This window comes from Colletotrichum navitas (genome assembly GCF_030913465.1).
Source record: "Colletotrichum navitas strain CBS 125086 chromosome Unknown LY79scaffold_14, whole genome shotgun sequence".
Lineage (NCBI taxonomy): Eukaryota > Fungi > Ascomycota > Sordariomycetes > Glomerellales > Glomerellaceae > Colletotrichum > Colletotrichum navitas.
The window spans coordinates 361,639-418,375 of record NW_026850560.1 but is presented as its reverse complement, the minus strand read 5'-3'; the positions used below and the strand labels follow the sequence as shown (position 1 = coordinate 418,375).

Genomic DNA, 56,737 nt, shown 5'->3' with positions numbered 1-56,737 from the left:
CTGCAGTCTGATCCTTGGATTGAGGAGCAGAAGATGATAGGAAGTGGGATTTTGGCAAGGTTGCATGGGAGGGACCTAATTGTATCCTCTCTGACTCGCAGCATTCGCATAAGCAGCAAATGTTAATTGTCAAAGGCAAACACCCTGCAAGCTTCATATGTGTGTAGATGGGGTTTTACCAACACTCCAAAGCACGTTCTGGTCTGGTCGAGATACAGGAAGAAGCATACAGGATCGTTAGGTTAGGGATGCTGCTTGTCCCTCTATTTCAAGCGCCGGACTCGCAGGTTCAAGACCGTCCCCAAAAGGCAATCGATAACATTTGATTATTGGCATTGCAGGACCTAACAATGGCGAGCAAGCAGCGTAGCAGCTCACCATTTAGTACCTACCTACCTAGCCCAAGGTTGACAATTGATTGAATTCTTTCTCGTTCAGCGTGCCAAAGCCCCACGGGCGCTGTGTTACGTAGGTAGGTATTTGAGGCTCAAGACCACCAACCCCTTTCGCCCACTTGATGTAGCCTTGTCTTGACTTGGCCCGTCTGTCCAAACTTGGATCTGGCCATGCTCAGTTCAAGGGTTTGACATGCAGGCAAGGGCGTCTTACCAGTTCCTGGCACTTCACAATCGACGCCACGCAGCACAGCCCCGATACGCATGTCCGGAAGTGGCTGCTGTAATATTGCAAAGATCACTACATCCCATTGGATTTCTTACGTGAGCCCAGGATTTAGATCGACCGCCCTCGATGCTTCTTCTCGTATCCGGAGAAAGAAGATCCCCGTACACACTTCCCGAAGATGCAGGCCCTGACTTGAGTACGAGTCTGCCTCCGGGCCATGTGCTGAGGTGGCTGGCTGCTAAGTCCCTGAAAACGACTTAAAGTGAGGGGTGTGCAGCCAAAAGCAAGCCATCATCCCCTGAAGGCGTCTTGTGGCCCTGGAATGAGGGGCTCCATACCGCCTGAAAACGATCCGGGCTCCATTTGTCCAATCGTTCATTGATCTGACCTGACAACTGGCGGGGGGCTGGACAGCCCACTCACTAAGCAGCTCCCACTTCGGCACTATATTTGGACTGTTGAGGGGTTCTTGGCGGGGACTACAAATAAGGTAGCTCTCCAGCTGGCGACGTCGATTGTTTAATTCCACTCTGCCTTTTGGTTCTCCTATTTCTCTTCCTTTAGCTTCAGACTCCTGCTGATCTGCGAATCATCATTACTTCCGACTGTGCTTTGACCATACACAGCTCCAACTGAACCGATCGAAGGTCACAAGCTACCGAGATACCCAATACACATCCATCATGGAGGCCATCAAGTCTGCTCTGAACGTTGGCTCCAGCAAGGCCGCCGCGACTGAACCCTCGGCCGAGCAACTCGCCCAGCTGAGGGAAAAGTACGCCAATGCAGGACAGGACCACGTCTTTACCTTCTACGACGACCTCCCTACCTCCGAAAAAGCCACCCTCTTCCAGCAGCTGTCTGGCTTCGACCCCGAACACATCAACAAGATCACTCACCGCGCCCTGAACCCTCCCAAGACCGACGACGCCTCCGCCGAGTCTGGCCTCGAGCCATTGCCCGAGTCTGCTACTGCCAGCATTCTTGACTCGAAGCCTGAAGACATTGAGAAGTGGTACCAGTCTGGTCTCGATCTGATCGGTCAGAACAAGGTGGCCGTTGTGCTGATGGCAGGCGGTCAAGGAACCAGACTGGGCAGCTCCGCTCCGAAAGGCTGTTACGACATCGGCCTTCCCAGCCACAAGTCTCTCTTCCAGATCCAGGCCGAGCGAATTCGCAAGGTACAGGAGCTCGCGGCCAAGAAGGCCGGCAACAGCAGTGCTATCGTCCCTTGGTACGTCATGACATCTGGTCCCACTCGTGGTCCCACGGAGAAGTACTTCCAGGAGAACAATTACTTCGGTCTTGACAAGACCAATGTCTTTATCTTCGAACAGGGCGTTCTGCCCTGTATCTCCAACGACGGCAAGATTCTGCTCGAGTCCAAGGCCAAGGTCGCCGTTGCCCCGGACGGAAACGGAGGTATCTACCAGGCGCTTGTCGTCTCGGACGTGATGGGCGACATGCGCAAAAGGGGCATCGAGCACATCCACGCCTATTGCGTTGACAACTGCCTAGTCAAGGTCGCTGACCCCGTCTTCATCGGCTTCTCTGCCTCCAAGGACGTCGACATCGCTACCAAGGTGGTGCGCAAGCGTAATGCTACCGAGTCGGTTGGTCTGATTCTGCTCAAGAACGGCAAGCCCGACGTTGTCGAGTACTCCGAGATTGACCAGGAAACTGCCGAAGCCCAAGACCCCAAGCAGCCTGGCATCCTCAAGTTTCGCGCCGCCAACATTGTCAACCATTACTACTCTTTCCGTTTTCTCGAGAGCATCCCCCAATGGGCGCACAAGCTGCCCCATCACATTGCGCGCAAGAAGATTCCCTATGCCGATCTCAAGTCTGGCGAGATGGTCAAGCCTGAAAAGCCCAACGGCATCAAGCTGGAGCAGTTCGTCTTTGACGTCTTCCCCATGTTGGAGCTCAGCAAGTTTGCTTCCATGGAGGTGAAGCGTGAAGATGAATTCTCGCCGCTCAAGAACGCACGCGGCACGGGTGAGGATGACCCCGACACCAGCAAGCGCGACATCATGCTCCAGGGCAAGCGCTGGCTCGAGGCTGCCGGCGCCACCGTCACCGGCGAGACCACCGAGGTCGGCGTCGAGGTTTCTCCCCTCTTCAGCTACGTAAGTTGTTTGTCCTTGTCAGGTCTGCATGTCTGGTGCTAACAGATGCCATAGGGCGGTGAGGGATTGGAAAAGTTTAGCGGCAAGGAAGTCAAGGCCCCTGCTGTTTTGGAGATTGAGTAGATGTATAAAGCTTAATGACATGGACGATGAGCGTTTGATAGAGAGCAATGAGTTCGAGATTACCATCCAGGAGATGGATTCGGTGATGGAAAGCAAGCCTTGAAACGGTTCAGACCCATAAACAAAAGTAATGGTTACATGATATTCCGAACTTGTTGAAGGAGTTTGATGCTCAGTGGGGTCATGTCGATCTCTTCTTGTTGTTCTTTTCTAACTGAGTGATTAGTTTCTAGACTTTATCACTGACATGAATCGCTTTCTTGATATCTAACGCTCGCGACTGCTTCCCGTGGAGGAGGGGAAATAGTGGCTGTCGCTGGACCTCCCAATACAGCGACTGGCGATGCGTTTACGGGAATCAATCGCGAGCGTTGGATGTCAAGAAAGCGATTCATGTCAGTGATAAAGTCTAGAAACTAATCACTCAGTTGGAAAAGAAGAACAACAAGAAGAAATCGACATGACCCCACTGAGCATCAAACTCCTTCAACAAGTTTGAGATATACAAAGCAAATACAAAGAATCTACTATACCTACCCTAAACGATGTAAAGGCACAGCTTAAAGACGACAAAGAAATTATTGTAATAATTGAGGGGGACAGTTCGACCTTTAACGACAATTCGGAATCATCATCAACACTTATCGTTGTTAGCCTTAATACTCTATAGTGAAATACACTGCCAGTCATTACTGTACTTTTATTCATTTGGTGAAATTCACTCTTTTTGCGATTGCTCCATCAATCTGCACTCTTATTTCAAAATCCTTGCAGATTAGGTCTGAGAATCGCAAGGCCTATCCATTGATATATGTATATTGTTATGATCAGACGTTGTTGTAGGTGTGGGTGGCTTTCCCATATATTGTTATCCTTCTTTTCCTTTGTTAGGTGGCCCAGATGCGACCAGTTCCATCACATACGAAATAAGAAGAAAATGGCGCAACGTCCAATAGCGATACCTATCTGGATCAGGTGTACTGATAGGTGTGATTATTACCTACCATGTTACGACTTATAACAAAGCAGAGCTTTCCTTTGGGAAGACGGAGTTGCGCCACATAGCCTCGCGTTCGCCCAAACAACGACTCCCCTCTCCCGGAGGCACCCGCAGCTAAACTAAGTAGAGGGCGCGACACCTGCAGAGCGGGATATTATATTTTTGCCAGAGCGAGCCGCTACCAAGCAACGCGAACTGATGCCCAGGGGTATCCGGGTTTTGGCTCGTCTCTAAGGCTGGGTTGGCCCTGTACAGAGGTGAACTTGTGATGGTACACTGTGTAGTTGTGCCTGGACAGGCCGGCCCGGCGGAACTGTCCAACTTGGGACTGGATGAACATGGCAGCGATGGCTTGCTGTTATAGTTCCCAATTCCACTAGTTCTTTGTGTGCTCTCTCCCAATCCACTCCTCCTGATTTATATGGGGCCTCCACAAGGATAGGATGCACAGAACAGAAGCATACGCAGTACTCCGTACGGCCGAAGAAAAAAGCGTCGGGCCCGTTATTCAGCATGGGTTGTGATTTGTGCTCCTATTTGTTTGCACTCGGCCCCTCGGCAGTTGCAGGCAGGTAGTGTAATATGTAGTACAGTCTTCATCAGTGAAGAACTGAAACAAACGCCTCGGCACGGAGATGGATTCCAGAGTTGGCAAACAGAATGGCGCCTAGCTGATCGAGATTCCATAATAGAAAGGGTGGGGGCAGTGTACAGGCTGTTGCGAGATCTGATGCAAAGGACTTGATATCCAATTAGCGACAAGAGACGGAGGGGTAAGGTTCGGCAATGACATCAGCACCCAAAAGGCGATCGACTACCGGTATAAGTGTTCTTTTTTCTTTCTCGGGGAAGGGAAGCAGCAGTGACGACAAACGGCAGCAGGGCTGCGCTCAGGGTTGTAAAAAATACTACTAGTATTTAGTATACTAATACTAGACTTAAGTATACTTAGTATTAGTATAAGAAAACTATACTAACCTTAGTATTAGTAAGTATTAGTATAGCCTTTGTTAGTATTAGTATTACTTAGGTATACTTAAGTATACTAATTAGTATATAAAAATAAATAAAAATAAATAAAAATATAGATAATATATTTTTAGTTATTAATATACTATATATAAAAGTATATATATACTAGTATAAATATATATATACTATTAATACTTTTTATAGTATTTTTTTACTTTTTTTACTTTATAATTATAATTAATTTATAATTTATACTAGTTTTTAAGTATTAAGTTAATTATTACTAAGATACTAGATTAGTAAGCAAGAAGTTTTACTTACTAAAGTAGTTAAAAATAGTAATTATTTACTTAAAATATTAATTTATTATTTTTATTTATTTTTATTTATTTTTACTTATTTTTACTTACTAATTAGTATACTTAAGTATACTAATACTAAACTAGCCTAGTATTAGTATACCCCTATACTAGACTAGCCTAGTATTAGTATAGGCTCAAAAATACTATTAGTATTAGTATAGGCCAATACTAGACTTAAGTATACTAATTTACAACCCTGGCTGCGCTGCAACAGGAGTCATGCGGTGTCACGAGTACCTTCAATGACACAAAACGAGTCAGCCGACTGAACATTTTAGGAGGGTTTCGAGCTGTGGGGTGTCGTATTTACCAAGTGCAGAATACACCCCTTGATCGCAATGCGCATCACGTATTAGGAGGCACACTCACTATAGAGGGCGCAACAGTGACAGGCAGCAGCGCAACAAAAGAGGCTGGGGAGACCGAGTTCGGTTGAGTTGCGTGAAAGCCGATAGGTGGGGGTTCTAGAAATGGGACGAAATACGACAACATGACAACAGACTACTTAGTTACTCCGTACTTGGCTTTGGTTGACGTCCGTCTGGGCTCCCAAGGCTGAACCCAATTGATGGATTGAAATTCCATAGGAATCAAATGGAACGGACAGTGGCTTAAGCCACAGAATAAGACAAAATGTTAAATTAGGAAAAAAGTGTCTATGAAACTCTCCCATTTCTTCTGCATTCCAAAGCCCATCGCAAGCACCGGACCAAAGCCTCGGCCGATGGTCTAACGCATGCAAAGCTTGCCAGGGGGCCTTTTCCCTTGCCACAGATGCCAGGCCAGCTCAGAACCTTTGGGCCGTGGCCCCCTAATGTCGGCATTGGCCCTCCTAGCGTATTTTTCTCCTCTTACGGCTATGGGCCGGACAAGTATGGGTGGGCATGGCGTCTCTGATGCGGCCCAGGGGGGCCTTCCCCCTTCTTTTTATTTCCATTGGGGGGACCTGGGGCTGCTCTTTTTTCTCTTGGGCGGGCTGGTTTTCGCTGGGGCGGAAACGGATGTCCACCTTCACATGATCCGGTGTAGTGTTTACATTGCGGTAGGTACCGGGTCATGGACGACCTTGGCCTGCCGTAAGTACCTACCTAGCTTGTTGGGCTGGCGGTTGACCAACAAGCAAGGGTAGGTACCTACCTATGCTCGACCCCCTGTCCTGTATGCGCTAGGCCCTTCAGGCGTGCTACTTCCCTCCCGTACGTACTTCGCTCCCATCATGGCTCATCGCCGCCGCCGCCGCGGTTCCTCTCAGCTGCTTGTCTTCCCCCCAAAAAGGATTCAGCTTCGTCATATTTGTACCATCCACCTTCCACCGTCGCGCACATATCTACTGAGGAGAAGGTTGCTCGAACGAACCTTTTGGCTGTTACTTTTTCCTCCTCTTCAGCCACGGGCCCCCGACCCCGCGATACCCAAATTTTGATCGTGATTCGGTGTATCTATCTATTCTTTCCCAACTTTGCACCCTTTACACCATCCTTTCCGTCCGTGATATTCTCTCTCTCTCTGTCTCTGTCTCTCTCTCTTTCTCAGAGCATATCCCATCAAGTACATGCGTTGTTGCGCTGATCGTCCCGCTCCCTTGCTCTGCGCGCGCGCCTCTCGAACTCACCAGTCGGCTTCTCTCGACTCACTTGCTCACCCTCGCAAATTCCCACCACCCCTCCCGCTCCCACCCTCGTACCCTGCGTCCCAATAATAATTCCACACGACCTTCCCCAACAATTAGCTTACACTCCGCTCCGCACTTGTCGTCGCCGCACAGTTTAACTTGAGCTTCCGACTACCGGCCTTCCTCGGGTTCGAGAAGTCGCCGCATCGTCTCGTCCTGGGAAGCCCTTTGCTGTCGATTCTCTCCCCAACTCCAGACTATCCCCTCGGAAGACTCTCGCGCTCCAGCCCGTCGCAAACGACCGAGACCCTCGCTCACCATGCAATACGTTCGAAACATCAGCGCATCCGTCTCCTCGACATGGAACTCGATCAACCCGGCCACCCTTAGTGGCGCCATCGATGTCATCGTCGTCGAACAAGAGGACGGAACCCTCGCATGCTCGCCCTTCCACGTACGCTTTGGCAAATTCTCACTCCTTCGGCCCTACGAGAAGAAGGTCGAGTTCAAGGTCAATGGTGTCAAGCAGGACTACTCCATGAAGCTTGGCGAGGAGGGCGAGGCCTTTTTCGTTTTCGAGACCAGTGATACCATTCCGAGAGACCTACAAACCTCCCCGCTGGTCTCTCCGGCATCCAGCCCTCCTTTAAATCCGGAGAATCCTTCTTCGCCCAGTCTTGGTGAACCAGAATTGCTTGACCTGGACTCCGAGTCCGCAAAACCCCGTCGTCCGCCTCCCTCGGTCATCCATAGCGCAACTTTTGGAACCCATGGTATGTTCCTAACACACCCTTTGGATGCCCTGTCTGGATCAACGGCGCTAACCATCGCAGGATTCAACACTCCTCTTTCAACTTCGCCGGACATCTCCCACTCACGAATGAGATCAGAAGAGTGGGGGGCGGCTACTCAGCGCCCTTACAGTGACGATATGCTTCGTAAGTCGGCCCGTGCGAGCGAGCGTGGTTATGGTGAAGACATGGCCGATTTTGCCACGTCTGAGAGATCTCAGAGTCCACCTCCCCTTGCGCCAAAGGAAGCGCTTGAACGGGCGATCATGCTTTCCAAGGAGCTCTCGGCCAACAACATTCCTAGCCATGTCACAGAAAGCGGCGACTTGATGTTGGACATGACTGGATTCAAAAGCAACGAGGAAGATGTGTTCCGCGCCGAGATCCTCGCCCGAAAAATCCTGTCCGAGGAGCTCGAGGGTCCTTACGACATCGGTTCGCTTTTTGGCATGGATGAGCATGGAAACATCTGGATTTACAGCAGTGAAGAGGCCAAGGAGGCAGCCAAGAAGAAGACGATGGAGGTGGGCTACCGCCCCAATACTGTCATCGCGGCGGATGCTGCATCGGATCCTGGGTACCAGAGCGACGGCAGTGATATTACGACCACTGCGCCCTCGCCAATTCACAGGCGGACCGAGTCGGATGCTGGAGCTCCTGGCCTGCAGACTCCTCCCAGCACTCCTCCCCAGTCGACGGCCGGAGACCCGAACCTGAACTACGCCAAGACGCTGCGGCTTACTAGTGATCAGCTGAAAGCATTGTGCCTGAAGCCTGGAGAGAACACCATGAGTTTCACCGTAAATAGGGCGACGTGTCAGGCCAACATGTACTTGTGGAAACACGAAACTCCCGTGGTTATTTCTGACATTGACGGCACCATCACCAAGTCGGATGCCCTTGGCCACGTTCTCAACATGATTGGCCGTGATTGGACGCACGCAGGTGTAGCCAAACTTTACAGCGACATCGTCGCAAACGGTTACAACATCATGTACCTGACCAGTCGATCAGTGGGGCAGTCCGACACCACACGGGCATACTTGGCTGGCATTCAGCAAGGGCAATATCGGCTGCCGCGAGGACCTACAATTTTGTCCCCGGACAGAACCATGGCTGCCCTCCGTCGCGAGGTTTACCTTAGAAAACCTCACGTATTCAAGATGGCCACCCTCCGCGACATCCGGCATTTGTACGGGCTGAATCGGACACCGTTCTATGCCGGATTCGGAAACCGCCTGACGGACCAGATTTCATACAGGACGGTAGATGTTCCAAGGAACCGCATCTTTACCATCAACTCCAACGCAGAGGTCTCTCTTGACCTGCTCAGCTTAAATAAGCTCAAGTTGAGTTACATCAACATCAACGAGGTTGTCGACCACTTCTTCCCGCCGGTGAGCACTTTGGTCAAGGGTGGCGGAGAGGAGTATACGGACTTCACGTACTGGAGAGACACTCCGTTGGATTTGGACGAATTTTCTGCAAGCGACACAGATGACGATGGTGAACAGGCCGACCTTGAGGAAGACATCGACGACGATGAAGAGATCGGAGACGAGATGGGCCAGAGCTATATTTCGCGAGACTCGATTGATGACTACGGTGACGAACGCGAAAGCATTCTCAGTGGCAGCATCGATGGCGAGGACCCACTTGCAGCTTCCATCGTGGAGGATGATGACGCCGACGACGAGGACGCCGAAGAGGAAGACGATGAAGACGACGAGTACAACGGTGCCGACCTCGACGTGCGAACCCAACGCGAGCGGACTCCTCAGCCCAGCGACAAGGAAATGCAGTCTTCCGCACCTGCGCAGAGTGTGCTCATGGAAGACGTCGGGGCTGAGCTCATCACTGGGGTAAATCATCTCACCCTTGCAAAAGGTGTGCAGAAGTAGTGTGCTAAAAGGAGGAACAGGCTGCGGTTTACAATCCTAATGCTCAAGCAGGTTCGAACTAATATTCCGTGTTGATGCGCTTCTCTTGTTGTACCGGGGGCTATAGAGTTGGTTGGGGGCATACGAGCATCAATGGCGGCTGCTTGTATTTCAAAGGGGGGAGCCACAGGAAATGTTATGTTACATAGCGACAGGCGTTTGGAATTGGTGCTTCATATTGTAGTGGCCTTGTAATAGAGACATTACATGACTCAACTCTAGATTATGTGAGGCCCCTGTACTTGCGAAACATCTCAATGGTATTTCCGATTGTACTTCATTGCGAAGTTTGTAGAGGTTTGGCCAAATCGATGGCTTGGTGGGCCTCACGGCTCATCAGCCAAACTAGAGAAGACCAAAGAGTTCGTTCCCGTGAACCTCCCTGAATAAAAAACTCCGGAACGTCCTTCCTTTCCCTTTCCCCACTTGTTCTTGGATGGCCGCAGATGATACATTTTCTAGCTCAAGCACAGCTAGACGGCCTCTACCCACCTTACTACCACCACTTCCGCTGGACCATGGGCCCCGAACGGTATATGGACGTAGCACTGCCCTTCTAAGACGTGCCCTCCATCTCTGCGTCCTCGTCAACGTCCTTGCCGAACACGTCCTCCATCGTGCCGCCTTCAACGCCGTCACCGCCAATGTCCTCATCGGCCGTCGCGTTCGTCGCCTCCACGCCCTCCATGGCACTGTCACCACCAGCCGCGGCGGCGCCGTCCTCGCTGTCCTCGTCCTCGTCCTCATCGATGCCCGCCTCCTCCCATACATCTTTAAGCCCCCAGCTAACACCGCTCAGCACGAAGCGCTCGCTGGGCAGCCGGAGACCCCACTCGTTCTGGGCAACCTTGGGCAGCGCCGTCTTGTTGCGCTCGCGCGCGAGCTCTTGCAGCCAGTCCTTGGACACGCCGCCCGCGCCGCCGCCCCCGCGGAACTGGTAGCCTAAGCGCGCGGCGATGGCGAGCTTCACGGCGTTTGCGCTGACGGCCGCATCGCCCCCAGCGCCAGGGATCGCGCCGGCGCCAGAGCCCGAGGCGGACGCCTTGGAGCCGGCCTGCGAGGTGTAGGGGTCCGCCGATAGGTATATGGCATCGGAGAGAATGCTCGAGGTGTGGCGGTAGGCGAAGTCGAGGAGGAGCAGGGGTACGCGCGACTCGTAGGATGTGACGCCCTGGGAAGTGAGGAGAAGTTCGATCATGCGGGCATCGCGGGGCCGCGGGGCCGAGGCGTTGGGGTTGAGGGGTGTTGACTGCTGCTGTGAGCTGTTTTGCTGTTGCGAATTCTGCAGCTGTGCTTGTTGTGACGCTTGTTGGGTAGATGAGGATTGGGTCGGCTGTGACTGGGACGGGGGTTGCGAGCCTGTTGCCGACGCCGCGGCGGTCACTTGGGTGTTGGGGACTGTCTGTGAGGTGGAGGCGCCGGCTGAGGAGGAAGGCACGCCGTTTATTTGCGGATCCGAAGTCTGCGAAGCCATCGTAGCGATTGGCGCTAGGCTGCTTCGACAGCAGTCAATTTGGTATAAGAATTATCGTGTATCAAGTTGGTGGGAGGATAGCATATCCTCGTTGCGACTGGTTTGGAGATGGTTGAAGCACGATGGTCGAAGGACGATGGTTCATGCGACAGTGCCAGCTAGGCCTGGTGCAAAGAACCGAGAATTGGCGCTAATGGAGATTACTCAGCCTATTAGCAACGGTATTTCGTGAGAAAGGCGGAAAGCAGCACCTTTGTCGTAGTGGGTATCTGAGTATTCGTGATCGGGTCGCGGAAAGAGCTACCAACCCACGAGGCGCGTTAGCCATTTCCTCCTTCAAGTCTCGCGATTCTGTACGGCAGTTGTATTGATCCGGTCCGGTAATCTACCGCCGCTCGGACCACAGCTTAATTATACATGGAACAAGGGTCTCGGGCGGGCAAATAGGTAAGGCGTGGATTGGATGACCTCCAAAACCTGCATGGAGGGGCAACGTTTGCTTTGCCCCACCTCAACACCCGCCGATGCAGGACATGGTAAAGTGGTGGTGTCACACTATGTAGATTTTTTTTTACTTTTGAGTGGCGGTGCTCTTCTTCCCTGACACTTGACTCACAAGGGGCTGTTTATCTCGATAAAGAAGTGACATTCCACTTTCTTCAATTGGCTTCCAAGACAACTTGCTTCCCTCGTAGGACTGTCTCATATCTTCTCCCATATATACCAAGTTGGCCCATTCTATTTATCGTGGATGTGAGAGAGAACAAGGGAAGAAAGGAGAAGATATCCCTCAACTCACTCATACACACATACAGACCAATCCACAGGACAAGCGGCCATGGAAACGACACTACCTTTCCCCTTTCTTATCAGCGTGGCTGTCCCGCCCGGCTTGTCCAAGCTGGACGGCCTTGACCGGGAGCAGGTCTCGATCCTCGGGGCCCCCTTCTTTGAGGCCAACGACCAGACCCTGGAAAAGTTCCATAACTTCCTGAAGCAGCACAACGCAGAGTTCCGCGGATACTTCGACGTCACCCGCATCTCGTCGCGCGACGATGTTGTCTCTCTGCTCGACGCAGGTGCCCGTATGGTCTTCGTTTCCCCAGAGAACCTTGCCCAGTACGAAGAGTTCGGCTCCCGTGTGGGCTCCGTCCTCTCCACGGCCGACGTCACAACTAAGCCTGCCTCCAAGCACGCCGTCCTCGTCAAAGACTTTGACTCGACCACATGCGACCTGGGCTCCTTCATTGAGCGCTGTAAGGTCGAGAAGCTGCCCAACTTATTCATCAAGCCCGTGCCCGAGAGCAATCTCGACCACTTTGTCGACATTGCCAAGCAGTGCAGTGCCATCCCCGTACTGCCGTCTGACGGCTTGACGGCCAGCAAAGAGGAGCCCAAGAAGCTGTCACTGTCCAAGCTCATTTCCTCATTTTGGAAATCGGACAGGCCCGACGGCCTCATCCCCACCGTCGTCTGCGACGAGTCCGGCACCGCGCTGGGCCTTGCGTACAGCAGCGCCGAGAGCGTTGGCGAGGCTCTGAGGACCTGCACCGGGGTCTACCAGAGCCGCAAGCGCGGCCTCTGGGTCAAGGGTGCGACGTCCGGAGATACTCAGGAACTCGTCCGTATCGCGCTGGACTGCGATAATGACACGCTGAAGTTTGTCGTCAGGCAGAAGGGGGGCTTCTGCCACCTGGACCAGCATGGCTGCTTCGGTGACCTCAACGGCATCCCCAGACTTGAGCAGACGCTACAGTCGCGCAAGAAGTCCGCGCCTGCAGGATCCTACACCGCCCGTCTTTTTTCTGACGAGAAGCTCCTGCGGGCGAAGATCATGGAGGAGGCGGAAGAGCTTTGCGATGCCAAGACCCCTCAAGAGGTTGCCTTTGAGGCGGCCGACCTGATTTACTTTGCGCTTACCAAGGCTGTTAGCGCGGGCGTCAGCCTCGCTGATATTGAGAGGAATTTGGATGCCAAGTCGTTTAAGGTGAAGAGGAGAACGGGAGATGCTAAAGGCAAGTGGGCTGAGAAGGAGGGTATCAAGCCTTCTTCGGCACATCCCCCTGCAGCGGCAGCGGCACCGGCGCCCGCACCAAAGGACGATAAGTCTGACAGGATCACGATGCGCCGCTACGACTTGACCAAGTCGTCCGCTGCCGAGATCGACGAGGTGCTGAAGCGTCCATCACAAAAATCACCCGATGCTATCCTGAACATTGTCAAGCCTATCATTGACGAGGTCCGGAACGGAGGCGATAAGGCCGTCCTGTCCTACACCCACAAGTTCGAGAAGGCCACGTCTCTGACTTCACCTGTCCTCAAGGCCCCCTTCCCCAAGGAGGCCATGCAGCTGTCCCCTGAGTCGATTAAGGCTATTGACATCTCCTTCGAGAACATCCGCAAGTTCCACGCCGCCCAGAAGGAGGACAAGCCTTTGCAGGTCGAGACCATGCCCGGTGTCGTCTGCAGCCGTTTCTCCCGCCCTATTGAGCGCGTTGGCCTTTACGTGCCCGGTGGCACCGCAGTCCTCCCCTCTACAGCCCTCATGCTCGGTGTTCCCGCCATGGTTGCTGGTTGTCAGAAGATCGTCATCGCCTCGCCGCCCCGTGCGGACGGTAGCCTCACCCCGGAGATCGTCTATGTCGCTCATAAGGTCGGCGCCGAGAGCATCGTCCTTGCCGGCGGCGCCCAGGCTGTCGCCGCCATGGCCTACGGCACGGAGAGCGTGACAAAGGTGGACAAGATCCTTGGTCCTGGTAACCAGTTCGTCACGGCGGCCAAGATGTTTGTCAGCAACGACACCAACGCCGGTGTCAGCATTGATATGCCTGCGGGCCCCTCCGAGGTCCTCGTCATCGCCGACAAGGACGCCAACCCAGCCTTCGTCGCCTCGGACCTATTGTCCCAAGCGGAGCACGGTGTCGACAGCCAGGTCGTGCTTATCGCCATTGACCTCACCGAGCAGCAGCTGCAGGCCATCGAGGACGAGCTACACAGCCAGGCCATGGCCCTTCCCCGCGTCGACATTGTCCGCGGCGCCATCGCCCACTCCGTCACCATCCAGGTCAAGACCGTTGACGAGGCCATGCGCATCAGCAACGATTATGCTCCTGAACACTTGATACTGCAGGTCAAGGACGCCGAGAGGGTGACGGAGAAGGTCATGAACGCCGGGTCTGTCTTCATCGGCGAGTGGACGCCCGAAAGTGTCGGTGACTACTCTGCCGGTGTCAATCACTCTTTGCGTACGTTCACAAAACTGAATTTGCCCAGCCCCCCCCCCCCCCCCTCCCTTCCATCCATAGTTGAACAAATTCTGATTGAGACCACAGCTACGTACGGATACGCCAAACAGTACTCGGGAGTCAACCTCGCATCCTTCGTCAAGCACATCACCAGCTCCAACCTGACGGCCGAGGGCCTGCGCAACGTCGGCGAAGCCGTCATGCAGCTCGCCAAGACGGAGCAACTCGAGGCCCACCGCAGAGCCGTGGAGATCCGCATCGACCATATGAACCGCAAGTAAGAGTTCGATTGCGAAGACATGCCACACACATCGGGGTAAAAAGGAAAACAAAGTCGATTGATTGGGGGCTAAGGCAAGGAAGGGGCTCATGAATTTATGTATCTATGCCCTCCGAAAATACTATTGAACATGCAGTGGGAAAATTAACTTTTATCTTGCTGCTGTTGAAAGCTCGCTTGGTTACTTCCGCTGTGTTTCTGCCCCAACTCCAGTTCTGGCTCGACCTTGCTAGTGTGAACCCCTTCTTCTCAAACCTAGAGCTCATCAGACGTCTCCTTACGGAGTACATACGTAATATCTGTGCTCAATCAGTTCCTGTAAAACTCAGGTCACAAGACAGCGGAACAGTTCGGCTGGGACCATCGTTTCCGACTTGCGCATTCGAGTGGCGATGTGCGTTAGCTTGATCCTGGAGACGGAGCATAATAGTGGTGCTGAGGGGGGCGTGCCTCCCGCCGATTTTCTTTTGGCGAGGTGCGCTACTCCAAGGCTTCTTATGGTTCTTCCAGTAATCACTGCTGGAAGCCCTAAGGAAGCAATTGTGAATGGTGTCAGACTGCTCCTAATGGTGGACTCAGCGCTTGGAACATGTGTACGACTTTCCAAGACTGCGAAGAACCTGTTTACAAAAGCCCGGCAAAGGCTGTATTACGTCTAAGCCATGCAGCTATAGCTGTTGAGTGTATATAGGATATTGTCATAGGGGTTATCTGGGCACCATTGTCCCCGTTATTCTCCTTACATTATGTGCATGTGTGTGCCTGAAATAAAAAAGTGTTGAGAAACCCAAGTCTTACATGGTTGTCACCCATTGCCTCGAAAGATTTGGCATGTTGTTGCGTAACATAGACGGCAGCAGACAAATGGTCCCACACTGCTTGCTTCCAGAAGTACAAAGTAAAATTAGGTCGTCAGGTACCAAGCTTGCGGTTGTCACGGACATATGAACAAGGGAAGTCTTTATGATACACTATGCCTGTAACGGTATCTCATACACTCTATACCCTAACATCGCCGAAATCACCAATATCCCCGTTTAGTACTTGGGCTTCATAGTGGCCCTGAGCCTGGAGTAGTCGAAGAGACCCTCAATGCTTCCAACAGCAGAGATGGCGATGTCCTGGTCCCAAAGCTTCCTGCTAGCAAAGTCCATAACATCCTTCTCGGTGATGGCATCGATGGTGCGCTCGATCTCGGCGGGGCTGGCGCGGCGGCCGGTGGTGATAAGCTGGCGGCCGATGTCCTCGGCGATGGCGGTGGTGCCATCAAGAGAAAGGAGGATGGAAGCCTTGAGCTGAGCCTTGGCGCGCTCGGTCTCGGCCTCACTGACGTTGCGGGACAGACGCATCCACTCGCGCTGAGCGAAGTAGACTAGGTCGTCGATGCGGTCGTGCTTGTCGGTGACGAGGTAGATACCCCAGAGACTATTACATGTTAGCAAACGTCCCTGATCCGGTTTGATTCAAGGCTTACCCGGTGTCGCTGTAGCTGGTGGAGAAGCTCATGAAGCTGTTGGCGATGTCATGCTTGTGGACGAAGCCGCTGAGCTTGCTGCCCTGGTGGGGAGCGTTGCCAAGGGCCTTGTCGTAGTTGCCGACGATAGCCTGGGCGACAAGGGCAGTGTAGTAGTCGTCGTCGTTCCAGCTAACACCCTCAACAGCGATGGCGATGTTGGCGGTGGGGATGTTATCGTCGCGGACACGGACATCGGAACCGATGAAGTCGGCCTTCTGCTTGGACAGCTGGTAGGCCTGGGTGTTGGGTCCAGTGGTGGGCAAGCCGCTGAAGTTCTTCTCGGCGAGCTCGACGAGCTTCTCGTGGGGGATGCCACCAGCGCCAACAAGAACCATGCGGTCGGCGGTGTAGTTGTTCTTGATGTAGTTGGTGAGCTCGGTACGGGTGATGTCACGGATGTTCTCGCGGGGACCAAGGATGGTGCGGCCAAGGGGTTGGTGCTGGAAGGCGGTGGCGTGAAGGTGGTCGAAGACAACCTCCTCCATTTGCTTCTCGACCTCCTCGGACTCGCGGAGGATGACATCGCGCTCGCGCTCGATAGCAGACTCCTCGAGCTTGGAGTTCTGGAGGATATCGGCAAGGATGTCGACGGTCTGGGGAACATCGGCGTTGAAGGCCTTGGCGAAGTAGACGGTGTTTTCGCGCTGTGAAAATGTCAATGGAAGGAAATTTTAATGATTCCGGTCGACGGGAACGAACCGAGGTGTAGGCGTTCAGGTGGCCACCCATGTTCTCGATCTCGAGTTCGAGCTGCTGCTGCGTCCGGTTTGTGGTGCCCTAAAAAGTCCGGTCAACGACAAGTCCGTCATCCCGTTGTCGTCGCGTCGTGGCCTACCTTGAAGGCAAGGTGCTCGAGGAAGTGGGCGGTGCCATTGGTCTCGTCGGTCTCAGCCCTTGAGCCGGCATCAATCCACACGCCAACGGTCGAGGTCTGGGCGAACGGCGAGTAGTCGGTAGCAACCTAGAAATTGGAGGTCAGCTTCGAGTCGCGACGGGTTGTTCGAGGCCAATTGAGCCGCAAGGAGCAGGTGAGTGGATGGAATTGCGTACCGTCAGTCCATTCTTCAACGTCGTTGTCTGAGTCTTGCCGAAGGGGGAGTTGGAAGGCGTGGCGAAGCCCCGGGTGATTGGGCTCGCTCTGGAAAGAGCAGCCCGGCTTCGCAGCCCCTGCGAGAGGTTCAAAGCTAGTCTCCGGGACGCCATGGCGGAGTTGTGGAGGATAGGGAGTATGATGAGGTGTTTGATGAAATCTTCCGATGAGGTTTCGGCTCAGAAAGCTTTCGCTCTTTCGAAAGGCTGTGTGTGCCTTGGATTTGAGGCGTCAAGTCGGCTTCCGGAATGCCCCGGCCCAGCACTAGAGCCAATCAGAGTCTGTATGTAACTAATCTGCGGCCCCGGCACCTGGCGCCACTCCAGACCCTTAAGCCTAGGCAATTTATCATTCATTGATTTCTACTGTACACCCAATTGCTAATTGTTGGCTTTGCAATCAAGTAACCTTGAAGTGGCAACAAGTACTAACTTTTCTGGTTTCCCTCCCTTTTGTTTACCTTTTCCTGCACTTGCAATCCCCGTGGGCCACTAGAGGGCCAGTCACCCCAGCATCGATGAATCATCCTGCTTCCATCCTGGCCGATGATGCCAATTGGTCAATTAAGCGGACCCTGCCCGTGCCCAGTTGACAGCCGCTGTTGCGTTGAGTCCCATACGTTTATGCAACCGAAACGTCCATAGGTGCGGACGGTGTCAAGCTGTTAGTGCAGCAGCAGGTCACAGGACTGCTTTTTGACTTCGACTGCAGATGTCTCCGATCTTCTGCATGATCCAGAGCATATCACGGTGTTCCAACTTTAGCCATTGATCAGAAACCCCTCACTGCTCTGGTCTAATATTATTTACACAGTCCTATATCTCCATTCTTTAACACTTGGAAGTCATATCGTGGACGTTTATGACATCAAGATGCCATCAGACAACTACAATTTTGCCGAAATCTTCCAAGCTGTCTTCATCTCAAAGCAGAAGCCAGCTCCCGAACCCATCGTCGACACAATGAAGGCCATCATTCAAAGCTACCCCCCATTGGGTCAATACACGCAGGTCTCAAACGGACGTCTCACGGTAACTGCAGTTCTTGAGGTACCTGCCTCACGTGCATCTGAGCTTTGGGAGGTAGCTCTGTGGCACTCCAGTGACAGGGCTGAGTGGGCCGAGACTACCCTTTCCCGTGTCCCCGACGGAGATACTCCGACGACCTTGCAGGCGGTCCCGGATCATATTCAGCGGTTTTTCTACTCTGCCTCAGTTGCGTTCAACAAGTCGTTCCAATTCACCCTCAAGTTTCGACATAGCAACAGTGAACCATGGAGGTGGACTCGTGATGAGCTTGGAGTCGGTGATGCAATGGTGGTTCTGAATGAGAAGCCTGCCCTTGAGAGTATTTCCGAACGCTTCGACGACCTTATCCCGGGTCTGAGTCCGGCTTGGGAGGTAAAGTCCTTAATGAGCCAGGCACCTGGAACTCGGCTATGGTCTCTGAAGGCGTCCGTAGACGCTGTTGAGGGGGATGAGTCGAAGCTCGCCGATATCCCCGTGGGAATCCCGTGGGGAGGCTTCCTAAGGTAAGCCACTGCCGCCATAGGTACATGCTTGTTGACACTGAACGAACACCTACCGCCAATATGTTTCCATCTGCGTTTTGTCTTATTCATACTAATAAATCCAGATGGTTTGCCCTCATTCGTATCTGGACACCTTGGCTGGCTCCTCGGCATGGAAGGGATTCATTCCGGCTGGATAAAGACGGCGTGCTCTGTGCCTTCTTAAGCACTAGGGGCAAGCATTTGGTCTTTCTGGCTGTCAGTGGCGCTAACAACGTTCTCTCTGTGTTCCGCAACAATGAGTCCGGGCAGCTTATTGTCCATGTACGTGATGAATCGCTTGGCCAGTGCCACCCCCACACACTTACAGCATACAGGCTCGTAATGATGGCACAAACTCGGAACCAGCCATCATTCTAGCCGCAGTAGGCGACAGCTTTGAGAGTGCAAACGCTGCGGTCATGTATCAAGCTCGAAACTATATTCTCCAAGTGAAGAAGGCAAGCAACGAGCTATTGGCGGAATTGAAGGCTCTTAAGGAAGGTGTGAAACCAGAATGGATGGAGAACTGGTATGATGGTCTGGGTTACTGTAAGTCGCATGGTTTTCCGTGCCTTCTCTCGGCCACCGCCGGCCCACCTTGGCTTATGCGAAAAACCAGGCACTTGGAATGCTCTCGGACAGCGCCTTACCGACGAAAAGGTGTTTGATGCTGTTGACAAGCTTGCAGAGAACAACATCAAGGTCACGAGCCTCATCATTGACGACAACTGGCAAAGCATCGACTACAAAGGACATGGCCAGTTCCAGCATGGCTGGGTCGAGTTCGAGGCTGAACCAAAGGCATTCCCCAAGGGTTTGAAAGCTACAGTATCGCACATCCGGCAGAAGCATCCTCACATTCAACACATTGCTGTGTGGCATGCTCTATTAGGTTTGCTTTCAGACTCCAACTCAAAGAACAAGCACAACTGACAGTGCCAGGCTACTGGGCGGGTGTCTCGCCTGATGGTAAGATTGCACAACAATACAAAACCATAGATGTTGTCCGAGAAGACGCCGAGAGACGGAACCTGCCCCTCGGAGGCAAGATGACAGTCGTGGCCAAGGAGGACGTGGACAAGTTCTATAACGACTTTTATCAGTTCTTGCTCGACTGCGGTATAGACGGCGTGAAGACCGACGCCCAGTTCATGACTGATACATGGGTCTCGGCGAGTGCCCGTCGCGAACTGATTGATGCCTACCTCGACGCGTGGACGATAGCCTCGCTGCGGCACTTCAGCATCAAGACTATATCATGTATGTCGCAGACGCCGCAGATCATGTTCTACAACCAGATGCCGCGCAACCGGCCGGCCATCCTCTGCCGCAACTCGGATGACTTCTTCCCCGAGATCCCCGCCTCGCACCCCTGGCACGTCTGGACCAACGCGCACAACAGCTTGTTCACGCAGCACCTCAACATCCTGCCCGATTGGGACATGTTCCAGACCGTGCATGACTACTCAGGCTTCCACGCCGCGGCTCGCTGTGTCAGCGGAGGACCGATCTACATCACTGACGTTCCCGGGCAGCACAACTTGGACCTGATCAAGCAGATGACAGGCCCAACGATCCGCGGCAAGACTGTCATCTTCCGGCCCAGCGTGGTGGGGAAGACCATAGACCCTTACACAGGATACGACGATGATGGGCTGCTCAAGGTTGGAAGCTACCACGGCGCCGCCGTCACGGGTACCCCGATCCTCGGCGTATTCAACATCTCGGCCCGACCTCTGACGGAGATCATCCCCCTCACCTCCTTCTCCGGAGTTTTGCGCTCCATGCGCTACGTTGTCCGAGCCCACTCTACTGGAAAAGTCAGCCCGCCCGTCTCTTCTGGCTCCCCTGCATCCGCTCTGACAGTGTCCCTGGATGTCCGCGGATACGACATCTTCACCGCCTACCCGCTCTCCGGCTTTGACAGCGAGGTGAAAGGCAAGGTCTGGACCGCCAACCTGGGCCTGGTGGGCAAGATGACGGGCGCGGCTGCCATACTCAATAGCGATTTCATGCTGCGACATGACGGAAAGGTTGAGCTCAAGACTCGTCTCAAGGCGCTCGGCGTCCTCGGTATGAACAATTATCGTCTCTTGACCAAAGGCATTGCGCTAACACGGTCTTAAATAACAGGTGTCTACATTTCCAAGCTGCCGGAACTGACGATAGAGGACGACTTCCTCGTCACCATCCAAAACCAAGTGATCCCCGTCCACACCGTGTCCATCAGCAAGGGCAACGGCTCTGTCATCGAGATTGACATTGAGAAGGCTTGGCAGGAAATGGGTCTGCATCCTGGTTGGAGCAACGAGGTTGAGATGACGGTCATCTTTGCGATTGATCACGAAGAGGCGGCGTAAACATAAGTACTCGACGCATGGAGCTCACGAACGGTTGGAACCAAGATTCATAGGACTTGTCACGAGGATAAAGCTGCCAACGTGTTTCGCTGATTACAGTCTTTTCCGTGGCACTCGAATTCGTAACACAAAGTCTCCTCGTTAGTTGGGGTTGATGAAAACCCTACTACTGCTTCTTGTGCGGCTCCAGGTTCAACCTCTTTGCCTCCAAAGACACGAGCTCGGGGATGTCCTCCTGCAGACTCTTCTCCTTGGCATCCCACCCAAAGTACTTGCGCGCTCGCTCCGCCTTGCTCTTCGAGTTCAGCCCCCAGCTATTGTTGGAGACCCCATCGCACTGCAGCGCCTCCTTCATGGTCACCTCCTTGGTCAGCGGCGCGGGCAGATACCCCTGTCTATGGGCCTCCTCGGCGATCTGCTTAGCGATCTCGCTCCAGACGTGCGTGCCGCTCTCGACGAAGTAGTACGCCCGAGGCCCGAAGATCTCCGGGTCGGCGTTCTTGGCCCCGTCCTGGGTGGCCTCGACGAGTGTCACGAAGAACCGCGCGAGGTCGTGCACGTGGACGTTGTCCCACTCCGTCTTGCCCGGCGAGATGATGGGCGCGAAACCCTTCTCGAGGGTGGCCTGCGCGAGCGCCGGCACCTGGATCGAGCGATGGTTTATCGGCCCGCGGCCGGAGCCGTAGATAGTGGGCGGGGCAACGACGGCGATACGCACGGCAGGGGAGTTCGCGGCGAGCACAATCTTGTCAACGTTGCGGTGGAGGGCCTCGTCCGGGAAGTTGAGGATACGGTCAATGTCGCGGATATCGTGGTATTCCTGTTCCGGGAGGGGGGCCTCGCCATAGCGCTTGTGCTTGTCATCGTACTGGACACATGGGGTGTTAGGCAGCGCTTTCTTTGGGAAGAGAGCAAAGGACTGACCCATTGCAGCATACCGGTGCCTGATACGTGAATCCAGAAGCCGGGTTTGTCAGGGGAGTGGCCCGCGGCCAGGCCTTTCGCGATGGCTTTCGCCGAGGGCTCATCGTCCGCGGAATCGGCGGTGTCTAAGCGGTTTTGGCAGGTTAGCTGTCAAATGCTCATGCAAGGCCCCAGGTATCCAACGCAATCCTGTTTTCCGCAAGAGGCACAGAAACGTCTAGGGGTGAAAACGTACGGACAACAACATCTGCAACCGCGGCTTCCTTTTCGATGACGTCCGCGTCGTCCAGGGACCCGATCACGATCCGGACCTTGGGGTAAGCCTGCCTCACGGGAGCGGCGCGCTCCTCGTTACGCACGAGGAGGGAGTACTCGTACTCTGGATGCTTCTCGTAAAGGGCATAGAAGGCGTCGCCGCCGATGTAACCTGTTTGGCAAGCAAGGTAAGCTTTGGCTTGGAGAGGGACGGATACGAGGCTGCCCTTTCATACCGGTCACACCCGTACTGAAGTTTCTGTCAGTTATGATCTCGTGTCTTCAAGTTGGAAACGGTACTCACTGGAAGATCTTGAGGGTCATCTTGAAAACGCGTGGGGGGTCTTGCTCTGCTGGATTTTTGACAAGTAGCTTAGAACGCTCTATACCTATACATCCAACGAATACGATGTCAAAGTGCCGCCTGTTTTTATACACAAGAAACCCCCTTCTTGCTGAACATCGAGATTCAAATGGCTCCCCGAAGCTTATTAATTCAAAAGGCGGTCATGAACGAAGGTGGGGTTATTACCAAATAGAAGTGACATCACGCCTATATTCCTAGGTTACCCCTCGAACTCCCTCGAAAACCCTCGAAGCCCCTCCGCATTCATATAACCCCTTTGTTGGACGCTTTGGTTTGTCGTTAAGACTTGTCCAAGGTTGTACATGCCGGGTGGCAGGTGTCCTATGTAGACACGGGTTTACGGTTCGCAGTTGCCCTTACCCAATCGGCTCTCCTCCGCAAATTCCAGTATAACGAGATAGGCCACTACTCACGGAGTTAGCAGGCGGTAAGAAATTCCAATACACACACTGATTAACATAAACCTTGGGTGGGGTTTGTTTAAAAGACACAAGAGAAAGGGGCCCCCTTGGTCGTCACTGATGCCGCGGCGCAAACCCACGCCGCCTCCTCTGAGCAGATAATGCCTTCACAGTCTGGATTCTCGACGCTTGAATGCCCTCAAAGACGTCGTCGTTTACCACCTCAATCCAATCATACAACCGCAATAGCAATACATCAAGTACTCAGGCAGCACCAGGTACTAAAGGTACAAGATACTTACACACGGCAGGTACAGTGAACCGGCTGCTGCAATGTCTCAGGCACATGTCCATGCAGCATTTGAGTCCAGACTTGCATTTGATACCGGTCACATTTGGAAGCAGACACGCAATCGTGTCGGTAAACCGGAATCGACCTTTCTTCTCATTTTTTTAAACCGAAAAAGAAAAAGAAAAAACCTTCAGGGCGCCCCGAGTTGTTAAGACCCAGCGTCGCGTACATCAACTCAATTTTTGAAAAGTTCCTTTTCATCTCATCATCTGGATTTGTTGCCTTTGTCAATCAGTATGCCATCCAACCTTTAGTTTTGATATTCCTTAACGCCGACGCGGTATCATCTTTCGAGCGTTTCCTTGTGGAAAGGAGCCGAAATGAAGTTAAATATCAACCATTCCACCCCCTGGAAACCCGAGGCCGAGTCGTTTCACGGTAGGCATCTATATACCGTCGCATGCCCAGGTCGTTCCGACTTTGTCGAATAGAGACGGTAGCCCTGTTTACCAACAGTGGATGCGGTTGTTCGGATATGTGTATAGGGCCGACGGGGCCGCCATCCGAACAGAAAGCGGTTTATGCGTCTTCGAGGAGGATGATGGTTTTGGTGTCTCCGAGCTTCTCGCGGCCATTCAAGCCAGGGATCTCGAGGATGAAAAGGTAGCCGATAATGTCACCACCCAGCTTCTTGACGAGGTCTGCCGCCGCCTTCGCGGAGCCGCCTGGTTGATGTTAGTGGGATATAAAATTATCGGCACGAGGAGCACTGAAGGGCTGCGTGATGCTCAAGCTTACCGGTGGCAATGATGTCGTCAACAATCAGAACCTTCTGGCCAGGCTTGATAGCGTCCTCCTGCATCTGGAAGAAGTCGGAGCCGTATTCCTTTTGATACTCGGCGGTGACGCACGGGCCGGGGAGCTTGCCCTGCTTGCGAACCGGGGCAAAGCCGGTACCGAGACGGAGGGCCATGCCGGGACCGAAGAGGAAACCGCGGGCGTCAAGTCCGACGATCACGTCGGGCAGGGTCTGGAAACCCTCCTTGACCTGCAACTCCAGGACTTCGCCGAGAGCCTGGTGGACGGTGGGGTCGAGGAAGAGAGGCATGATGTCGACAAAGTCGATGCCCTTGATGGGGAAGTCGGCAAAGTGACGCAGAGCGCCCTTGAGCCTCACCTTCCCACTGGTGAGTTCGGAGGAGGGGGCGGAGGAGGAGGCGGGCTGTCGTCCCTGGGCATCTTGAGGGTTGATGGGATGGGCGGCCAGAGGGTTGATTGGTGCCTGAGAGGCGTCGGTTGAAACGGGGGTTTGTTCGGTGGACATTGTGAAGAGAGAAGAGGGGGGAGGAGGAGGGTTAAGAAGGTCTACTGGGAGTGTTGGGAAAAGTGATATTACGAGTTGTATCTAAGTTGGCAGAAGAAATTTTTGGGGTCGAATCCCGGAGAGTCGATAGAGACAGTGAGAAGAGGGGTGTGGGACACGACAACACTGGCTAGCGAGCTAAGGTTGGCGGTGGTGGTAGACAAGGTGCTCCAGGTACGTGCGGACTGCATTGTATACTGCTACAACTACGGAGTTACTAGGTACCAGTTCCTTGCACAGTACTCTGGCTGAGGGGGACGCTCGGGGAGGGAGGTGCGTGTCCCGGTCCGATTGAGGTGTGTAAGGAACGACCATGGGGAGTCAGAGTGGCAGGCTAGCACAGCTCGGCTTGCCGGACTGGAGGGTGGGACAAGGCAAAAAGCACGAAAGCAGGCTGGCATATGGCACGCAGAAGGGATACGGTCCAGGATCACGAAGGTAGGTTGCAGAGCCGGGGAGGGAGTAGGGCGGGGGGGCAAAAGAAAAAAAAAGGTGGAGGACAGAGAGAGAGAGAGAGAGAGAGAGAGAGAGAGAGAGAGAGAACTACATGTGAGAATGAATACGCGCCATCGATTAGGGAGTGGAGAGTGGTGATACGGGTAGGGTGTCACTACTTGTGGTGCGAAGTGGGCAGGTCGATTTGATGTATGGTCCGCCGCGAAAATGACAGCGACGAGGGACCATGGCTGACCCGGTCGCAGCAAGACCTGCTAGGAATAGGTCCGGGGCTTCTCAGATAGGATGCTGCTCTTCCATTATGTTTGCTTTCCTTTCCCTTGCGTCTCCCGAACACTCTCGTGGCCGCCTTGATTGCCGCTCAACTTTATTTGGCCTGTCGTTTTGTGTCAGGAGATAGAACTCGGAGCAGGGATAATTAGGCAGGCTCTCCAACATCAGGTTGTTCCTGTTTCTCACTTTCCTTCTCATACGCGCACTCTTCCTCCTTCTCTTCTGACATCGGGCCTGTCTCTCGCGTCCGGCGTCTTGCATGTCGCGCGATATCGTATCTGCTTGTCGTTAACGGCAAATGGTTAGCCAGCAACGGCGCAGGTGGCATGTCTCCCAGTCGGTCTGGGTCTGAGCCAACATGCCCCTCCAATGCGACAACAGCGACCCCTCCATATCGGGAGACAGGGCACCTTGACCGGATAGACCAGGCAGCAAAGAGGCACTACCCCACCATGCCACCATCTCCGAGAGAGCCATCGGGATACAAGCTGTCCTCTGTCTCACCCTCCTCAGACAGCTCGGCACAGCGCGGGCAAGCCGGAGAATGTTGGAATAGAACCCCCGGGCCACTGATAAGCACGCCTTTGTTACTCGCTCGTCGCCGCTCCATGAGCTCTGAATCAGTCCGTCTCTTCCTGCTTTCTCGACAGAGGCTGATGGGAAACGGAGTACATGGAGAGTTCGGCCAAGGCATGATGCAGTCTCTCGGTGTCGGCGGTGCAGCTCCGTCAAGCGCCGCGGGGGTGACGGCTTCGGCTACAGGCAGACAAGAACCTTGATCGTGAACGTGGTTTGCTTTCCAAGCACAAAGCACGCTCCCTACTTAGGCCTAGAGGCAGGCTGGGCTCGAACCGGGGGCCTTGCCGTTTTCCCTGCTCGACATTGATGAATGGGATTGCGGCGATGGCTGCTGCAGTGCTGTGCAGCACACATCCTGCCTGCATGTACATGTAGTGGTACAACAGTGTCATCCATGACACCAATTCCATCCCCATACGGATAAGGCAGGGAAACGGCATGGCAGGCTGCGCCTGGCCGAACAGAGTTGTCGACAGGCGTAGTTGTAAACGGCTTGCGCTGTGGCACAACAGCTAACGGTGGCCTGTTGCGGCCAACGCGGGTGGTGCGGATGCTGATCTCAGTCTCACGTCCGTGACAACTACAACAGAGATGATGTCCACTTGCGGGACCCGATAACTTGATGAGACCGAACGACGGTACCTCTAGGCGCCTAGGTAGATAGGTAGCGAAGCAATAATCCAAAGCCTGAGCTGATCACCGCTGATATCCCCCCTTCATGGCTATCTAATCCTCACGCCTTCCACGGGGGAAGAAGGTCCAATGCAACAGAGACGTCCAATTTCCCTCCCGCGCCTCGCATCCTCTAGAACGTCGCCCCCTCCTATTCCGCTTCTAGATGCATTCGGCCCATGCACATAGACAGCGAAGCCGACCCAACGTTTTTGACAGTGATTTCTTCGGTCGCCAGCATTCAACGACGCCGCCAAGTACAGCGAGCACTTCGATGACTTCTCTACAGATACGGCTTCGTGAGTTTGTTCTCCTTCTCATGGTGGCATGACACCTCCGTGCCGGGCACCATGTCCAGACCCAGCAAAGGTCAAACAGGGCAAAACCGGAACCATCGAACCCACTGATGCCCCATCGCCAGTCAAACATGTAAGCTCTCCAGCTAAATAGGTACTTGGGGTTATGCGTGTGTTCGTGGGTATCAATGCTACACACCTGCGAGCGCTTACCTCTGTTAGTCAACGTATTCTCTCCTCTGTACCTGGTACCTTCCAATCCACAATTGTTGCACTTACGTAGGCCTCGGCCGTCAGATCAGCCATCGACCACGGAAGGCGTCGCAAAGTCACTGCTCCATTCCGTCAAATCGGAATGCCACCTTATGCATCCCGTCAAAACGTCTCGTATTTTCACCGTTGCTCTTTCCCTCCCTTGAGCCCAGCAGGTAGACTCAGGAGCTACAGGCGAACCGCCGGTCCATCATCCTCCCATCACTTCGCATTGAGTCACAGCCAGGGACCTTATCGAATTAAAACTCGAGCTCCCGTTATGGATGGGCTGCTCACCACATTCTAGACCATGCTGACACATCGACACCCCCCATGGACCGATAGTCAGCAAGTGGGCGTTTGCTACACTACAAAGGCGGCGTGTTCTCGGCGACTCCATAGTTCACAATCCGTCCAAATGATTCAGGACCATTTTATCCGATCATGTCCAACCGTTGTCCTGGAACCGACCTGGACAATTTCTGGCTTGCCACCCTGGAGCCAGGGTCCTCGACTCCTCGCGGCCACGTTCGCCGTTAGCCTTTCCAGATGCATCATTCCGGAACAAGCTTGAGGTAATTCGTGAAGAGGGTGCCTGGCCGATCAGGTCTGGATCTCAAAAGTCCTTCTCTGTCGCAACCATTAAGTCTGCACCCTTTTGAATTCGGTCTGTCGTCGTCTCCACCGCACCACCACGGCTTGGTCAAGCCGTTCCCACAGCCACCCGGTTCCCTATACTGTGCCATGTGGTAAACTAAAGCAGCAGGTGAAAGCCCTGCATCCGCCGTGTTCCAATCAACATGCGCACCTAGATTATGTTCCAGGCTTCTTGCTAGAACCTGGAAGGCTTTCCTCTAGTTTACCGCCGAGCCCCGTTGAAGCCAAGGACGAGACGCGGCCCTCTCCCCACATGCGGTCGGTTTCAATGCGTGATTCCATCGGGCGGCTCGGACAAGAACTCCCGACGCAGTACCTCGCTGTCCTGGACGTGCCATGCAGCTTTTCTTTCTTTGGGGTTGGCCCTCCAAGCTCGCCTGATCGCATCAACAGTTGCTATCCTCCCAATGGAACAATTGAGCTCTGTTCCGTAACCCGGGAGTGATTGCGGCCACTGGCAATGGGGGTGTGGCCGAGCCAAGCCGAGCCTATCCGTGGTCTCTTGGGATATCTCCTTCCGCCACGCAAGTGTCTAGGATCAGCAGCGACCCTAAGTTTCGGTACAGGTGGAGACGGAGCGTCAATAACCCCGTCCAGGAGCAGGTTTCTGGCCGGATGCTCTAGGCGTCGGAAGGCCTCGATGATTTCTGCTTGCAGAGATGCCGTTACCTCCGGTGCCGCTATCATCTAATCGATGCAACGAGTCAGTTTTAATGACCGACATTGAGCAGCAATCCTACACCGCTACTGTTTGGGCGCGGCGGCGTCATTGGCTCGCAGGTTGAAGAAGGCCAATCTCTTAGGAATATGCAACCGTGTGTGGGTAACTATATGTTGGCGTTGCTCAGCTTTGGGGAAGATGCAGCTAGACGAGTATTACCGGGTCGATGTCCTATTTGTGCCAGTTGGCAACGAGCGGCCCGGCCTCTAGGTGGTTGAGTTTGACTGCTTTTGGCTGCTACTTTCCTGCCTGCTTATCAAATAATAGTTCGCATCCGCAGATGAACGCCGAAGCAAACCTAGTTTGCATGTCACCAAAGACTGCGGCCAGAATAGGACGGCCCGCGGTTGTCGATTGATGCCGACCCGCAAGTCCGCCGGGTCGCTCGGCGACTCATATGCCGGTGCCCAATCCGAGGACGCCATAGATTGACCGAGCCGTCCCTGACCAGCCTTTCTGCGTCAATGGGGGTGTCATGGCTGGTGCCCCGGCACACGGTGAATGGGAGTAGGACAACATGATGCGGGCAGCCGGATCGGTCTAGACAGGCGATAGCTGGTATTGTGGTGACATACCAATGTGTGACTCCAGTGGCGATGTCATCATGCTTGGTTCCCTTCGTCTGGGAGGTAGTCTCGTTGTGACCACAGTACGCAGCGGTCAACGTGTTGGTGATGTGCATTTACCAATTGTCTCATCACCAGAGCGCGTCGCATCTCAAGCGTGACAGGACAACTAAATTGCGTCCAACCCAGTCATCATTAATTCTATATAATTATCGTCTACCTCTATAGCAACGAGGCAGGTTTCTTCGTACATCATGCCAGAAAAAGAAAAATTCGAAAAGGGCAGGTCTTTGAGCGCGTTGGTATCTAATCTAACAACATGGGGAACGTGAGCCAAAAAAAAAGGGGGTATCTTTCCTTGTTTGTCTTGCCTTCTGCGGCAGGGCGCACACAAAACAGTAAGTGCGCGCGCGCAAAAAACAAAACAAAACAAAAGCATGGTAAGCTGAAGAGAGGGGCAAGAAGGAAAGGCGCCATCCACCCGAGGAGCCTTGCAACCACTCTCGTATCGATGATCTCGGAGACGGGAACGTGTCTAGTATGTCGTGTGACCGAGGAAAGGGTGGTGTGCTCTGTCACAAGTAAGACAAAATGCTGATCTTGAGATAACGCCTGGAGGTAAACAGCTGGCGGGATTGGTAACGAGATAGGGCAATGTCGGCTTGATGTGCCGAGGGAAAATGGGCGTGTCGGGCCAGGTTGGGCGATGGCTTGTTTGGTTGTTTTGATCGTTTCGTTAGTGGAATTGCAGTCGGATGATGGAGAAGAACATGTTTTGCAGAACGTGGAACATGACGGCCACGCTGGTAGGCAGCAGCTCGGGCCAGACGACGAGGTCGAGCTTGCCCTCCATGCCGACGTCGACGCCAAAGATCCACCGGATGAGCGCGCGAACACAGACGGACGCGATGAGCTCACAGGCCCAGGTGACGGACGAGGCCCAGAAAGTGAGACTGAAGTCGTAGTCGTCGCTCTTTTCCTTCATATCGAAGGCGAAGTAGGGGTAGACGTCCTTGTTGGGTCCGAAGTGCAGTACGAGGACGCCCCCGAGGAATGCGGCCATGGAGACGTTCTCGGCCAGGAAGCGGATGAATACGTTCCGGGTGCAGACCTTTTGGTACGAAGCATACGACTGGTCTGTAAAGTTGAGGGCGACTGTGATGCGATGATAGAGGCGGGACATTGTAAGCGGAGTAAGGATGATGAGGGTGCTGCTCGAGAGGATCTGGAGGTAGATGAATTGCTCCGGGGAGCGGAGGCGTGCATAAAGGGCGCGGACGTAAGTTTGGTAGGTGAGCATGAAGTACCTAGATCGCCATGTTAGAAGCAATTCCGCGGGTTTGGGTAAAGAAAGATAGATTGATAGCTTACAGCTTGAAGACCCAGCTCAGGGGGTAGCTGCCAACCCTTTCACCCTCGCGGATACCTAGCAGCCAGCCAGTGAGGGCATCGAGCAGATGAACAGTGATTATCCAGCTGTAGACGTACACAATGGTCTCCAGATTGTTGTGAGGGAGCGTCCGCAGATATATTTCAGCGTAGGCTTCTCCTATCACGTACGCCAAAAGTCCAACAAAGAGGGCTAGGCAGAACCAGATGAACCGGACAAAGCTGGCGGGCAGCCATCTGCGACGCATTCTGACGCCGCCAATGTGCCGAGACTGATCGGCAGCGACCTGGAGGGTATTGTCCGGGTCGAAGGAATCGCTGCTGAGATTCGGCCGCCGGCGGTTATCGCGCCGAGGAATGCTCCCTTCCGCCTCGCCTGTCCACCAAGATGATGTGAAGATGCGCTGCGTTTCGGAGAGCGACTGACGCAGCTTGAGGTGCCGCTGAGATGTGAGGAGGATGCAGAAGGCGGTTGTGACGGGCATGGCCATGACTATAAAGGTCCATGAGATCCACGCCGTGTTGTGCATGGTGAGGAAGCGCGTTTCCGGGCTTAGGTAAATGGGGATCGGGATCGCTATGGAGACCAGCGCGATGAGTGACATGGTGACAGGGAACCCAAGGGACTGTGGCCACCTACGTGTGTGTAAGCGTTTGGATTTTGCGGCATGTGTAGGAGGTGAGAGGGACGTACCAGTTTAGGCTGTATAGGTTGAAGACCTTGGTGATCCATATCAGAGCCGTGACATTATAAAACCCGTAGTAGACAAAGAGAAAGAACCAAAAGTTGATCTGCACTCTTGCTTCGCCGTGCCCGGGTATCTTAAGCCCGGACCCTGGCCCGATATCACCTCGGTCATCGTCGTCGTCGCCGGGGAACGAGTACTTGGGAAACGGAACGGCACACCACGCAATGGCCTGCGTTCCTCTCAACATTAGCTGTGGACTTATCCCATCTTTTTTTGCCAGGTCTTCAGCTGTCAACGTACCAGAGCAGCGGGCATCAGCACCAACACCCCAAATCGACTCCACCAAACATCGACGACCCCTTTGACAGCACTCTGCTTCGGCTCTACCCAAACATCGGAGATCTTGCGCCACGTTCTTTCCCAGGTACTCAAATCTGCCCAGTCGCTCTGCGTCCCATTGTTGTCATAATTTTCAGGACCTGACGCGGAAAGCAGCGCTCCATAACCCACATGGACACTTCCACGGTTGTTGGCCGTGAGGAGGCCTAGGGTGCTGGAGCGCCGGCGGCGGCCAGGGATGTCGGGTTGCTGGGGAACGGCGCGGAATCGGCCAAGAAGAGGGGATGCATCGCTAGTGAGGCGGGTTCGGGACTCGTTGCCTTGTGTGAATTGAAAGAAGCTCGGCATTGCTCCGAAAAAGGAAAGAAGAAAAAAGTTGAGTTTTCGGCAAGGTTCGTCTATCTTCGCAACATTTGGATGGCGTTGTTTTGGTCCTTTTGCTGAACGGCAAGTCTCTCGTAGGCTTTCGTGTGCTAAGCCAGTCAACGCGTTTGAGTCCTCGACGAGCAAATCGCAATGCGCCGGGCCGGACTTGTATCTTATCTCGAGCTGTTTCGTTGCTTATACGCGGGACGACGCGGGTCTGGCTTTGGAATGTTTGGGTGTCGAAGCTCGTGGTGAGGTGAAGGAATCCCGGACGGTCATCCGGTGTAAATTGGGATTTCAGTGGCGTACAAGGCTAAGACCGCCGTGCGCCTGGGACAGTCCCTGAGTTTTCGGCGGACAAGGCGGATCTAACCCCCTGGCGAAGCGGGCGCTAGCGCGCTTTGGGCGGATATGGGGTGTGTTGGCAGTGGGGGCATCGGCCACGTTGTGCCCCGACGTGCCCCCATCCGGGATGCCGCATGAGTTGAAAGAGATTAGTTGGCATGTCTATATAACTAACTCGGTATATGAAAGTCGTTGTGGTAAGCTATTTTACGCTCGGAGACTACCTTGTCATGACTACGCCCGCATACTTGGCTCAGAACTCCCCTGTATGATAATGATTTCGCTTACCTACAGCATGCCTAGATTCATGCATTCTGGATGCTGCATAAAAGCTCGTCGTTTTAGTTCTAAACTCTCAGAATAGTGTACAGCGATATATTGTGAAACATAATCATTCATCCTGGTCCATGGTTTCCTCGAAACCCTCGGAATCACCAGTGTCGTCAGTATCATCAGTAGAATGGTCTTCATGCTGGGGCACGTCGACAAACTCATTGCCAACTTCCACGTCAGCTTCGACATCAGCCTCGGCCTTCGTCCCAGTATTACTTTCAACGTCCTTGGCGTCGTCAGAAAATGCAACTACCTTTGCAGTGGGTGATTTCTTGGGTGGCTCTAGAACGTCGCCGCTCCATGGCTTGCATTCTTTGACGAGCTCTCCGCACCTCAGACATGTCCATCCTTCGCCCTCTTCTCTATCGAGGCGGGTTGCGAGACATACAAAGCAGTACACGCACCCGCAGGGGATGGTCTCGTAAGGATTGGTGATATCAGTCTGGGCCGAACCAATGACACCGCTCGATGCTGCCGCGGCCATAATCTCCGTTTCGGTGCTCGCAAGTGCGTTCTGGTCTTGGTAGCAGATGGCACAGGTGCGCTCGGGCAAGAAACCAAACTCGCCATTTGCCGTTTTATCTTCGTCTCCCTTGGTAGTGATGATCTCTTTCGTCTTGCGCCACGTACGGGAGATCCATCTCCGCCACCGGTTGATGCCAACGAGCGGCAATATGAAGAGCAAGAATTCTGTAAAGGCGTGCCACACAAGTTGCCGGTTGAGATACTCGAAGGACACTTCTCGGCTCACCTGGCTGGTGGGCGGAGCCAGGCGCATCCGCAAGGCTCGGTCCAGCAGGGTGCGATAACGCCCTTGCAGAAGAAAGACAAGGAAAGAAACGAAGGCTGCGCTGGCATGCAGCGTTGTTGCTCGAGACGTGATCCTCGACAGCCTTTGAAGACGAGGGTTGGGTTCGTCGCTGTACCCGTCGTCATGGTCAAGGAGCCAGTTCTCCCATCTCTCCCAGCCGTATTTCCCAAAAACGGTAACCAACCCGTACAAGGACTTCTGCCACTTGGACGGCGCGACCAGGGCCGAGGCGCTCTTGCGCGCATCCGTATACTTCAGATTCTGTAGAGCTGCGCCGTAGGTCGCATCGTTGTCCCACACAGTCAACTTGAAAAGGATGGCGCGGAGCGCCAGAAGGATTTCAGCGGACCAGTCGTCTTTCAGGTGGCCGCCACCGAAGTATTTCAGCGCATCGCCAACCTGGCCGCGGAGGAGTTCCAACAACTCGTCATCCAGCAACTCTGCATCGACCTGACCAACCCTGAAGGCGGGTCGGGTGCCCTCCTGCGATGATATCGAGTCCCAAGCCAAGCCAAGGCGACTGAGGGGGAACGGTAAACGATCGATCCGGGCGCGAGCTTGTGATGCGTCGCGTTGCGCGGCGATGCGGGCTGCATTGTTGGATTCGCGGGCCTGTCGACGGGCTGCGAGGCGCTGCTGCGCTTGCGCAAAGTTGGTCGATGTCATCTGGGTGACATTGGGTGGTGGAATATGGTGATGAGGTGCAATTTGACACCTCTCTCAGTCGTTGACAAGGTGTGGTTTGGTAGGTGCAGAGAACGTGGGCGATGGAAAGAGCCGAGGTCCGCTAGGCTACACAATACCTGCTCCTATCTACTCCGTACCTAGGTCCAATACCACAGACGGCTGGGGATTGGAGGATTGGCGGTGGGGGTTCTACCTACCTAGGTACCTACGGATCATCCGACGTACCGGTGCGCCTGGACCACCTCGTCTTCTGGACGTACTAGTAAATACGAACACAACCAACCACCCCCGGCCTTATTACCAAAGCAACTCTACTTTGAGCACATCAAATGTGATCTTACAAACCACCTTACATCTGTCATGCCCCCGTCTTTGCAGATTCTCTGCAGGAAACAAGCTTACATCAGATGGCGTGTTGCCAGCCTGGATGAGCCCTTGTGTAACTTCAGGTCTGAAGTTTGAACGGCTTTAGATGAACCACCCCTGCTAGGTGCGGCCGCAATTGCCGCTACTGCTTCTATCCGTATCCCCATGCCATCATCCTAGGCTTCCATGAAGAATACCAGCGTGTCCGACCTCCTGTTCGGTGAATGCGCCACTAAGCTCGGAACTGTAGAGGAGCCTTGCTCGCTTCGTCGAACCCTTCACGATCGCCAGGTGCGCTGAGGCAATACATCGAGGCGGTCTTTCACACGATTGGACAAGATGCGGCCAGGCAGCTGCAGAAACAAGTCAAGCTTATGTCCAATAGCGGCAAAACGTCCCACACCTCTCGACCCCACAGGTCACAATAGTTTCTGTAAAATGCCTAGAGCCATGGTTACTTCTCAGGCCTGCTTCTAGTTGTCTCTTGTGGCATGCCGTAGGCTGATGCTCTCTCCACCAGCATCGATGCTCGGATATGGTCGGTGTTAGTCTGACCGACGGAGTTGAGCGAAAGCAGCGGCATATGACGCAGTACTTCTGGCCTCCCATGTCATATTCGCAGAATAGTACAGTAACGTTACTCAGCAACCAGACAGCAGTGGCCACTAGGAGGATGATCATCTATGCATGTTTTCCGAATATGCTCCGCCAGACCCCGACGCTCAGTATTTTGCCTTGGTTAACCATGGGTGAGACGTCCAGATACCTTCTTCGTCTCTTTCACCAATCGGACCACTCATACCGTATAGAGAACTCGACCCCTTGCTGGTTGGCATCAGCTTCTGTCAAACGGTGGCATGGTCAACTTCAGAAAATGGCATGCAGTAGCTTGCCGCTCCTACAAGTACATTACGAAGACCTACCACCGAAACCGGACCACAACAACTTTAACCTGGTCCTGACGTAGAAAGCGGAAGGTCCAGAAAAGTCGGCATGCATTAGACATGTTACCTAGGAACCGGTCTACTTGCATATTAGCAACCCAAACCATCCTCCGCCCAATGGGCTGGGAAGGAGGGGTTACCCTAAAGGGCCTTGACGTGACCCAGCCCCCACCCACGCCTTTACGATGATGCTTACCAATATGTTTCTATTTTTCGACTGTCTAATAGAAGCCCTCTCGTTGTGCCAAAATGTGCTTGTCGACGTGAAGAGAAAGTGACGAGGAGTCGCGGGTTCTAGTAGAATGGCGGGGCTTAGACGAACCGGATTCTGCCGCTGCTTTCCCCCTTGGCCCGCCATACTTATGCATCACTGTCCAGTTTACCTATTTGGGTCAGTGAGGATGGGAATGTAGTATTGAGGTGTCCAGGCGTGTGACGGGGCTGAAGCTCGTTGAATACTAATCATTGCCGTCCAGCCCAAGTGTAAAGTTTACATAAACACCACATACCGTGCCCGGGGAGAAGCCATGCGACAGATAGCTTGGGATTTCGACCGCAATCAACATCAGCCCCCAATCAAGACTGGCGCAACTCACCATGGTTTCCGAGTCGACATCCAGTTCAGGAGAAGCCAGTGATCTGGGAGACGCGCAACCACGTGCCGGAGCTACCAAGTCGAAAGCTACCATACGGGCGTCCCTCGCCTGTGTACCTTGTCGATCGAAACACGTCAAGTGCGACTCTGCTTTGCCGACATGCCTCAGATGCCGTCTAGAAGAAAAGACCTGCTATTACGCCAAATCTCGGCGAGGAATCCGAGATCCCAAGAAGCGCAGTCTTATCAACGACCCCATTGGTCCTCCCCCGACTGCTACAGAATCGCCAGTGTCCTTTCCTTCCCCCGAGGTAGCAAGCCTTGAGATCCCTATCAATGTGGTCGGCACCCTGCCTGGAGGGTGGTCTTTGATGAGGAGCCCGCGTCTCTCGGATTCAATAACGGCTTCGCCGACCTCACTCCTCTTCGATCTCTACTTTACAAACTTCCACGACACACATCCGTGGCTCCTTCCTAAGAACCAACTCTTGCATCAGATCCGGACTAAGCCCGAGCCTTTTCACTTCTTGGCAAGCTGTGTCGCTTATGTGGGATCTCTCTTCTCGGAGGCTATCTCCTCAGAGGAGTTGCGAGAGAAGGCGTTCAGCTTGGCCAGTGGCAGTTTGCCAATGACTTGCTGGACAGTCCAGGGGCTTCTTGTTCTCAGCGTTGCGGCCCTTGGGGAGAGTCGAATGGACTTGAGCGGCGGATGGATGGACACTGCAACCCAAATGGCTCTCAAGCTTGGAATGCAAGAAAAGGCATTTGCAGATTCTGAGCCCGATCCATTCGTGGCGGAGAGTTTCAGGAGAACGTACTGGGCTCTTTACTGGCACGGCAACATGCGGGCGATGCGCGAAGACTCGCCGACGTTTACATTGTTCGGTGTTCTTGCAACCACAGAACTTCCTTGCGAAGAGTGGGAATATCAATCTGGCGTACGTTGAACCAATAGTCACCGCGGAAGAATTTCGTGCCGAATAATGCGTTGACTTAACACCAGGAGATTACACGGCCGTTGTCGTTGAAAGAGTACGATGCCAGAGATCCGATGAGCCACAAAAGCTATTCATCTTGGACTTATCTGATCGATCTTTGTCGTCTGTGTGGAGAGTTGATACTGCCAATGCCAGCATTGCCGCCTGGCCTCCTGTCTGCCACGATTGATAGAGCCGATTCTGGAATCGTGACCTGGCTGATCACTTTACCCAAGTGGAAGCAGGAGTTGGTTGATGCGGGGGGGACAGTGGACATGATACTTTTTCACGCGATGGCTTATGCGTACGAGTATGTTCACAACAGATGAGCGTTCGCCCCAAGGATTCTTTTCGCTAACGGAACTACAGCTTGAGGATCAAAATGCAGCTACCGTTAGGAGCATCAGGTTTCAGCACCAGAGATTTCCTCACACTTGGCCCACTCTTCAAGGCTAGCAACTCCTCGACAGCAAATGCACAGCGGTCATACACGTCTACCCATCCGTGGCTTGAATGTTCGACAGCTCTTCAGGCAGGCCTTTCCACCATCGGCCTCTTCAACTTCTCGCTTCCACCAGCGCGGTATAGTCCAGCTTGCATCATCGGTCTACAACGGGCAGCACTCCCATTGCTTGACGCAAGGATGTACGGAGGAGCTGAGTCACCAGCTTTACGAGAGAAGCTTAATCTTCTGCTAGGTGTGTTGAAGATAGCCGGCGAGATATGGCCTGTCGCTCGAAACATTGGTAATGAGGTCAGCGAGGTGCTGAGAGATGTGAACGGCACGCATCACCACAATACCACCTTCGGGCCTAATCCGAGCATGGATACTTTTATTACAGGCATGACATCATCCGGAAGCGTTCATGGCCCAATCATGTTCCCCTTCCCTGATTCTAGGACGTCGGAAGAAATGTTTCACTGGAATAGCGGTATCACGGGATGAGAGATACGACAGTGTCGTGTTGAAATGGTTGGGAAGTCATCAATCCTCATAAAAAGTTTCCCCCTTTCATGAGACGGGAGATGTTGGTTTCAAGAAGTATCGAAGTTCAGCATCAAGAGTTAATAATTGCTACATCATGATTGCTATATACCATAGACAGAAGTGGACAGCGTGAGAACGCTGCAGTATGGGATTGAAAAAAGTGTTCCATTAATCACTGAATATGCACCATTGCTGAGCCATTGCCAAGTACAAGCATGAACACTACAGAATAAGGTACATGAGATAGGTAATAGGTACTAGGAGCCCGAAACTTTCTAACCGCTGGCAGCCTGATGCAGTCAGTGCCAATGTTTCTTCAACGCCCCACTACCCCGCGATGGCTGCCCTGAGGTACCTAGGTAGGTAAGATATGAACAGTGGCCAGTGCCCCGCCAGAGCGATAATTAAGGCCTGGCTTTGTCTAAAATCCCGACGACTTCTTTGATCCTCCCGCCCATCTCATACGAGATTCTTGGCCCCGAGCCCGCCCTCGACTGTACAACCCTCTCCCCGAGCTAAACCTTGGATCAAACGACTTTGGTGTAGACGCCTTGGTCGCTTCCTAAGACCACAAGATGAGCTTCGCTATCGAGGTACCCGGCGACGCCAACCCCCTCAACTTGCAGGAGCTCTGCCGCGTCCTCGAGTCCGCGACTACCTCGACCGACTATGCGCGTAGACAGGCTGCAGGGCAGCAGCTTTCTTCATGGGAGACTGAGAAGGGCTATTTCTCCTCGCTTCAGGTATTTTGTTTGCACTTGGACATGCAATTGGCTCAGGCGGGGTGCTGATGTTCTGTCTCTAGACCATCTTCCTCGATAAGTCCCTCCCCCGCGAAATACGGTTTCTCGCTGTGATTCAGCTCAAGAACGGGATCGACAAGTACTGGCGGCTACTTCCTCATGTAAAAGGTGGGCTGGATCCAGAGGAGAAGAATCTTGTCCGGCAGCGCTTGTTCCAGGGCACGCTTGAAGAGGAAGAGGCGGGTCTTTCGTTGCACAACTCCCTAGTCACCGCCAAAGTCATTAGGATTGACTATCCGCAACACTGGCCGGATGCCCTACCCCAAATCATTGGCCTCGTTAGGTCATCCAAAAATGGCAATCAGCAGCACCTTTATGGTGCTCTGCAGATTCTCCTTCGCGTTGTCAAGGAACTTGGCACTGCTCGCCTCCGACGATCACAAACAGCCCTCCAATCCGTCACCCCCGAGATGGTCTACTTATTGGGAGAAATCTATACCGAAAAGTCGGCAGTGTGGGTTGACTTTCTCACAAACGGCCGCAACGACGAGGATACCGCCGACGTGGCTATGTTAAACAGTCTCATCGCCCTCAAGATAATCCGACGGTTAGTGGTGGTAGGCTATGAGGCTCCTCACAACGACAAGACAGTTGAACAGTTCTGGACTGTCTCTCAGAATCACTTCGGGCAATTTCTCGGCTTTGTCAGCCACGACTCTCCTGTCCCCGCGCCCTACCAAGATACAGTGGGAAAGCATCTTCTGCAGTTCACGAAGCTTCACATCGACATGTCTGAAGCGCACCCCGCAAGCTTCGCTGTTCTACCAAATTCTTTGCCCCTGGTACATGCATACTGGGATTTGGTAGCAAAGTTTGCAGAGGTTTTCGAGAAGTCGGGTGGTATCCGCCAGTCCTCTGGTGATTCAGGCCCGTCAGAGTCCAAGTCAAAGGTTGAGGGACCTCTGCTGGAGAGACTGGCACTACGGGGCTTGCTCTTAATGAGAGCGTGCTTGAGGATTGCATTCTATCCCAAGCAGACTTTCAAGTATCGGAGTGCAGAGGCCAAGAAGGATGAGAACGAAGCTGTTGCGCTCGTCAAGCAAGAACTCCTCAAAGACGAGTTTGTAGTACAGATGGCCAACACGATTATCACCCATCTTTTCGTTTTCCGGAAGGCTGATTTAGACGCTTGGGAGGAAGATCCCGAGGAATGGGAGCAGCAAGAACAGAGCGAGGGCAACGCCTACGAATGGGAAGTCCGCCCCTGCGCCGAAAAGCTTTTCCTGGATCTACTTGTCAACTTCAAGCAACTTATGATACCCCCTCTGCTTTCTTACTTCCAGATTGCGACAAACGCACAGGCAGATATCGCTACCAAGGAGGCGGTATATACGGCTATGGGATTGGCTGCTCCTAACGTATCGAACGCATTCGACTTTGACAGTCTTTTGGTCTCGACTGTTCTCCAAGACGCTCAACAGCAAGGGCCCCTATACAAAGTCCTCCGCAGACGTATCGCGATCATGGCCAGCCAATGGGTCACTGTCAAGATCGCTGACAACAGTAGACCACTTATTTACGAAATGTTCCGACATTTCCTCAATCCTGCCGACCCGACCAACGATATTGTCGTTAGAATTACTGCCGCTCGTCAGCTACGGTGGATTGTGGACGAGCTTGCTTTCAGCGCCGAGGCCTTCCTGCCATATGCGGCTGATGTGCTCAATGAGCTTCTCCAGCTCATCCAGAATGTTGAAGTTGATGAGACGAAGCTTGCCGTTCTGGAGTCGATGCGGATCTTGGTCACAAGATTAGAGAACTACGTCTCTCAGTTTGCAGACTTCATCATGTCAAACCTGCCTGGTATTTGGGAAAATTCTGGAACGGAGGAGTACATGATTAAGCAAGCAATTATTGCCATCTTTGCTGCCTTAGTAATGTCCATGGGCAGTGCCTCCCAGAGATATCAACATCTAATGGTTCCGTTGCTGTCGGAAGCCGCCAAGCCCGGCTCTGACCTACACACATATCTCATCGACGAGGCTTTGGAGTTGTGGAACTCTGTTCTCATGCAAAGCAACCCACCCTTGTCTGCCGAGATCATGAGTATCGCGGAGCTGTCTCTTCCCCTTCTGGAATACCAGACGGAGACCGCAGCTCAAGCACTCTCTGTGGTTGAGTCTTATATCCTCCTTGGAACTCAGACAGTCTTGGAAGATAGGTTGCGACGTCCTTTTCTGCAGGCACTGTCAGGCGTCCTGGATTCCAGAAGCCGAGAGCAGGTTAGACTCGGCACGGTTTGTATAGAGTACCTGATCCGAGCCGCCTCTGAGCTTGGCGGCACGCAGGTGATTTTCCAGGACCTCTTGGAGATCGGGTTTCTTGGGAAGATCATGGAGGCTCTCCACGATGCTTGGGAGGCCAACCAAACGACCGGACCGAACAGAAAGGTCAGCAAGCTTAATACGATCACAGAACGCGATTATTTTGCGATTCTCTCTCGGCTGGTCATCGCTGACCCGGGTCTCTTCGTTACAATGCTCACCTCCTTCGGCCCTATAGAAGGGGTCTGGGGCTGGCTTAGCAGCGAGTGGTTCGCCCATCTTGACGGCCTAGACCATCTTCCTAGGCAGAAGCTGTCTCTTCTTGCTCTGACACGTCTTTTGGAGCTTCCACAACCGATGCAGAACCTGGCCCTTGCGAAGCTGCAAGACTATTTCACTCTCTGGACAGGCACCATTGCCGAGCTCCAGGACGGCATGACAGACGGTTCCGACTCGCTTATCTGGCAAGACCTTGAGCCTACCGACTACGACACTCCCAAGAGTATCAAGGAGACGGAGTTCGGCCAAAAAGACCCAATCCACACGGTCAATGCCATGCGGTTCGTGAAGGAAAGGCTGCAAGAAGTCGTCCAGCGTTCTGGCGGCGAGCAGCAGTTTGAGCAGGAGTGGGCCATCAACGTGGACAAGGATGTGCTGCAGAAGTTCTGGTCGCTGACGCAAATCACCGGGGTGTAAGATGCAATCTTGCTGATGATCGGGCTGGTTGCGATTCGACCTGTGGTCGCCAGGGGCGGGATGATTACGATTTCATGATAAAGCCGTGGGCTAGAGCGCATGGCCTTCTTCCGGGCAACGGTGAATGTGAATAGAAATGGGAATTTGAGGAAACAATAGTCCATGCTATCCCGGTGAGGCCGGCAGTCGAGCCGCGAGGAGGAGCTCGCCCTCCAACAGCATTGCCCTAGGCGCTTGATCTGGTCCAATTTATTTTTCATAGCTTGCTTTGACCATCCTGAGGGATCTTGACCACCACCTTACCCCAAGTGCCCCGGCTTCCCAAGGCTATCAGCGCGTCAGGAATGCGCTCAAGTCCAACAAACTCCTCGTCGGTGAACTCGGTCCCGCGCAGCTTGCCCTCGGCGACGAGCTTCATAATGCCCTTCCATACCTCGACGACCGTCTCCTTCTCCTTGACGGCATACTGGCCCCAAAATATGCCCACAAGGCTGATGTTCTTCAGGAGGACCTTGTTCATGGCGACCTTTTCAATCTTGCCGGCGGCGAAGCCGATGATGAGGATGCGGCCGTTCCACGCCGTACACTTCGTGCTCGCATCCACCATTCCCACGGGGTCGTAGACGATGTCCACACCCCTGCCCTTGGGCGTCAACGCCTTGACTTTGGCGGGCCAGTCGGCCTCGCGGTAGTCGACGACATGGTCCGCACCAAACGCCTTTGCGACCTCGAGCTTGCGGGGCGTCGAGGCCGTCGCGATGACGGTGGCGCCGAATGCCTTGGCGACCTGCACAGCGGCGAGGCCGACGCCTCCGGCCGCGGCGTGGACAAGGACGATGTCCCCCGGCTTGATCCCCGCGCGAACGACGAGTGCTCCGTAGGACGTGGGCGCCGTGACGAAGAGACCGGCGGCCGCCTGGTAGGACCAGCCCTCGGGGATGGGAAGCAGCTCCCGCTCACGGGCGAGGCACTTCGTGGCGAAGGCGCCCTGGGTGGCGCCGAAGACGCGGGCGCCGACGGGGTATTTTGGGTTGGAGGAGGGCGCTTTGAGGACTGTGCCTGCGAACTCGGCACCAGAGATCCAGGGAAACGCTGAGCAGGGGTGTTAGTGAGACAGTCAAGCGACTTTGTGGTGTATTTAAGAGATACCAGGGACTTACGAGGCTGGGTCTGATATTTCCCTTGGATTTGCAGAATGTCAAAGAAGTTTGCGGCCGTGGCGTGGACTTGGATGAGGTATTCGTCGTCCTTCACAGGGACGGGGTCTGGGAGGTCTGTCACGAGGAGCTCCTTGGGAGACTTTTTTGGTTTCAGCTTGAAGCTACCGGAAAGCAAGATTAGAATATAGATGAGGCTCACCTTGACATATTGCTTGATTTGGATGCCGCGCATTGTAGGTAGGAATGTTGTCAGCTTGAAATATACAAGTTTCCAGGTGGAACAGCCCAAACCCCCAAACTATGAAAGCGAACGAATTGTATTGAATGTAACAGGCGATAACGTTCTGGGTGAGCCAGTAGATATGAGTATGTGATACAAAGATGTCAACAGTGAGTTTGTAGCTTCCAAAATATGAGGGCTTGTGCTACATATGTCGTCGGACTCGACCTTCTCTACGCGTCTGCTACCCCGGACCGGGGTTCCTGAAGGCGCGAAAGAGGGGGGAGCCGAGGCATATTGGTGGCCCCTCGTTGGCTAATCACCTTCTCGATGTGTGAACTCCGGGGGGCGTGGAGGGCCCAGCCGGTGAAGGACATTGGCCCGAGCGCTCAAGTCATCAGAGACCCTTCTCCGAGCCGAGGGTTTGCGGCTGCTGTCATCGTTCCCGCTAGCTGTGCTATGGCATGGCGTGGAGGGCGATGGGCGCTAAGTGATCGACAACTGGTTGATGGATTTTCGTTATTGATATTGCCACTTTCTAGTTGCTGAACTACGCCATTGGGTCATGTCTCGAAGATGACTGTGCGTGCATGCAAATGGCATCTTGTTCAAACACATCTTGAATCCATAGTGGTTCTTGAGTCGCGAAAGTTCACTCGAACTCGTTTGTTTTTTCTGCAAAGAGGTAAAATCAACAGCGAGGTCGCTTGCGTATGGTTTACGGCGCCAAGTTGCATCAGAAACCCGAACGCGAAATCGAAGGTCATGGATGGTGGTAGAAGAGATGACACCTGAGGCTTACCTGTATGTTGGAACAAGGGTGCTCGTTGCCTGTTTAGGAGGGACTCTAGATTCCACTATGAATTGCGCATACGTGCCTGTGTTGGATCTCTTGATACTGGGGATGGGATGTTTGGACAATAAAAATTTATGGAATGATTTTACAACAAACCGAAGACTGCAGATTCCTTGGGACAACATATCGGTCAAGCAGCATCGCACCTACATAGTATAGTTTGGTCTGTGTACCGTTGCGCAACCTTCCAGGAGCAGAGCGATCCTAGTACTGTACCTCTCGCCCCACCAGCGTCAGCGCACTGCGGCAGAGAGTACCTAGCTTCCACTCGCAGAGGCGACTGATACGGCGGGCAGATCACCTCCAGGCCACCGCATAAGGGCAGCACCAAGCACCAGTACGCAATTCACACTTACCTACCTAGGTAGTTGCCCCTCTCTGACCCCATCATTGGAGCCCACCTTCACAAACGCACCACCGACCGACCGACATCCAATCCTACGACTCCAACCGCAGCTACCGACTAGCCACATACTTTACATACCTATCTGCCTGGTTGACCTCGACCTGACCCCGGGTTGATCTCGCATTCCGTCGACCCGTTCCAGAATCCCAATATCTTCCGTTCCTCACCAACAACATCTCTACCCCTTCCTCTTTCTCCTCTGCATTCGTGAGCCGTTTTTAGGCCCTTGACTTTACCGCATTCACCGTCGCACTACGCCATCCAACACAATTACTTCAAACCAAGGACCGCCTCCATCGACTGCATACACGCACCAAACGAGGTCATGGCCGACAACACAGAGGGCGCTGGTGATGCCCAGGTCACCTTTAAGGTGAAGACGGGACAGGATAGCAACCACACCATCACCATGGCCGAGTCTGCCACCGTGTTGGACCTCAAGACCAAATTGGCTGGCGAAGACTTTGAGAACGTCCCCGTCGAGCGCCAGCGTCTTATCTACTCTGGCCGCGTCATGAAGAACGACGACACCCTCGGCACCTACAAGATCAAGCCCAACAACACCATCCACATGGTCAAGAGCGCCGCCAGCAACCCGGCACCTCAGCCCTCCGCTGCTGCCTCGACACCCGCTGCCCCCGCTGTGCCCTCCAACATGGCTGCTGGCACCGCAAATAACATTCTCGCCGGCCTGACCGGGGCCAGATACGCCGGGCACATCAACCTGCCCAGTCGCGAGACCTTTGGTGCAGACGGAGGCGTAAGTTACCCGCGAAACCACGGCGATTGCCGTATACTGTATGGCACAAGCTAATATTACGTGCTGCAGATGGGCGCCCCGCCGTCCGACGACCAGCTGGCCCAGATGCTTTCCGACCCCTCCATGCTCCAGACCATGAACGCGGCTCTCGATAACCCCGACTTCATCAACTACATGATCCAGAGCAACCCCCACTTGCGCAATGTGCCTAACGCCCGAGAGATCATCCAGTCACCTTTTATGCGCCAGATGATGACCAACCCGGACATGCTCCGCAACGTTATGAGAATGCAGCGTAATATGGCTGGAGGAGGTGGCAACGCTGCGTTTCCAGCGCCTGGCGCAACCGACACCACGCCTGCCGAAGCTGCGGCCGCTGGCGCCGGCGCCAATGCTAATAACGCTTCCCCGTTCGGCTTCCCTGGGGGTCTTCCGGGTATGCCGGGGTTCGGCGGCATGGAAGGATTGGGCGATCTTGGTGCGCTGTTTGGCCCGGGCAGCCCTTTTGCGCCTCAGCAACCCGGGGCCACTCCTGGTGCGGGCGCGGCGACCGGCAGTGACACGCAGGCTCCGGCAGGAGCGGGGGCCCCTGGAACTACGGGAGCAACGACGGGCGGGCAGGGTGCAAATGCTACATCGAGTCCGCCTCCGGCCAACCCCTTCGCTGCCCTGTTTGCGCCCCCTCCTTACGCGGCTCAGGGACAGACCCAGGGCCAGGGTCAAGGCCAGGCCCCAGCCAACCCCTTTGCTTCTCCTTTCGGCCAGATCAACCCGGAGATGATGCAACAAATGATGAACATGTGGGGTCTCGGTGCAGGCGGCGCCGGCGCTGCCGGTGGAGGCTCTCCTGCTCCCCCGGATAACCGCCCTCCCGAAGAACGCTATGCTGAGCAATTGCGCCAGCTCAACGACATGGGCTTTTTCGACTTCGATAGGAACGTGGCTGCTCTGCGCCGTAGTGGTGGTAGCGTGCAAGGCGCGATTGAGCATCTTCTTAGTGGTTGAGTACGGGTTCAATACATGACGATGCAGGCGGAGACAGACGGTTTCATCTTGTGAGGACGCACGATTAATGGATTATGGACTGGTCGCGGAAAGAAGCACATACCATAGTGGGTTGCCCTGAACTTGGTTCTGGCAGTTCCCAAGGGGATAGGAAAATTGACCAGCATGACGTTTATGACACCAGCTCGTGCAAACTGCTTTAGGGCATTTTACTAACAAACGGCCTCGTGCCTTCATTGTTACTACTTACTGGCTATCCTGCTCGTGATGTTTTGTATGGAGATGAATCATGAGAATATTACTCGAAGTTCTGTTCCTTATAGGAACTTGGTGTGTTTGCCGCAGCTTGTTGGGATTCCATGCTACCTAAGGTACGGCGCGATATGGGTTGGATGGGGCGATTAGACCGGTCCGGAAAACGTGCACCACACAACGTCTCCAAACTCACCACCTCAACTTACCGCCGACTTCTACACCCCTTGTCGATGGTTTGGTTTCTGCCAACACTCACTTTTACCGCAACTACCTGTCTAAATACGATGTAGCCGTCATGATCCAAGGCATCTTCTATGCTAGGTTCTTCCCCAAGGAGGGTAAGTAACGCAGGCCTTCTCGCTGCACCCGCATCGAGGGCATCTATCTCATCTAATCTCACTAACCGGCACTCGCAGGCCCACACATCGTGGCCCAGTCGCCGCCGGGCTGCATCACAGCCGCTCCCGGCGCGGCGACGACGAAGCCGCCGCTGATCGACTGGGACGTAATGCAGGAGTACATCGTACCGCGCAAGGCCTTCTTCAACCGGTACATGACGGTGCAGGACCCGGAGGGCAAGTACGCCGTGCTGGGCTTCCCCGTGCTGATCCCGCACCAAAAGTACCAGCGCAACGAGTTCATCTTCAACTTTGGGCTCGTGCTGGACGCCGACGCGGACCTGGCGCAGTACGAGCCCGTCGTGAGGCGGCTGGCCGTCACCTTTAAGGAGATGGAGAAGCAAAACGAGTATCTCAGCCAGGAGGACGGTGGCGGGAACAACGGAGGGGACAGGAGGCCGATTGAGAGCTTGCTGGAGATTGTGAAGGAGGATCTGAACAACTACGGCGAGTGCATGATCCCCGTCGGTAAGTCCATGTTGCTGTCCTCTCCTTTTTCTTCTTCTTCTTTTGCCTTGGGCCATCTTCCCTAAACAGAAACGACAGACGAGGCGAACAGGATCAACATGAAGCTCTTCCCGCACCACGCCTGCCCGCCCCTGGTTCGGGGCTGGCACGTCCCCGTCGCCAAGATGAAGTTCGCCGAGATCGTCGATCAGACGTGGGACCTGACGATGCAAAAGGTCGTTGCGCACATTGACGGCGTCAACGACGTGCGCCGCATCGCCTGGCTCGCTGACGTCTCGCTCGACCTCGCCACCCTCGCCTTGCGCCACCTGCTATACTACGACACCATCCTGCTGCTGGACATGTTCTTCTTCGGCTCCTGCTACGCGCCCCGCCCTGGCATCCACGACTTTGTCGCCGATCGCGATGGCATTGTCGACGAGTGCGCGGCCTATGTGTGCATCCACGCTCGCCAGCGCGTAAGCAACTTCATGCTTATCAAGCTGATGACGAGCTTCTGCGTGGGCAAAAGCGTCATGGAGTGGCTACGGGCGCATCAGGAGGCCGGGTTCGACGTGCTGCGCTACGTCGACGTGAGGAGGCTCGTGCAGTTCGGCGTCATCAAAGGGTGCCTGTACCGCGTCCACAAGTACGTCGTCTCGAAGCAGTACCTGGCGGCACTGGCAACGGGCCAGGCGAGGCCCAGGGCCGGCGGCGATCCGCTACAGCAGTACACGGACGGGTGCCACTCGTTTGACCAGATTATCACGGAGAGGAACCTTACGGACGGTGAGATTATGGAGAAGCTTAAGAGCCTGCCGGTGCCTAGCGGGGACTTGACGGTGTTTTATCACTGAGGAAGTCCGGAAGGGGGGTAATCACGAGTGACAGGGTTGTTAGAGCAGGACAAGGATGAGGAAAGTGCTCATGTTTACATTGTTCTAGTGTAGTAATATACATATCGTGGTACAGACGTTTGTACATGGTGTCGTGTGATACGTCAACTCTTCGCCGACAACTGTTCCACCGCTTCACCTACTGCGACTTGTGACCCTCCTCGAAAGCCTGCTGCCTCTCGCTCTTCTTTGGAAACTTGATATCCGGGTTGTTGGCGACGGTGACCTCCTCCTCGTCGGCGGCCAGCTTCTCCTTGAGCATCTGCTCGAGCTCGCGGCGGGACATCTTGCGGCCTTCAGCGGCGGCCATCTCCTTAAGCTGTTTCATCAGCACGCGCGTCTTGCCCTTGTAGGGCTCGCCGGGGTACGCCTTGCCGCTCTCCTGCCACTCCTGGTCGCTGACGACCTCGATGATGCGGACGTTGTGCTTGCCCTTGCGGATGATGAGCAAGCGCCCGTCGATAAGGAACTTGGGCACATCCTGGGGGTACCAGAGCTTGACGGGCGTCCAGTCAAGGTTTCCCGGGACAAGGCCGCGCATATCCTTGCCTGGCGCCGCGGCGACGTAGGCGCCCTGGGCGCGGGCGATGCGGTGGCCCTCGCTGACGGACGACGCCAGGCCTGCGGCGTAGAGGATGCGCGCAATGCCCTGGTTGTAAATGAGGTTCTCGGGGAGCTGCATGTCCATTTTGGGGGCGTTGTTAAGGGTCGTGGGATGGCCTTCGATGGCTTTGTATGGGGCCAGGGAATCCTGTCCTTCCTCGGAAACGCCGGCAGCGCCCGCGATTTGCGCGGCGTTTCCACCCTTTCTGTACATGAATTGGTGCTGCTGCTGCTCCCGGATGGCAACGTCGGCACCGTGGACCAGGGAGAGAACTTCGAAGGCGAGGGTATGCTGGGCAACTCTCTTGGGCGGGTCCTGGGCGTGCTCGATCATCAACTTCTCAATGCTGGCAGCGGGAAGGAAAGTGAATAGTTTGAGGAGCTTCTCGACCTCGCTGTCGGGCCGTCTGGCGAAGTATCCGTACAGGTCAAAGGCGCTGGTCATGAAGGGATCGAGCCAGACTGCGTTACCGGCACTCTTGCCGAATTTGGTGCCAGCGTTGTCCGTCAGAAGGGGCACAGTAAAGCCGATAGGGTCGTCCTTCCAAGTATCAGGCATTCTCATGTTGGGGTTCTCCTCCGAGGATCGGATCGTCTTGACGGCCTCGATGCCCGTGACAATGTTGCCGAACTGGTCAGAGCCTCCGATCTGCATCTGGACGCCTAGCTTGGAGTACAGGTGCCAGAAATCCCACCCCTGCATCAATGGGTAAATGAACTCGGCGAGGGACATGCCATCGCCCTTTTCCATCTTGTTCTTAACGCTATTCGTATGATCAGCGATGTAGCCAAGAGATTTAGGGCGTCCAAGCAAAACTCACGTATCGCGGCCGAGCATGGGCCCTATCCGCATGTACCGACCCAACCGCTTCATAACATCATACAACGGCAGACTCTGCCACCACATGTTGTTGTTGACGAGATGCCTCTTGCCCGCCCACTCTGGCTCCTTGCCATACTTGCGCCCGAGCGCCTCGACGTTGCTCCAAATCTTCTTCAGTTGGTAATGGATCTTTGTGATATTCATCGACACCTCGCTGTTCGCCATGACCTCACGGGTCTTTAGACGGTCCGTCGGATCACCTATCCTACCCGTTGCGCCGCCAACCAATGATACGGCTGTGTAGCCGTGGAGGTGCATCCAGAAAAGGGGCATGAAAGGTAAGAGATGGCCGACGTGGAGGGACGCTGCCGTGGGATCGACTCCAACATACGCGCCTATTCGTTTTGTTCGCAGGAGTTCTTTGATCTGTGGTGTACGTCTGGAGTGGTCGGGTCAGCAACTCGCCGTCAGGGGGGCGGCGTAGATGGCGCTGCGAAGGCTTACCCTGCGACGTCCTTGACGTAACCTCGTTCCTCGAAGATGTCCCAGATATTTTGAAGTTCTCCTTGCTCAATAGCCTCAGCACGCTTCGCCCACTCCTCCTCCCCCATCCGGCGCTTCTCCACGACCTTTTGCGATATCCATCTTGGCCGGTTCTGCTGCAATTGAATCACTGGGATCCCGGCGCATCGTCTGCAGATGTTACGCCGCAGCTCGGGCAGGCGGGACGCCAATGTCGACGACATGGCGGATTGTCCGTATGCCTTATATGAAGAATCTTTGATCGTATTAAAACATCGAAAAAGAATGACGAGAAAATCAAAGGTTCAATAGCTGGCTAGTCAGATATCCAGATCAACCCTGCACTCTGCACAGAATGACTGACCCAACGCCATAGCTGTCGCGTACAACTGGACCCTCCCAAACTCCAAAAATTTCCCTTATCGCGATTATGATAAGATTTGGGACGCATCTACGTTGTGCCGATAGCCGGGCTCTGTTCGGTGGAGGAATCACGTGGAGATATCGGAACATAGCCAACCAATCACGTCACTTTGAATGTCAGACGGCCGTGTCTGCAATCCAAATACCTTACGGAGTTAGTCGTATACCCTCGGCTAAGTGGACATCATAGATTCCGGCATTTGGGGTCTCTTTCTCCAGCCTAAATCACCAAAAAACGACTCTGAACCCCCCCTCCCTCTTGACTTCCCCCCAATTGAACCTGCCTCGTGAGCCCCAAAGATCACCATGGCTTCGATTGTGCGACCCTCCCTTCTTCGGCAAACCGCCACGGCGGCTCGCATGGCCCAGACCACCCCGATCCGCTCCGCCTTCGTCAAGAACTCGACAAGAGCTACGGCCTTTCACACCACGACCAAGAGGCAACTGCTGCCCGTCGGACCCCGTACGTGTCTGTTGTTGTCATGTAGTTTCTGAATCAGAATTGCTAACTCAGTGTTTGCAGAGGTCATTGACGGTGGAGGTACGAAAAACACTACGAGTCAAAGTGCGAAAAGAACCTAACCCGTGATTTCTAGTCAACAAGCCCGCCCCCGTCCCTCCCCCAAGCCCCGCTCACGGCTCTTACCACTGGACCTTCGACCGCCTTCTCGCTGCTGGTCTGGTCCCCATTACCATCGCCCCCTTTGCTGCCGGCTCCCTCAACCCGACGACCGACGCTCTCCTTTGCGCCATGATCCTCATCCACTCTCACACCGGCTTCCAGAACATCATCATCGACTACGTGCCTACCAAGCACTACCCCAAGTCGCGCAAGGCTACTATGTGGGGTCTGAACCTGGCTACTGCCCTCGTTGGCCTCGGCCTGTACGAGTTCGAGACCAGCGACGTTGGCGTCACTGAGGCCATCGCACGTCTCTGGAGGGCGTAAGGGTTGTAGGGTTTTCTCGTCATTAGGGGGGAGCTGCCGCTCGGAAAGCACCCTGGTCAAAATGACCCCAAACCGTAGCCCACCACTTATGTCGAGCGGTTGAAAGTGCGCAGCGGGACGCGTGCTATGCTGGGTATCAGAGTTAATAAAGACGCTGGTGTCAGCGTATTGTATGTGTGATTCAGGGGCGCTACGGTTTAGAATTGGAATGGCTAGTGTACAACCACCAGACTAGGCAAAATTGGATTCTTTGTGAATGAACTCGGCTTGGCATGTTATCGTGGTCTTCCTAGACCTTATCTGGTCTGAAGATAGTTGGTTTGGTCTCAGGAGACACTATTAAATCCAATAAGGTGTTGGCTTGAAAAGGGAATTGTTCAATCTCATGAGGCCTTTTCCGTCGGATGCTTTCGACCGCCCAACGGGACAATGGTTTCAGGAAATGCGGGGGGCGACATTCGGGATATACTCAATCATGTGCCGCCACTTTTCTTGCCATTGTCAAGTGAGCAGTTTCAGAACAGAGCGAGATCCACAAGTACAGCTGAGTTTCATCCAAGTAGGTATCTATTAAGGAAATCTGGGTGTCTTGAACATTGGGAGGCAAATACACTACGAGGTCGATAACATGATATGAAATAGATAATATCAATCATACTTGAGCAAGCGACAAACAGCTTAGGCTCCCATTGCTGTAGCCAACCGTCGAGGCCATTCCTACCAGTCTTAGCTCGACAAGGAGAGGCTGGTGATCTCAGAGCCGCCCATACAATCCATCTCGGGTGTCGGCGGTGGCAGGTTCTCGACTTTAATGCATAGGAATGTTGACTTATACATATTAACTCTGTCGATACAGGCTCCGTCGATACGAGCGCCGACTCTCTTGGGAGAGAAGCCATGGGCCTCGAAGACCTTGATGTACCACGGGTTCAGCGCAGACGAGCGGAGAAGCACACGGCCACCCTTCTTGAGGGCGCGGTTGAGCTTCGTAATCTGTGCAGCAGCGGCCGGGGCGCCTGGATCGAACCAGTCCATGCTATCCATGACGACAGCAACGGTCAGTGTACCGGGCATGATACGATTGATGACCTCGTCAATCTCGTCTGTGTGTATGCGCAGGCCGTCAAAGGCGTTGGGGCGGGAGAGCTTGGTGTGGGCCTTCTCCGATAGGTAGTCGGGATGGCAACGCTTGGTGAAATCGCCAGTCATACAAACATGGTAGTATGGATTGTTGACGGCGACATGAGTCTGCTCGGCGACGGGGTCGAGAGTGTCTACCATGTATTGCCAGATGGCATGCGAGCGGACCTTCCGATCCATCGGTCTCGGCCCCTTGGCAGCCTCGCTCTCGGCGTGATCGCTCTCGATCATGGCGAGCTGGTTCTTGGGAACACCGAGAGCGGCCCAGAGGAAGCTTTCCTGACTGACGACAAGGTTGCAAACGAGCTTGGAGAGCAGGGCGGGACGAATCTTATTGCGCCAGACCTCGCGCTGCTCATTGAGGGTCTTTGTCGAAAGGAACTCCTTGACGGCAGCGCGGCAACCAAAGATGCGCGAGATCCAGCGGAAGACGCGGATGGCGTGACGTGAGCCGCCCGTATCGTAGAGCCCATAGCCCTTGGAGTTGGCGAAGACATGAACGTTCTGGAGCCAGTACTGGAACGCACGGCTGGACAGATGAGGGGAGAGCTTCGTGAGGAGCAGCGAACGGAATTCAGGATGCTTACCCTCACCGAACAGCTTCCAGAAGTCCTCGTAGGGAAGGGCAGTGTAGGATGCAACTTTGAGCTCGAGGAGGTGGTTCTGCGTGGGGTTCAGGTCAACCGCGTGGATTCTGGCTGGGCTTTGCATGGCATAAGAGAGGATGTTGTCACCGGCGCTGGTGATGGCCAGCACTACGTCGTCCGAGCCCAGCCTGAGGAGGCGCTCATCCACCTGCGAGTCTTCCCACGTGAAGGCATAGATATACTCGTCGTTGAACTGGGTGTGCTTCTGGAGCTGGTCGTCGTAGTAGATGCGCCAGTGGTGGTTTTGGTAGAAGAACGAAGGCAGTGGCAGGTTCGCAGACAGATTCTGGATCGCTGCCATGAAGGCCTTGGAACGGATCTCGGGCGCCGATCTTTCGACTGCACGGGTAAGGGCATCACCCTGGTTGGCAGGGAATAGGTAAGGAGACTCTGTGGCAAGAGCATCGATCTTCTCAATGATCTCGTGGGGCAGACTTGTAGAGGAGAAGGGCTTCTTGTGACAACCGACCCATACATAGTATGGAATAGTGTAGTTGCGGGCGTTGATGTTGAGAACCGTACCAAACTTATACTCAAGGTAGTCGCGACGACTCGCCTCGAGACCCACTCGGTCTATGTCGAACCATGCGCGCCAAAAGGTTCTCAGAATCCAGTTGACATGGCGTCCGACAAGCCCACCTGTGAAGTTGCGGAAAGAGAAGTCGATCTTGGATTGGACGTAAAAGTCAACCACACCCATTACGCCGTCGGGAGACAAGAGTGAAGTGAGCGAGTCGACGACAGAGTAGTAGTCAGGCTGGTAGGGCTCTGGTTAGCGAGAATCAGTTGAATTGAGGTGGCATATAGTACTTACGATCATGGACAAGCTATACGACATGGTGACGAGATCGGCACCACCGTGCTCAACGCGCTTCTGGGAGAGGTAGCTCAGGGCAGGCGAGCGCGAAGGAATGCGGTTGGTCGGAAGATCATTTTCATAATCCTCGAGGCTGAACTTCCTCGCGTCCTCGCACACAACCTTGACGTTATTCCAGCCAAGACGTTCAAACCGCTGTCGAGCAACTTCGCAGAGAGACGGGGAGAAGTCGACAAGGTATACACTGGAGAAGAACTCGGGAACATTGACGAAGCTAGACATGGCCTCGATGTTCCAACCCGTTCCTCCACCAACCTTCGCCATGTTAGCTGCCGTTCTAAGGTATGAGGATCAGAAGGCCAACTCACATCAACCCAGATCCGCTTGGCCTTGCCGCCCTTGTTGGGGCGGCCATTGGCCTTCAGTTGTGCTGCGACAAGCGCGAGCATGTCCTCTCTGCCTTGCAAGAGAACCTTCCTGGTTGCATCATAAGCGCCGGCTTGCTTCTTGTAGAAGCTCTCAAGGGCATCCTGCTGGTTGCCCTTCTTGTCGCCACTGTGCGGCTTGATGAAACAGGTGTAAAAGAACAGCAAGAAAGACTTCAGGAGGCTCGGGGCCTCGCTGCCGTTCCTTTCCGCATCCTTTGTAGAAAGGATATTGGCAAAGAACAGGCCGCTAAGGGCCACTGCACTCAGTCCAGCAAAAGAAGTTTTGAGGTCGAGGCCGAGGGGTAAAATGTTACCACCAAGAGAAGCCATGGTATTCTCTCATTGCTCTAGGAGTTGAGAATGTGCGTTAAAGCGGTTCCGTGGAATCTTTCCCTGACTTTTTCTTTCTTTTTCAAGTTGAAGTGAACAAAAAGGGTCGATTCGAGGACGCGGAACAGGGAGACCAGAGGGAACCCAGGCGCAACTCGAGCAATTATAGACGTTCCGACCACAACGACTGCATTGTCTTCCCGGGGTCACTCAACCCAAGATCTTGTAGCGTTTACATGACGCATATGGTGGGGACCCGCGGAGTAACAATGTATCAAATACGCGGACTGATTGAGTAGACAATAGGGCATGGCAGGCATGCTGTCATCGTGTGGTAGCTCGCAGTGGTTGAGGAGAGACTCGGACTTGAGGAGACGACGACCCCGGGCGAACGAGGACCCTGAAGAGATAACCCCCACTATTACTCTATTTAGCGTGGAAGCGTGGGTGAGGTAAACACAGGTTGCCCATGCCAGATCCCAGTGGGCCAACTCGTGTCGGCCAATGGCCAGAGCACATGGGCTAACCATCTGGTTGTCAACCGCCTGCGCTGGTTGATGGGAGGGTTTGAGCCAGCGTGCCTTGCGCCAATACTTTGTGAGTCTAAAGGCACGGGAAATCGCAAGACACACCCACGTCCTTCCTTCTTCCGAGTCCATGGAGTAGTGAGGCTTGCTTGCGAGGATCGCCGGTCACATCTTGCTTTGGTCTACCCAAGCTTCCCCACGTTGAAGCTTCAGCGTGTGTATCAGAGGATATACCATGTTAAAGTTGTCTCTCTGTAGGTCGCGTCAACTGCACAAAGGGTGGAACATCCCACATCGCCGACAGGCTTCGGAAGGTCGGCATCAGGAAGCTGTATACCTACGAGTAGACAGGCGTACCTCTCTATACTGGTTCTAGAAGCAGTAGGCATCTCAGGTGTGACCACGCGCTTCCCAAAACTGGCACCGTGGCCTTCCAACGGACCAGTGGTAGCTCGTCCGTTTGAGCTAGGGCAGGCCATTGCAAGTTGCTGCCATGCATAGCACGCAGCGTCGCATACCGGTAACTGCAGAGTGCGAGCTGCCAGGGGTCGGGTCAACCAGACATGATGCCAATGGGAGACAGGACTCGAGGCACATGGCACCCATTGGCAACACCGCGATCACATGAGAGGGTTTCCCATCTTGCTGGTACGAGCAATCCCCGGTGGATCCCTTTGCGGATGATCACCTTGAGGCTAGTCCCGGGGTCCCCTCCTAATCTCCTCTTATGGCCTCTTCGCGTTGAGACTCTATCTATTGGTACTGTAGCCCGAGACGAGTAGACGCAAAAGCCGAGTTGCGTCGATGAGACAGCCACTTGTGCCAAACAACGGACGTTACTGGGGCTCGCGGTTCACTGGCCAAGCCCGAATCCGTCAGAAATGCCAGCATGCTGTAGACCCGCGGAAAAAGTGCCAGGCCATGTCATCGTTTGAAGCCGTTGCAAGCGTGGTGCCGTCGTTGATGACTCTGACCTGTGGTATAGGTAGACTCGGATGCTAAAGCTAAGTGTACATGAGATGATTGAGAAGTCTTGTCCTACTCAGCTGATTCGAATGAAGATTAGATGATAGAAAACTCATGTGGTCATGAAAGTGAACAGGGAGCCTTCCCGGGTCAGTCCGTCGATTTGGCGGGAGAAGGCCATGAATCTATGCTCATCGTTGCGGGTGAGGGTCTCGGACGGGTAAAGGCAGCAATACTTGTAGCGGCCTAGATCTGCGACAGGGCCGCCGATATCTACGAAAAACGCGACGTGTCTCGGATTCAGCAACGAGTTCTTCGTTACTTGTTCAAGACAGTATCTGGTAACGAGTTATTGTCTGAAGATGGAGCATATGTTTGTGCTTGTTGTCCTACGGTACCGGATCGCGGGCAATATGCTCGAGA

General features: G+C 54.1%; 18 protein-coding genes across 18 annotated transcripts; 9 read left to right on the top strand and 9 right to left on the bottom strand.

The window, feature by feature from the left end:
- Nucleotides 1-1,307: 1,307 nt before the first annotated feature.
- On the top strand, nt 1,308-2,876 carry LY79DRAFT_667776 (UTP-glucose-1-phosphate uridylyltransferase; the record flags this gene model as incomplete). Its single annotated transcript, XM_060563433.1, has 2 exons — nt 1,308-2,753; nt 2,808-2,876. 2 exons carry the CDS (start codon nt 1,308-1,310, stop codon nt 2,874-2,876), a joined length of 1,515 nt encoding a protein of 504 aa, XP_060416790.1.
- Nucleotides 2,877-7,141: 4,265 nt separating this feature from the next.
- On the top strand, nt 7,142-9,514 carry LY79DRAFT_588408 (Lipin/Ned1/Smp2-domain-containing protein; the record flags this gene model as incomplete). Its single annotated transcript, XM_060560915.1, has 2 exons — nt 7,142-7,595; nt 7,656-9,514. The coding sequence occupies 2 exons, from the start codon at nt 7,142-7,144 to the stop codon at nt 9,512-9,514; spliced, it is 2,313 nt and encodes a 770-aa protein (XP_060416789.1).
- A 205-nt stretch (nt 9,515-9,719) lies between these two features.
- LY79DRAFT_546129 (transcription initiation factor IID, 31kD subunit-domain-containing protein) lies at nt 9,720-11,358 on the bottom strand. Its single transcript, XM_060557215.1, has one exon. The coding sequence runs from the start codon at nt 11,025-11,027 to the stop codon at nt 10,110-10,112; it is 918 nt and encodes a 305-aa protein (XP_060416788.1). The 5' UTR covers nt 11,028-11,358; the 3' UTR covers nt 9,720-10,109.
- Nucleotides 11,359-11,612: 254 nt separating this feature from the next.
- On the top strand, nt 11,613-14,756 carry LY79DRAFT_701778 (histidine biosynthesis trifunctional protein). The gene is made up of 2 exons (XM_060564929.1): nt 11,613-14,272; nt 14,360-14,756. Exons 1-2 carry the CDS (start codon nt 11,866-11,868, stop codon nt 14,551-14,553), a joined length of 2,601 nt encoding a protein of 866 aa, XP_060416787.1. The 5' UTR covers nt 11,613-11,865; the 3' UTR covers nt 14,554-14,756.
- Nucleotides 14,757-15,589: 833 nt separating this feature from the next.
- On the bottom strand, nt 15,590-17,305 carry LY79DRAFT_627598 (insulinase; the record flags this gene model as incomplete). Its single annotated transcript, XM_060562127.1, has 5 exons — nt 17,119-17,305; nt 16,904-17,029; nt 16,768-16,845; nt 16,027-16,712; nt 15,590-15,977 (listed from the first exon to the last, which is right to left on the bottom strand). The coding sequence occupies exons 1-5, from the start codon at nt 17,269-17,271 to the stop codon at nt 15,590-15,592; spliced, it is 1,431 nt and encodes a 476-aa protein (XP_060416786.1). The 5' UTR covers nt 17,272-17,305.
- Nucleotides 17,306-17,842: 537 nt separating this feature from the next.
- On the top strand, nt 17,843-21,153 carry LY79DRAFT_92682 (raffinose synthase Sip1). Its single transcript, XM_060565223.1, has 6 exons — nt 17,843-18,689; nt 18,794-18,992; nt 19,046-19,259; nt 19,330-19,602; nt 19,653-20,783; nt 20,844-21,153. Exons 1-6 carry the CDS (start codon nt 18,031-18,033, stop codon nt 21,068-21,070), a joined length of 2,703 nt encoding a protein of 900 aa, XP_060416785.1. The 5' UTR covers nt 17,843-18,030; the 3' UTR covers nt 21,071-21,153.
- An 83-nt stretch (nt 21,154-21,236) lies between these two features.
- LY79DRAFT_667770 (uncharacterized protein) lies at nt 21,237-22,573 on the bottom strand (the record flags this gene model as incomplete). The annotated part of the gene is made up of 5 exons (XM_060563432.1): nt 21,237-21,938; nt 21,995-22,119; nt 22,230-22,421; nt 22,486-22,499; nt 22,554-22,573. 5 exons carry the CDS (start codon nt 22,571-22,573, stop codon nt 21,237-21,239), a joined length of 1,053 nt encoding a protein of 350 aa, XP_060416784.1.
- A 1,009-nt stretch (nt 22,574-23,582) lies between these two features.
- On the bottom strand, nt 23,583-24,655 carry LY79DRAFT_93010 (adenine phosphoribosyltransferase). The gene is made up of 2 exons (XM_060565226.1): nt 24,108-24,655; nt 23,583-24,034 (listed from the first exon to the last, which is right to left on the bottom strand). The coding sequence occupies exons 1-2, from the start codon at nt 24,631-24,633 to the stop codon at nt 23,889-23,891; spliced, it is 672 nt and encodes a 223-aa protein (XP_060416783.1). The 5' UTR covers nt 24,634-24,655; the 3' UTR covers nt 23,583-23,888.
- A 5,225-nt stretch (nt 24,656-29,880) lies between these two features.
- On the bottom strand, nt 29,881-31,909 carry LY79DRAFT_667768 (uncharacterized protein; the record flags this gene model as incomplete). Its single annotated transcript, XM_060563431.1, has 4 exons — nt 29,881-30,451; nt 30,516-31,169; nt 31,228-31,451; nt 31,523-31,909. 4 exons carry the CDS (start codon nt 31,907-31,909, stop codon nt 29,881-29,883), a joined length of 1,836 nt encoding a protein of 611 aa, XP_060416782.1.
- Nucleotides 31,910-32,410: 501 nt separating this feature from the next.
- On the bottom strand, nt 32,411-34,392 carry LY79DRAFT_546104 (Pex12 amino terminal region-domain-containing protein). Its single transcript, XM_060557214.1, has one exon. It carries the CDS (start codon nt 34,080-34,082, stop codon nt 32,664-32,666), a length of 1,419 nt encoding a protein of 472 aa, XP_060416781.1. The 5' UTR covers nt 34,083-34,392; the 3' UTR covers nt 32,411-32,663.
- Nucleotides 34,393-35,891: 1,499 nt separating this feature from the next.
- Nucleotides 35,892-37,987, top strand: LY79DRAFT_92387 (fungal-specific transcription factor domain-containing protein). The gene is made up of 3 exons (XM_060565221.1): nt 35,892-36,946; nt 37,012-37,295; nt 37,355-37,987. The coding sequence occupies exons 1-3, from the start codon at nt 36,011-36,013 to the stop codon at nt 37,929-37,931; spliced, it is 1,797 nt and encodes a 598-aa protein (XP_060416780.1). The 5' UTR covers nt 35,892-36,010; the 3' UTR covers nt 37,932-37,987.
- A 561-nt stretch (nt 37,988-38,548) lies between these two features.
- LY79DRAFT_588397 (importin-beta domain-containing protein) lies at nt 38,549-41,736 on the top strand (the record flags this gene model as incomplete). Its single annotated transcript, XM_060560914.1, has 2 exons — nt 38,549-38,716; nt 38,779-41,736. 2 exons carry the CDS (start codon nt 38,549-38,551, stop codon nt 41,734-41,736), a joined length of 3,126 nt encoding a protein of 1,041 aa, XP_060416779.1.
- A 256-nt stretch (nt 41,737-41,992) lies between these two features.
- Nucleotides 41,993-43,128, bottom strand: LY79DRAFT_577755 (zinc-binding dehydrogenase; the record flags this gene model as incomplete). The annotated part of the gene is made up of 2 exons (XM_060559904.1): nt 41,993-42,828; nt 42,897-43,128. 2 exons carry the CDS (start codon nt 43,126-43,128, stop codon nt 41,993-41,995), a joined length of 1,068 nt encoding a protein of 355 aa, XP_060416778.1.
- A 1,575-nt stretch (nt 43,129-44,703) lies between these two features.
- On the top strand, nt 44,704-46,143 carry LY79DRAFT_510425 (uncharacterized protein; the record flags this gene model as incomplete). Its single annotated transcript, XM_060554161.1, has 2 exons — nt 44,704-45,138; nt 45,208-46,143. The coding sequence occupies 2 exons, from the start codon at nt 44,704-44,706 to the stop codon at nt 46,141-46,143; spliced, it is 1,371 nt and encodes a 456-aa protein (XP_060416777.1).
- Nucleotides 46,144-46,527: 384 nt separating this feature from the next.
- On the top strand, nt 46,528-48,161 carry LY79DRAFT_602495 (nitrogen permease regulator 2). Its single transcript, XM_060561856.1, has 3 exons — nt 46,528-46,736; nt 46,815-47,264; nt 47,343-48,161. Exons 1-3 carry the CDS (start codon nt 46,694-46,696, stop codon nt 48,098-48,100), a joined length of 1,251 nt encoding a protein of 416 aa, XP_060416776.1. The 5' UTR covers nt 46,528-46,693; the 3' UTR covers nt 48,101-48,161.
- A 117-nt stretch (nt 48,162-48,278) lies between these two features.
- Nucleotides 48,279-50,311, bottom strand: LY79DRAFT_667762 (tRNA synthetase class I; the record flags this gene model as incomplete). The annotated part of the gene is made up of 3 exons (XM_060563430.1): nt 48,279-49,506; nt 49,564-50,004; nt 50,070-50,311. The coding sequence occupies 3 exons, from the start codon at nt 50,309-50,311 to the stop codon at nt 48,279-48,281; spliced, it is 1,911 nt and encodes a 636-aa protein (XP_060416775.1).
- A 336-nt stretch (nt 50,312-50,647) lies between these two features.
- On the top strand, nt 50,648-51,674 carry LY79DRAFT_92233 (CybS protein). Its single transcript, XM_060565220.1, has 3 exons — nt 50,648-50,973; nt 51,034-51,051; nt 51,107-51,674. The coding sequence occupies exons 1-3, from the start codon at nt 50,817-50,819 to the stop codon at nt 51,457-51,459; spliced, it is 528 nt and encodes a 175-aa protein (XP_060416774.1). The 5' UTR covers nt 50,648-50,816; the 3' UTR covers nt 51,460-51,674.
- Nucleotides 51,675-51,685: 11 nt separating this feature from the next.
- Nucleotides 51,686-54,821, bottom strand: LY79DRAFT_680570 (uncharacterized protein; the record flags this gene model as incomplete). The annotated part of the gene is made up of 3 exons (XM_060564541.1): nt 51,686-54,003; nt 54,061-54,378; nt 54,432-54,821. 3 exons carry the CDS (start codon nt 54,819-54,821, stop codon nt 52,186-52,188), a joined length of 2,526 nt encoding a protein of 841 aa, XP_060416773.1. The 3' UTR covers nt 51,686-52,185.
- Nucleotides 54,822-56,737: the final 1,916 nt, after the last annotated feature.

Excerpts from the sequence above, each read along its gene's own strand:
- LY79DRAFT_546129 (XM_060557215.1), bottom strand. The coding sequence starts at position 11,027 with ATGGCTTCGCAGACTTCGGATCCGCAAATAAACGGCGTGCCTTCCTCC.
- LY79DRAFT_701778 (XM_060564929.1), top strand. The coding sequence starts at position 11,866 with ATGGAAACGACACTACCTTTCCCCTTTCTTATCAGCGTGGCTGTCCCG. Across the intron at positions 14,273-14,359 it reads CGGTGTCAATCACTCTTTGC|CTACGTACGGATACGCCAAA; the intron begins GTACGTTCACAA and ends TTGAGACCACAG.
- LY79DRAFT_92682 (XM_060565223.1), top strand. The coding sequence starts at position 18,031 with ATGCCATCAGACAACTACAATTTTGCCGAAATCTTCCAAGCTGTCTTC. Across the intron at positions 18,690-18,793 it reads CCGTGGGGAGGCTTCCTAAG|ATGGTTTGCCCTCATTCGTA; the intron begins GTAAGCCACTGC and ends TAATAAATCCAG. Across the intron at positions 19,260-19,329 it reads GTATGATGGTCTGGGTTACT|GCACTTGGAATGCTCTCGGA; the intron begins GTAAGTCGCATG and ends GCGAAAAACCAG.
- LY79DRAFT_93010 (XM_060565226.1), bottom strand. The coding sequence starts at position 24,633 with ATGTCCACCGAACAAACCCCCGTTTCAACCGACGCCTCTCAGGCACCA. Across the intron at positions 24,035-24,107 it reads TGACGACATCATTGCCACCG|GCGGCTCCGCGAAGGCGGCG; the intron begins GTAAGCTTGAGC and ends AACATCAACCAG.
- LY79DRAFT_546104 (XM_060557214.1), bottom strand. The coding sequence starts at position 34,082 with ATGACATCGACCAACTTTGCGCAAGCGCAGCAGCGCCTCGCAGCCCGT.
- LY79DRAFT_92387 (XM_060565221.1), top strand. The coding sequence starts at position 36,011 with ATGGTTTCCGAGTCGACATCCAGTTCAGGAGAAGCCAGTGATCTGGGA. Across the intron at positions 36,947-37,011 it reads AGTGGGAATATCAATCTGGC|GAGATTACACGGCCGTTGTC; the intron begins GTACGTTGAACC and ends ACTTAACACCAG. Across the intron at positions 37,296-37,354 it reads GCGATGGCTTATGCGTACGA|CTTGAGGATCAAAATGCAGC; the intron begins GTATGTTCACAA and ends ACGGAACTACAG.
- LY79DRAFT_602495 (XM_060561856.1), top strand. The coding sequence starts at position 46,694 with ATGATCCAAGGCATCTTCTATGCTAGGTTCTTCCCCAAGGAGG. Across the intron at positions 46,737-46,814 it reads TAGGTTCTTCCCCAAGGAGG|GCCCACACATCGTGGCCCAG; the intron begins GTAAGTAACGCA and ends CGGCACTCGCAG. Across the intron at positions 47,265-47,342 it reads CGAGTGCATGATCCCCGTCG|ACGAGGCGAACAGGATCAAC; the intron begins GTAAGTCCATGT and ends CAGAAACGACAG.
- LY79DRAFT_92233 (XM_060565220.1), top strand. The coding sequence starts at position 50,817 with ATGGCTTCGATTGTGCGACCCTCCCTTCTTCGGCAAACCGCCACGGCG.